Raw genomic sequence first — 72,089 nt, 5'->3', positions numbered from 1 at the left:
CCCAGGGGCCATTTCTGGAGAATTTCTGGACAAATGGGTTTCCAGAATTAAAATGGGACGTGTTCCAGGTAATTCATATTTTTGTATTTTACTTTCACTTAATGGACAGGCCCATGGGCGACTTAATTTAAATTTTGAGTTGATTCGAAAGATTTCTTTTACATTTTTTCATCCTTCTTTTGTACCTCATGGGAACAGAAGGTTCAATTTTGTAAATACCTTTGACTGAGACTGGCCACAGCATAGAAAGTTTCTGGACAAATGGGTTTCCAGAATCAAAATGGGACGTGTTCTGGTATACATGTACATTTATAGACATACGTTTCATCCATTTCACCCCACTCTACAAAAGGAAATGTTTGAAATAGACAATGGACATAAATAAATGAAACTAATGGAATTCTTTGTCATACAGGGGAAACCATATTAGGAAATTGAATTACGAAAATATAACCAGCAAAATCGTTGAAATATATCCTTTTCAGTAATTAGTTCGGGGGGGAGGTATATGATTTAAACACAAGATTGCATTCATCTTGCTCCAGGACAAGATGTTCTTTTACAAATGTTATTAAGGACTTAACTTAAACAGGAAAACAGCGTTATCACTATCCCCCACCATGGGCCATATAAGAATATTTTGTTTGTTCTTATGCGAGTGATAAAAAAATCATACGATAAAAAGCAGCAGTTATTTGTGGAAACGGGCGAGCATGTAGGACAACTCGTAGACAAAAATCGTGGCACAGCTATGATGGGAACGTCCCCTGTCGATCTCATAGGGCCTGGACTCAATTTGTATCTGTTGTTAATGAACTTCTTGCCTATAAATAGATATGGTACCGTGACACTAAGGGTGTGTGGAAAGTGAGAGACCATAGATATGGTCCCGTGACACTTAAGGGTGTGTGGAAAGTGAGGGACCATAGATATGGTCCCGTGACACTAAAGGTGTGTGGAAAGTGAGGGACCATAGATATGGTCCCGTGACACTAAAGGTGTGTGGAAAGTGAGGGACCATAGATATGGTCCCGTGACACTAAGGGTGTGTGGAAAGTGAGGGACCATAGATATGGTCCCGTGACACTAAGGGTGTGTGGAAAGTGAGGGACCATAGATATGGTCCCGTGACACTAAAGGTGTGTGGAAAGTGAGGGACCATAGATATGGTCCCGTGACACTAAGGGTGTGTGGAAAGTGAGGGACCATAGATATGGTCCCGTGACACGAAGGGTGTGTGGAAAGTGAGGGACCATAGATATGGTCCCGTGACACTAAGGGTGTGTGGAAAGTGAGGGACCATAGATATGGTCCCGTGACACTAAGGGTGTGTGGAAAGTGAGGGACCATAGATATGGTCCCGTGACACTAAGGTTGTGTGGAAAGTGAGGGACCATAGATATGGTCCCGTGACACTAAGGGTGTGGGGAAAGTGAGGGACCATAGATATGGTCCCGTGACACTAAGGGTGTGTGGAAAGTGAGGGACGATAGATATGGTCCCGTGACACCAAGGGTGTGTGGAAAGTGAGGGACGATAGATATGGTCCCGTGACACTAAGGGTGTGTGGAAAGTGAGGGACCATAGATATGGTCCCGTGACACTAAGGTTATTTGGAAAGTGAGGGACCATAGATATGGTCCCGTGACACTAAGGGTGTGTGGAAAGTGGGGGACCATAGATATGGTCCCGTGACACTAAGGGTGTGTGGAAAGTGGGGGACCATAGATATGGTCCCGTGACACCAAGGGTGTGTGGAAAGTGAGGGACCATAGATATGGTCCCGTGACACCAAGGGTGTGTGGAAAGTGGGGGACCATAGATATGGTCCCGTGACACCAAGGGTGTGTGGAAAGTGGGGGACCATAGATATGGTCCCGTGACACCAAGGGTGTGTGGAAAGTGGGGGACCATAGATATGGTCCCGTGACACTAAGGGTGTGTGGAAAGTGAGGGACCATAGATATGGTCCCGTGACACTAAGGGTGTGTGGAAAGGGGGGGACCATAGATATGGTCCCGTGACACTAAGGGTGTGTGGAAAGTGGGGGACCATAGATATGGTCCCGTGACACTAAAGGTGTGTGGAAAGTGGGGGACCATAGATATGGTCCCGTGACACTAAGGGTGTGTGGAAAGTGGGGGACCATAGATATGGTCCCGTGACACTAAGGGTGTGTGGAAAGTGAGGGACCATAGATATGGTCCCGTGACACTAAGGGTGTGTGGAAAGTGAGGGACCATAGATATGGTCCCGTGACACTAAGGTTGTGTGGAAAGTGAGGGACCATAGATATGGTCCCGTGACACTAAGGGTGTGTGGAAAGTGAGGGACGATAGATATGGTCCCGTGACACTAAGGGTGTGTGGAAAGTGAGGGACGATAGATATGGTCCCGTGACACTAAGGGTGTGTGGAAAGTGAGGGACCATAGATATGGTCCCGTGACACTAAGGTTATGTGGAAAGTGAGGGACCATAGATATGGTCCCGTGACACTAAGGGTGTGTGGAAAGTGGGGGACCATAGATATGGTCCCGTGACACTAAGGGTGTGTGGAAAGTGGGGGACCATAGATATGGTCCCGTGACACCAAGGGTGTGTGGAAAGTGAGGGACCATAGATATGGTCCCGTGACACCAAGGGTGCGTGGAAAGTGGGGGACCATAGATATGGTCCCGTGACACCAAGGGTGTGTGGAAAGTGGGGGACCATAGATATGGTCCCGTGACACTAAGGGTGTGTGGAAATTCGGGGACCATAGATATGGTCCCGTGACACTAAGGGTGTGTGGAAAGTGAGGGACCATAGATATGGTCCCGTGACACTAAGGGTGTGTGGAAAGGGGGGGGACCATAGATATGGTCCCGTGACACTAAGGGTGTGTGGAAAGTGGGGGACCATAGATATGGTCCCGTGACACTAAAGGTGTGTGGAAAGTGGGGGACCATAGATATGGTCCCGTGACACTAAGGGTGTGTGGAAAGTGGGGGACCATAGATATGGTCCCGTGACACTAAGGGTGCGTGGAAAGTGGGGGACCATAGATATGGTCCCGTGACACTAAGGGTGCGTGGAAAGTGGGGGACCATAGATATGGTCCCGTGACACTAAGGGTGCGTGGAAAGTGGGGGACCATAGATATGGTCCCGTGACACTAAGGGTGCGTGGAAAGTGGTGGACCATAGATATGGTCCCGTGACACTAAGGGTGTGTGGAAAGTGGGGGACCATAGATATGGTCCCGTGACACTAAGGGTGTGTGGAAAGTGGGGGACCATAGATATGGTCCCGTGGCATCAAGGGGGTTAAACACGTTAGTCGCTTAGAGAAAGATTCCAACCAACTTAAAGTTGAATTAAATGTCACAATATGATATCAATATTAAATGTGATATATTTCTTTAACGGATGTGTTCTATCCACACCGAACATTATCTATATTTTCCATATTTACAAAGTATTGTTAATCAACTATATTCCACTGGCCATCGATTGACTGTCAACATTGACTACCGGAAATGGTATTAGTCAGGTTTGATAGTTGTTGATAACACCACCAAGTCTATATTCCATTTTACCCCTTATCACTTAAGACTTTATTAGATCGCGCGTGCGTGCGTGCGTGCGTGCGTGCGTGCGTGCGTGCGTGCGTGCGTGCGTGTTTTTATATATATTTAAATATAAAAAAATATTATTATTTTGTTTAATACACGTAGCTGGTGAGATTATGTCATGACCTGTTTGTTCTGCGTGTGCAGTGTGAAGTGTGCGTCATGGTAACCATCATATGACGCTGAAACTTGGCACACATGTTCCCACCAAGGATGACATCAAAACTCGCTCCCGTTGCTTTTAGACAGGCATTGTTTTAGAACATGAAGCATAATTTGGCAGACGCGCTCTTTTTCCAATGACTGTATTTATTTTTGCCTTGATTTGACCATGAAAATTCACATACATTGAAACCCTGTCCTTTTTACTTTATAACATTTGCTGAAATGATGAGAATGCCAATGGCAGCCATATTGAAAAAAACCCCTTAGTATGGCTGTTGCTATCATGTAAAATATATTGCTGGGTACATCAGACGTTCGGCTTGAACCATCAACAAAGCATTAACCGTCAAGAAACCTAAAATATCGCATGTGGCACCGTCCGTCCTCGTTGGCCTCATGCGCCGCTGAATGTTCAAGGATGTTACTTCCGTTCCCTCGGTCAAGGTCAGAAAGGAAATACGGCGCTGATTGGCTGAATCGTACATACTTCGATTCGATTTGCTCCGTCAGATACCATAGAGATGGTATCCAACGAGAATGAGTGTAGTATTCTCTCTATATGACGGCGGTCTGTAAATAATCGAGTCAGGACCAGACAACCCAGTGATTGACATCACGAACATCAATCTACGCAATTAGGATACGATGACATGCTTGATAGGGAGCCTGACCAACCCATCCCGTCAGTCGCCTCTCACAGGCATAGTGGCCTCTTATGACAAGCATGGGTTGCTGAAGCCATTTTATAACCCGGATCTTCACGGGCACGGTGCAGTAACAAGACATATGACTTCAACTGACCAATATGCTTTGGTAAACGTGAATATGCACATAGCCCAAAGTTTTAACCTTTGTTAATAACAAATATATGTATTAATTAATCACCCGTCTAAGTCATCACTGTTAAATACACATAAAGATGTATTGAAGACCGAAAATAACAAAACGTGCAACTTTATGGATAACATGTTTTTTTCTGCGAAAGGAAGAGCCGATAATAAAACAGATTTCGCACACGCTTTTTTCACCATGGCCAGAGATAATTGAAAGCCCAGTCGTCTGAGCCGCCGCGATTCGCTTTGCAGAGTTGCGTCCCTTGGGCACGCCAGAAACCTATGATTTTGGGTTCGAATCCCGGTTCGCCCCGATTATGTTTCCAGGTTTGTCAGCACCATACCCATGCTTCACCGAAGTGGTAAACGTCTGATACTTGCATCACATCGGTCATGGATCGTTGCTCACAATATCGATCACTGAATTGTCTGGTCCAGACTCGATTATTTACACGCCGCGTCATATAACAGGATTATTGCTGAATGTGGCGTTAAACAACAAACAAACTTCATTTTATCAAAAGGCATGTTTGGCTTTGTAAACATTATTTTTTTTAATTTCCAGAACCTGAAAGCACAGCATGTATGTACATTCCTTTGATGAAAGCTTATGTTGTTCAACAATACTTGCATATGTAATTAGACTAATTGCTGGACAATCTGGGTAAGAATCGGTTATATTTAGGAGTGATCTTGGTCAATAGCGCTTTAAGTAATCTGCAATCAGTCAGATTGTAACCACCTGACCAAATTCAATGTTTGTCGCTAGCAAAATGGATATTTCTTGAAAGGCGCACTTTGCAATTTATGTCATAACTGTGAGCAACATTCCTTACCGACCGAACGGCTTATTTTCATTTCATAAGTGTGAACACAAATGCAGCTGTCTTCATTAATTAATCATATTTTAGGATTCTATTTCAGGTGGCGGGGACAATTGCTTTCTCTGATTCTCTATATCACGATATGCCAACATTTCAGCAGGTGTTAGGGATACCTTTACATTTTCCAAAGCGTGTTGATTGTTATACGTATATTTCTGCCCTACATGAGAAGGCAGTTATGTGTCTAGGTATATCAGCACCATACCCGTGCTCTTGGGTTTCACCATAGTGGTAAACGTCTGAGAGCTGCGTCCCTTCGGGCTCCAACATTAAGCATTACCAGACGAAGACTTCTTCTGTTAATCAATATGCTAATTTTCATTATTTTAAAGCTTGATGCCTTCGAATGATTCCCAAAATTTAACATGCGATTCAAGCATACAAAATATGAATCCTACAGTAAAACGAAAATTGATATATATCATTCTCACTTATAACCACATATGCTATGTTTACCTCTAACCATAAACATCGATCATTGACACTAAGCGTACATGTATTTATTTGACCAATGATAACTCGCACATTAAGCTGACACGCCGGGATATGACTGGAATACTGTTCAACGCGGCGTTAAACCACTCACTACTCACCCAAGATACATGGTAGTTCGGTATAAATAACATGACGGGATTGTGCTTAACTTTTTTCCAAGAGTATGCTTCACACCACCGGGTGTGTAATTAGTGCCTACTTTATTCAAACATGTATCTCACGTACACGACAGACAGTTTGATATCAGTGTTGGAGGTACAATCTTACACACATTGCCAGTGGTGTGTGGTATAGAAATTTAGAATGTACATTAATGGTGAATTCGTTTTAGTCACTTAACATTAAGTTAAAGTCATAAAATAAAATAAATGCAATCGCCTTTAAAAACTCTTGATAACGCTAATGGATACCATTAGGAGTATATCATAAATGGACTGCAAGCTACAGGATTCTACCCTGACGAAATCTACGATGCTATATCTGTATCATGAATGTACATCAATTGTGGAATTTCCATTTATATCGTTAAATTTCTTTTAATGAAAATGGCTGAACCTTTCAAAACCTTTCTTCTTCTTCTTCTTCTTCTTCTTCTTCTTCTTCTTGTTCCAGTATACAAGCTTCTGTCTTGATGGATAACGATGACAGTATACAACAAACTACGGTTATAACGAAGTCAAAGGGACCACTAATTTTAATACGTTATAAACGTAGTTCGTTATATGCATATGTAAAACATCTATACAGAAAATGGACGGCACCAAGAAACAGTTCGTTATATCCGACAGTTCGTTACAAGCGTGTTCGTTATAAACGTAGTTTACTTTAAAGGTAACAACAGATTGCTGCTTGATCACTAGCAGGGACACACTAGCCGAAAATGGTATTCATCTTCAATCTCCATCAAGTTACATTTATCACAAATTAGGCATCTTGAATACACTGTTTTACTATAGCGTTGCATTCGACCCATGGGATAAACACCAAAATGTAGCAAGTACTCTCATAAACATCAAAATCGGATATTTTATATAATACTGGCTCGAGTGATGTTTTATACGATCCCTTATGTCCAGGAAATACAAAAAAAATTGATATTTTATGTAATTCTGGCTCGAGTAATGTTTTTTACGATCCCTTATGCCCAAGAAATACAAAAGTACTATACCAAGTTTGAATGTGAATAGCAATGTATCTACAATATTCTCATAAAATAAGATTCATCTCCAAATTGGTGGAATATCCAGACGTATAAGAATTCTGTTTGGAATAATAACATTTTGACATGTGACGCCCAGTTTACTTCTCCATCATCCACAGGTACTTTTAGAAATGTCATAGTAAGCCCGAGTGGAACATACTGGATCCATACGCATCAACCTACACCAATAACACACAATGAATATACGAGGGCTGGCTGAAATGTTCTAAGCATAACTGTGAAAGACCCGTACCAAGTCGATGGTTTTCATTTATTTCTCTACATAGTCCCCTTCCAGGTTTACACACTTTTGCCAGCGATGCTGCAAGGCCTGGATGCCGGTCAAGAAGAAATTTTCTTCAGCCACCCTAAAAAAGTCATTCACAGCGGAAATGACGTCATCATTACTAGGAAAATGGCAACCGGCTAGTTCCTTTTTCATTTTGGGAAACAGGTGGAAGACTGACGGGGCCAAGTCGGGTGAATAAGGGGGATGGTCAATGAGTTCGAAGCCACAATCATGGATCGCTGACATGGCAACCACCGATTTGTGAACAGGAGCATTGTCTTGGTGGAACAGAACTCCTTTAGTGAGCATTCCCCGTCGCTTAGTTTTGATAGCTTCACGCAACTGTCTCAGTAGGTCAGCATAATATCTTCCATTGATAGTCTGGCCTTTTTCAAGGAAGTCAATCAGCAGAATACCCTTGGATTCCCAAAAGACTGAAGCCATCACCTTTCCAGCAGAAGGAACCGACTTGGCTTTTTGGGGGCTGGTGATTCTGGATGCTTCCATTGTTTAGACTGAATTTTGGTTTCTGGTTGAAAGTGATGATTCCAGGTCTCATCCATGGTTACAAATCGGGCCAAAAAATCATCGGGATCTGCTTCAAAACGGCATAAATTGTCACGGGATGTCAGGAATCTGACACGTTTCTGATCCGCTGTCAAGAGCTTTGGCACCCATCTTGCCAAAACCTTTGTCATTCCCAACTCGTTGGTGATAATGTGCTCAACCCTCTCATGAGAGATGCCCACAACACTGGCAATATGTCGAGTGGTCAATCGTCGATCAGCCATCACCATGTCATGCACCCGGGTAATGTTTTCCGGAATGGTTGCCGTTTAAGGCCTTCCTGGACGCGGGTCATCGTCAAGGCTCTCTCTGCCACGCATGAATTCCGCAGCCCACTTCTTTACAATGGAAAAGGAAGGGGCATCATCCCCTAAAGTGGAGACCATGTCAGCATGTATCTGTGTTGGAGTTGGCCCTTTCAGTTGCAGGTACTTAATGACTACCCTATGGCCAGTTTTGTCAATTTCTGGTGATTTCAATGGGTAGGTTCACAAGATGGTCTGGCACAAAGACAATAATAACACTACAGTTGCAGTTCTTATGTCTATGATTCATTAAATGATTGTACTTGTTGGTGGCAAAAGTTTGTTTCAATCCGATTGAGATATCCCACTTAGGCTTAGAACTTTTCAGCCAGCCCTCGTAGCCCCACTTACCCCATCTTCCCGAGGCAAGAAAGTTAACTGACTATAAAAGTCCATTTTCCACCCTTGACGAACTAGGCTGGTATTATGGTGTTACATTTTGGCTGGACTAACGAGTCTATGCATAGTCCAATCAAAATCGTGAACCGAAATCGAAATCCGGTTCGTAAACTGTCGTGCAGATTTCGGTCGATTGCAGGATTTGCAAAGCATGTGCACCGCCAACTCGTTGTCAGCAGATATTTTACAAATCTTTTCATGTTTTTAATCAAGGTGCTCATGTGATTTGACGCATTTCGCGATGTAAGACCCCTTTTATCACAATATATAGATCTTGATTATCGATCAGATCTTCCTGACTGGGCGCCACCATTTTGTGTGAAGCAAACGCAAGTGATACGAGAGGTGGAATCTGATTGGTCCATAGGAGAGGCATAGAAGGGACATAACTTGTTATAGCCACAGGTGGCGCTACGATCGAGCCCAGGATTTCCAGCCTAGTTCGGCAAGGGTGGAAACTGGACTTTTAAAGTCAGTTAACTCTCTTACCTCGAGAAGATGCACTTACCATAGCACAACATAAGTAAAATAAATCTTTTGAAAAAAAACCACTTTGTACTTTTTAAACACTTTCCCTAACAGCGTATCCCCATATCTCACTGCCATAGCATGCGATAGGAGCTATCTTAGTTTCAAAAATAGAAACAAATACGTTTAGTGAACGATTCGGATATTTCCTGATAAGATTATATACATTAAAAAACATTAAAAAGCTTCTTTCGAAGGTCAACAACTGAATCTGACACCAAAACCATCTGCAAACAAGAAGCTACTTAAATGTCTTCTGTAATTTCCCCTGACAATAATGCATGTGAGTTGCTGCACTCAACACAAGTGTATAAATCATGGTCTTTTACAAATTCACTACACTCTACAAACTGAGGATTTAATAACTTCTCAAAATATGAATACCCGCTGTTAGGGGAGATAGTGTTGTCACTTTTTTTACTGAGAAATGACTTTATATTTCGCCAAAATAATTTGCAATCTTTTTCCAAAACAGCATCATTTATCTTTTCACTTTCTTATCTGTGAAATACTTTCTGCTTAGTTACACATGTTCTTCGGAAATCTCCTTTAGCCTGCATCATCATTCATGTTCTCAGAACGTTTATGGTCAAGCCACGTATTAAAAAAAACTGTAGTAAATCTTAACTTTTAACCCGACAATCATGATCAAACCATTAGGGTTGTGATTTATACTTTGGACACGCTAATGTTGGTGCTTTTCCAAGATGTGCACCTGTAAATTCCAAAAGTTTACAAAACTGAACTGCTGCGGAATGAAAATCGTTGTAAACACAACTTAAAAAAACTTTCGATTAGCTGGTGCTTGAGGTGTAGAAAAGTTGTCAATAAAAGCTTGAGCTTTATTGGTTACCTAAATAAATCTTGGGATATTAACCTTTCCCTTGCATTACTACAATGTTCTATCTAAATTTTACTGGAAACTTGTATGAGACCCGTGAAGATCCGGGGTAGAATAGGTCTTCAGCAACCCATTCTTGCTGTGAAAGGCAACTATGCTTGTAAAAGGCGACTAACGGGATCGCTGACTTAGTTGATGAATGTCATTGATCCCAATTGCGTGGATCGATGCTCAAGATATCAATCACTGGATTGTCTGGTCCAGAATCGATTATTTACAGACCGCCGTCATATAGCTGGAATATTGCTGAGTACGGTGTTAAACGACAAACAAACAAACAAAAGAAGCTTGTATGAAATTGGTAGATGATCAGATTGTGTGCAGTCATATCGGTCATATCATGGAAAGAGTTTGAGGAAGCAACAAAATAGTCAATTAAACTGGTACCATTTATGACCAAACGTTTGTGAATCCACCATTTGGATCACTCGTCTTCCACCATTTACAATATGGATTGTCCACTGTTTACATAGTTCTAACAAGGAAATTCCAAATATGTTTGTCTTTTTCATCCTGTGAGTTTCTATTCACACAAAAACTATCTGTCAAATACAAATCTCCAATATCTAAATAATTCTTATCTTTTTCGTTTTCCAACATAAAGTTGTCCTGTGAAGCAGTATTCATATCACGAAATATTATATCAATGACAAAATCATACTCAGGCTTACTTTTGTGTTTCACGAGCTTCAAGCATGAAAGGGATAAGATATTTACGAAATATTTACGACGTTCTGTATAGTCGTTGGTCATTCAAAATACTCGGGATGTCAACATCTGTATCTTCAGAATCACTATCGTGTGTTGCGCAACTCCCTCGGGCCTTGCTTTGATCACAAAGTTCATTTAATCTCGGAACGAAAGGGTTAAGATTGTGATGCGTTTGGACACACATCACATATGCTTAGCCAGACTGAAAACCCACTCCCACTTAATTTCGGGGATAAACCTTTAAAGCATTTCTTGTACAAAAAAGCGAACACGGGATCTTAAACACTGAACTGTCAACCCCATCGGTGCTGTCTGACTGTGTCGCACCCCTGGCGCACGTGCAATTTGGGCGTTACATGATGAAAATCAACTTGCTGGCGAGAAGCGACTCTTGCGCGTGACCTGCTGCCGCACACTCCACACACAATCTCACGAAGCTTTGTCTATGATGCGTTTGCTTGACCAAGAGTCAGTGAGTGAGTGAATATGGTTTTACGCCGCTTTTAGCAATATTCCAGCAATATCCCAGCTTCACACATTGTACCCATGTCGAACCCGGGTCTTCGGCGTGGCTTGACCAAGACTGACATGTTGATAAATTCGCTTTTACCCAAGTCTTAAATCACACGCTTTTTTAAAAACAGATATGTATTCTTTCAATGGACTTGAAACGTGATTGTATAGATAGTAATGTTTAAGTATTCTTTTAAAATTTTAAATCACACAAATCAATGTATTTAGAACAAATGTCAACATTGATGCTCTGTTTCATAAAATATTCAGTGATAGCTCAGTGCTCCTATTGAGCGAGTGAATTGGGTTTAACGCCGCTTTTAAATGTATTCCAGCTATATCACGGCATGTCAGCTTAATGTGGGAGGAAAGCCCGGAGTGATGCAGGTCTCAGACGTTTATACCACTTCGGTGAAACCCACGAGCACGGGTATGGTGCTGACAAACCTGGAAACATAATCGGGGCGAATCGGGTTTCGAACCCACAATCATAGGGACGCAACTCTGCACAGCGAAACGCGGCGCCTTAGACGACTGCCCCCCCCCCCCCCTCTTGAATTCAAGTAGACTTTTACTTGTGCAGTTGTCCGAACTCTCTAGTGATCACAACAATAACCATCATTTTCAAATTGCCAAGTTGAGGATGATTGGAAACGTATGGTTTGTTCATCATTTACCTTAATCGACCGACCGGAACATACACGGAGTAATATACTGAATGACTGAAGTCTTCATCATGGAACCACAGAAATGTATATTTCAATGTTGGGGTTCCACAGCATGACATGTTAGTCGGGTTCATGTAGTGTCGTTTACCTTCAATGTCAGAAACATTGCCAGAGTCATTTGGTGTCAGTTGTGTGGATGTGTAGCTCGGTCGGTAACGGTAAACACATGACACTGGTCATGTTTCACAGGTGGCTGGTTGAATATGCATGAATACGTCAGTGCATACGTGCAGGGAGCATATACTCACCAAGGAATCAATCTGAATTTTATTTTATAGATGAGGTGAAACGTGATATATTTATCTCTTGACAGAGAAATGTTCCTATTCAATAACATATATTCAGTTGTCCCCTTCCAAAGTGCTTTACTTAGACACGGATTTGGTTTCCCGTTATTTATTTAACATTTCCATGAAACAAAAGGTTATTCGTCATTTTACGTGGAAACATAACCCTGTTCTCACCATAGTGGTAAAGGTTGTTTGTTATTCAATGTAAAATAATATATATGTTTAATAGCAATGTTCCATATATGTGACGGCGGTCTGTATGAATGGGCTGTTAGGGAATTTACATGTCAATTCTCATGGTAAATGATCTGAATCTATACGATCTCCGATGTTTAACCAAATGTATTGGCAAAAATAATCGAAGTACAGATAAAATAATAATTCACACTTCAGCCCTGGTGACCACAATAAGAATATACCCCTTCTGCATCTACATATACACAGCCAGTAACAATAAATATATGGAATGAATATAAGTTGCGACAAACCCTTTCCATACCTACAAGAAATCCCTGTTAAAAGCAGAGTTAATTGTACGATTCCGACTGTATCCTGAGCATGTGTTTATGAATCACTATCAAATAGTGATAGCACAAGGTGTTCGCGAAACGGTGTGCGTATTTTGCCCTTGCGGTGGCGCGGTCATCAACAGGTATATCTTCCTCTTCACTAAATGGATGTTGTGTTTACCGGTAGCAATATCAAAGTAAGCTTTGGTTGTTTTGATCACCTGTTCATATCCTCACAAAGAACTGTAATTTCTGAAAGGTGTTCTTATAAAAACTGATCAAATCAGTTTAATGTTACTATTGTTAGAATATGGCGGTGCAGAGTAAATTATCAATGTCTGATGTCATTAACCTGCAAAGCTTACTAATTGAACGATGGATAGATATACAAACGCCGCCAGAGTCAACCAGATACTCAGATAATTGTTTCTCCTTTTCACTCCCAGCAGCACTCATAATTCACCGTTTTATTACATCTACGTGATATGTTATCCAGGCCTCAGTCATCGTCCTATGGAAGTTGACTATTCGACGGTGTTTCGTTCATTGATTGCGGACATCCTGCCTCGCCGACGTTGGTGTTTCACGAAGTTTTGTCACAAGCTTACGTTCCTTAAAGACGCCAAATGGCCGGTCTTCTTGAGGGCCTTTAGTTGTTGACGTTGACGTGTGGTCTAGGTTTCAAGTACCCTTTCCTTAAGCACGTCTTAACTTTCAGTGCTCGTAACTTCGTCGTCTGATACTTGATGCTTGACAATTATGGGGCGTGGTGTCTCCGCATTTCGACGTCTCATATAAAGACGTTGGATCACGGATCACGTCAGAGGATTGCCACGTTTTAAACGTTAAGTGTTCACAGAAAACCATCGATTTCTAACCTTCTTCTTCTGTTATACCATGAAGCATAACTCAAGAAGAGTATACTTGAAAAATACTCATTAAATATAAGAACATGGTCAAAACACACAGGTCGAACCAAGGCCAGATTTTAAAGTATCACGAAAAGCGGAACATGTGTGTTGAAAGTCCCTATACTAACTAAGTGTTATATAACATGGTCTACCAAGTAATTGCCGTTCATATGTTTGGATGCTTAGCCGGCCATATTTAAAATAGAATTCTGACCACTGAGGTGGTAACATGCATGTGCATTTTCGGCTTCATTGAAGCATGGGTTTCAGAGATGTTTGCAGACGACGATGCACACCGGGCTTTCAGCCAGGTGAGTTTAAAGTGAATAAGCATCTGTGGGTTAAAGCTTGAAACTAAATGATCACGTTAACCTGAATAAAAATGTGTATCGTTTCATTTAAGTTTTTTTGTGTTTTCTTAATGAAGGATTCTACAGGACGGTGCTCAGTAACTAACTGTTCGGACGACTGTGGCATGAGTAAAACACAACGTCAAGTCTGTGCCGAAGGTAATCATTACTTGGAAACATGAGGTGGGGGGCTTGGGGCGATTCTTTTTATCGGAAATATATAAATTGTCCCTAAAATTTCGTGAAAAGAATAACAATGCTTTGAATAACATACAAAATACTTTGGACCAGTCCACAATTAATGTAAGGGACATTTTTCATAGTGTAGGCAAAGTGCTCTAAAACCAGCTTTACTGTAGCCGAAATGCGCTGAAGGCGAATAGAAAAGGAACCCATCGGGCTGTCAAGAAAAAAAGAAATTGACGCCACGAAATTTACTTTGTTGCAAGGTGTTTGCCTTAAAAATAAATTCAGGCTTATTAAATAAATAACTGGTTTTGTAGGTGAGGTGAAGTGGGGTTTAACGTCGCGTCCAAGATTATTGCACTTACATAGCGACGTGTATGCACGTGTGTGTTTCTGCTTGTACAAGTCCGGACTGATGCCGATTTATAGTGCTAGTCCACTGAGATACCATGCAGCAGTTCAACAAGAATACCCCACTCAGACACAGTATACGGACTCCGAGCCGACCAGTCCTTGTTTTAGACCCTTGATGCCGAGCGCCAGACAGGGTAACATCGTTGAACGTCTTTTGATATGACGCCCCCGGGGATCGAACCCCGGACCTTCTGCTCTCCGGGTGGACGCTCTAGCACTAGACCACAGAGGCGGGCAACTGGTTTTGTAAAGATATCTAATCTCAAAGCAAACTCCCAATAATTTATGAAAAGTAAAGATAGAAGATTTTCTAAGTAGCACGATCTTAAACCTTAACCTAAAGTGAAAGAAACTACAATATCCAACTTAGAGTGTTATATGCAATTTGTGCTAAAGAGACGATGATTATTATCTATCAAACAGTCTCCAAAACATCCATGGCGAAGTCAAAATGTGGAACACCACTTCCGGTAGAGAAGACAACTTGGAAAATACAGCGTGACTTCCCTCAATCTGCTCTGGTCCAATGCGTCACAGGTCACGTGTTCTGTGGGAAGAAGATGAGAGTATGGTGCCACCAGAATGGCACATGGGAAAAGCCAGACGGCAAATGTGTCCCGTTCCTCGCACGTCTTCCTTTGGTATAATATTTCAAGTATTTATTTATGCAGTCAAACCTCGTTAAAATATGTTTAGACCATATGTTCGACAGCTACCTTCAACCACGGATTAGAATTGGTCCCCAGCGACCTTTTCTGGTCATAAGAGGTGAGGGGCGGTTGGGTAGCCTAGTGGTTAAAGCATTCGCTCGTCACGCAGCGGACCCGGGTTCGATTCCCCACATGAGTACAATGTGTGAAGCCCATTTCTGGTATCCCCCGCCGTGATATTGCTGGAATACTGCTTGAAGGCGGTGTAAAACCATATTCACTCACTCACTCAGGGTGGACAGACTCGGTGACTTTGTTGATGGCGTGCCATCTTACCCCGAACACTTGGATCTTTGCTCACAATATCGATCACTGAATTGTCTGGTCAAGAATGGATTATTTACAGGCCGCCGTCATATAGCTTGAACATTGCTATGTGCGGCGATGGAACGAGGCTTCATTCTTTAAGTCGCCTTTTTTACCCGAGTTTTTGTAAAAATATAGAAAGGCTGAGTTGGGTCTATCTTTGCTTTAAACCATGGCTCCTTTGTCTTTGACCGTGGTCTAACTAACTGAATTGTTAGTTAAACACTTGTTGGCAATGACGGAACTTCTTTTTTCCCCTATCATTGTCTTGATGATAGAACAATTTCATGAAAAACGTTTGTCGACAGCGGGATTCGAACCCTCGAAGTCCGCACAAAAGTCGAACGAATGTAGTCTTCTGCCAAGGCGACATGGGAGAAAGGGTTTGAAATTAACAACCAGTACCAATTTCTTATCCCGTTATGAACTGCGAAATGTGTTTTATGCAAATTTAATACAGTATGTTACTCTATGCATTCTTGTATTTGTACAGTTCTTGTGATTTTGAAGCTTTTCGTTCAACGAAACGAACAGACAGAAAAGAAATTACTATTATCTTGATATGGGCTATATTTGCTCATAATAGGCCTATCAACATGGGCAAGTAATATTTAGTTGATTGATAAAATGTGCTCCAGTTGGTCTAAAACGAATGTTATACTTGCCCCGGGACATGCATTTCATAACCCACATCGGCAAAGTGCGAGGTGCACGTGCGAAAGGCTCGGGGAATACATTTCACGTGCTTCATATGCAGGGCGGAATCACACAGAGTTCCCGAATATCTATCAAAATACCTTTAACACAACAATGTTTTTAAAGCATTTTAGGTGCTATAAATGTTGGACATGGTTTAAATAAATTAGATCCCTCCATGCCGGGATCAAACTTTTAAAATTTGACAGTTAGACCCTGCGGGCTGCGCCCTCAGGGATCTAACTGTCAAATTTTAAAAGTTAGATCCCTGCTTGGAGGGATCTAATTTATTCTTAAGGTTTTCATATGACCCTTGATCGCGGAACGAGAGGTTTACCTTACTGGCGTGAAGTATATTCACTTACGTCGCATTTCCCGGTAACATATTTCGAATAAAGTTTTAATTTTTGAAACAAAGGATACATCCGGGAAATGTTCAAGTGATGAATGCATCCACATCTGTACCATGTCAACAACAACAACAACAACAGTGACTACAAGCACCACCACAGCAGGTAAAGTGCAACCTACAATAAAACAATCTGTATTATTGCTCAAACTGATCATATACTCAAAGGCAAAAGAAACTATAAACGTACTTATCAAATGAAACATAGTAATTATATGGACCATTTGGCTTTACAGATGTTAACACTTGTCTGTTATCACAATAAACTAGGGTGGCCGTCGGAGGCGTGTGTTGGTGTATATTTAAGCAAAATAACATCAAATTTGCTGTTGAGATTTCTCGATACTAAGTTGAATTTTCAGAATGCCTTGTTGAAAATGTGTTGAACACTTTACAATTAAAATTCTACATTATCTTGAAAATTCAACTTTTAAGTCCTTTAAGTTCAGCAAGATCTCAGAAGTTGATGGGAAAATGAGGAACAACATGTGGGCTGGGGAATAACGATGTTCTTGACACCTGGGCATGGCTTTGACAATCACAGCACATCTTGACATTACATCGCTTGACAATCACTGTATGTTTAATCAACAGCACATCTTGATATTACATCGTTTGACAAGCACTGTATTCCTTTATAATCTACAGTACATCTTGATATTACATCGTTTGACAAGTAATGTATGCCTTTTAATCTACAGTACATCTTGATTTTACATCGCTTGACAATCACTGTATATGTTTAATCTACAGCACATGTCTCCACGACGGGCAAACCGAATTGTGGCAGCGCATTAAGAGTAAGAAATGCTTTTCCAAAGATTATTCTTAGCGGGATTGATACATGGGTGGTCTACAGCTGTTCAAAGGGCTTCTTCTGTGGGAAGAAAAAGAAGGTAAAGTGTCTCCAGAATGGCTCCTGGGAGAAACCAAACGGCAAATGTGTGAGATCCAAAATAGCAATCCGATCGGTAAGAACATATAAAATACATTCAATTATCATCATGTTTCATTCACTACGACTGTACATCATGTTTCAAGATAGCAATACAGCCATGGTACGGCTGTTCGCCAGGATAGCCAAAAGCTCAAATACTAGCAATGACAGGAATAAATAAGGATGCCGTCAGTACTTCTTTCCTCCCGTGTTAAGTATGCAACGAGCAATACAATTTAAGCATTGTTTCGTAATCTGAGGCAGTAATGAAAGGAAGGTATAATGTCGTGCCCCAACCCACAATTTGTTGCAGCTGGATAAGAGTCGGGGGATGAAAGATAACCAATATCTTGAACAGTTCTCACGATGTGGGTGGGGGATTTAGGTTTGGGTGCTGTCCGTCTCAGAAACCGGTTAATATTTTATTACGAAACTTTGCGTATGTTTCATATACGTCCTGAACTAGTGCCTTTTTGTGTTTTGGTATTTCTGAAAAAAATATTGTTGGTGTTTCCATGGCGATATACTGGTCTGAGATTCAAATACGCGTAGCATTCGTTTCCGAACAGGTTGTAGTGTTCATTTCTGGACAATGAAAAAGAGGCACCGAACCAGTGTACGTCCTTTCAGTTGGTTTAATTATCTTTAGTACTTGCAATTAGGCCATACACAAAAACAATTCAGTGAACTTGTTAAGACTGATGCTGTAATGTTTTGTTCTTGAGTTACCCTCCCTTTCTCCGTGTATATTAAACATTATATGAACAAACACAATTCTAATATGCCACATGGCCGGGGATCATTTTAACGCTGTTTTCTTATTGTATTTAGAAAGGCGAAGTAGTGACAGCATTGCCGTGCAAGTTTGCTTGGGCATTGGAAGTACAGGCTGAAGCGAAGACTCATGAGTACGTCTGAATTATATACTTTTTAAAAAACCGAAACGCACAGCGAGAGTTACAAAAGTAACACATATTTATTGCACATCTAACACTTAATGAGTGATGACGTATTGCAAACAGGGCAACAGTGTGAAGGCACTGCATGGGAACTGACAAAGGTCAAGGTTAAGAGAACTTGATCTCGTGTGTCCACCATTAGCGTCAAGTAGGGGTCACGGCAGGTTGGTTGGTTGGTTTTTTGTTTAACGCCGCACCCAGCAATATTCCAGCTATATGACGGCGGTCTGTAAATAATCGAGTCTGAACCAGACAACCCAGTGATTAAAATCATGAGCATCGATCCACGCAATTGGGATCGATGACAGGCATCAACCAAGTCAGCGAGCCTGACCACCCGATCCCTTTAGTGGCCTCTTACGACAAGCATAGTCACCTTTTACGGCAAGCATGGGTTGCTGAAGACCTACTCTACCCCGGAATGGTTCCGTAGGTATGCTGCGGTCACATCTTGTACGCTGTCTTGGCATTGTTAGGAAAGATGATGTCAGCATTGTTCACATGAGATTTCATCACAATTGCGTTTAGCAGGTATGTTGCCTTACCCGCCCACAGTATTATGCTGCTCCCGCCAAATCTTTCAACCTCCCTGTTGTGCGGGAAAACGGTGATGGCGACGTCCGTACTCCATGGCAATACCCAATCGACCCGACGCAGCATAACATCTCTCCTTGTCAATGAAGCAAATCTTTCTGCGTGTTTGACATCACTGGTCCAGGTGACGATGTTGCATCGATATTACATTTCCGACATGTCGTCAGGATCTGAAACTTGCCTCACGTTTTTGTACCATCTGGTCAGAACACCTGGACTGCTGCTGAACACCTTTACCACAAACTACGTAGATGTATCCTTGTTGGCCGTTGAAACACGGGGTCGGCCTGGTCTGGTTCGGTCGTACGCTGCTGTTTTTGGTTGTTTCTGTTTAACGCCGCACTCAGCAATATTCCAGCTATATGGTGGTGGTCTGTAAATAATCCGAGTCTGGGCCAGACAATCCAGTGACTGACTTCATGCGCATCGATCTACGCAATTGGGATACGATGCCATGAATCATCCAAGTAGGCCTGACCAAGCGATCCCGTTAGTCGCCTCTTACGACACGCATGGTTTGCTAAAGATAAATTCTAACCCGGATCTTCAAGGGTACCCTGCTGTTGGTACCAAAGGCAAGAGTTGCTCTAGAGCAGATTGATGACCTGGCTATTTTTAAACCGACTTCGATTTACCTTCATGTTTCCCATCGCCTGAGGACGATATTCCTGTTTGGTTGTATGTCGTGACTTCCCAGTGGAAATAAGATTTATTTAAGTGATCCTGTCAGAAGAGGACGTGTTTTAGCAGTTCTCTATTCTGTTTTCAGTTTCAAAATGAGTTTTCGACAAGGCTCAAAGACACCTCTACACGTTAAAGTCAAACCGAAGGCAGTTTCAGTATTAGAGGAACATCATATCATATATGCTTACATTCGTTGTAATGGCAAATGGCAAAAACGCATGCAGTTGAAGGATACTGTGAAATTTGACGTACGAGTACTTATCTGTCCGAAGAAGTACACCGTAAGTAAACGATTACTTAAGCATTGATCATTGAACTCCTATTTAACTGACTCTCATGTGGTAGTTTATGAGCTGCATCCCACTGTCAGGGTACAATGGCATGCTTATTAGGCGAGCCATTAAGCGCCTCACAAGCAAAAGTTGATGGGTATCAATTCTGAACGGGATATTTTAGCTGACATCTCACTAACCAGTTCAAAGTGTTTCGGTCCAAACATATAGGAGGGGCATCTAGGCTGTAGCTTCTATACACTTTGTGAAAAGTACCACACCACCAAATTTGAAGGGTTATTTTGCATTTGCAATGTGGATATTTTCAAATGGTACTCTATATTGACATATCATCTGCCTGTAGAATGGTAGCCCCTTGAACTGCCCAACCTTGTGGCCGAGTTTATGCGAACCGTATGCTTTGTTTGTTGTTTAACGCCGCACTCAGCAATATTCCAAATTTTGGACGGCGATCTAAATAATCGAGTCTGGACCAGACAATCCAGTGAATGGCATCATTCTGAAATCAGCCACACATTGGAGCGGTAGAAACTAACATTTTTAGCAAAACCCTTAAAAAGGGCAAATTTCCACTAGTCCTTATGATACTTTGACTATTGAGCAGTTTGGCAAGGACTACAGGACAAGTGCCAATTTCTAACGCTGCATAGACTGGACCAAGTGAGAACGTCTACGGAATGCCAGTGCCAGAGAGGACAGGGTCCTTGAATGCCTGGCGAAAGGGCTGCCAACTTCAATTTGCACTGTTCTGGGTCATCACTGGCATCACCACAACAGTGTCCCTTAGCCGGGATGCAGCAGGATTAAGGGCGAGAAGACCAATAAAACGTCCACTCCTCTCACCCCAAACCATACAGGACCGTTTGACCTGGTGTCAGACTCGTGCAAACTGGAACTTGGGAGTCGGTTTTAATTGCACCAAACTAAGGGTAGGACTCGAGTCTGGCGGCAAGGGGAACCATCTGATCAGCGCAACATCCAGGAGAAAGAGGCATGTGGTGTATCGAGATGTTGCTGCTTTGATTGTAAACTTGATTTGGTCACAGTTCAGGGGGACATTAAATGGACAAAAGACGACAATGCCCGGCCCAACCCCACCGAGCACAAACTGTGACTGACCATTTACAGAGCGCCATTGAAATTATGCCTTGGCATTCTTGAAGCCCAGACCTGAATCCAATCGAGCATCTATGGGATCAGTTGGGACGTAGGTTTAGAGCCATTGACCATCAGGTACAGCATATTCAAAGATGACCAAGGCATGTCATGAGGAATGGCAACACATCCCTGTTGAGGATCAGGTGTCCGATTTTGAGCATGAGAGGTTTGTGAATGTGATCCGTGTACAGGGTTGCTACACCGGATATTGATCTATTTGTTTGTTGTTTAACGCCACACTAAGCAATATTACAGCTATTTGACGTCTGTCTGTAAATAATGTCTGGACCAGACCAGTGATTGACATTATGAGCATCGATCTATGCAATTGGGATATGACCAAGTCAGCTAGCCTGTCCACCCGCTGACTTAGTCGACTCTAACGGCAAGTATAGTTGCAAAAGACCTGTCTTACCTGGATTATAATGGGTGAACTAATGACTTACACTGTTGATCATTAAACTGACAGGGGTTACTAAGACATTTAGATGTTGATGAGTCCATCTCATTCTTTACAGTTACCATACTTATACTGCCTCTACTTACTCCGAAATACAGTCCTTATAGTAAATGGTAAGTTGCCTCTTTTGCCATTCATTGCTTCTGTTGTAGAGACATTTGACATGTGATGTTACACAATCCTTCTTTAAGATTCATATCAACAAGAAAAGAGTCACATACATCAGAGAGGACAACATTGAACCAAAACAGATTTCAACAAACGGTATCTTGTCCATGGAAATTCACGAGGGAGGGGACTGTTTGAACATTTGATACATATGTATCATGTTTGCAAATTGTTAACGACAAATATAATGGAATATCATATAACACGACTTCCAATATGATTTTGTCAAAGCAGTTGGAAAGCAATGTCTGGACACAGTGACAAGGAGCTGCAAAACTTAGTATCAAGACAATGTATTTTGGATGACTTGATTCAACAGTTTCATAATATGTACATTGCCTTGAGTGAACATGGAAATAAATGTGCCTGCAGACTGCTTTGTCTTATTATTATTAAACTGGTTAAAGAGGAGCGGCATCACATCCAGATTGACCAATGGAAATGTCCAGTAGGAATAGGGGTCCCCAGCAACCTGCAATCTGCTGAGTCAACTAAACGGATCCGGTGATCAGGCTTGGTGACTTGGTCAATGTAGTGTCATAGCATCTCAATTTCCATCAATTGATGCTCATGATGACAATAACTGGATGGTCTGGTCTAGACTGCCAGCAGTCAGCAATAATCCAGCTACTTGCAGCCTGTAAATAATAGTCCGAGCCAGACAAAACCGGTTTATTCACCTTCCAGGACCAGGACTCACAACTAACAGGTTGCCAAGCATGACCAACCTCTCCAACTGCCTCTTACAAGAAATCGAGTGCTGGGGACACATTCGATCAGTCCTGGGTGGAACCGCACATGGATAGTCCAAAGTGAAGCAGGTTGTCAAGGTTTACCAACCTCAGGGTAGGTGTATGGGTCCAATAGACAAACTATCGTTATCAATGTTGATAAGGCTAAAAACTCAACTTAGAATAGATTTTCTAAATATCTTTCTTCCCTTTTGACAGGTCAGTGTCCTATGAACTGGTGTAGGTCACTCAGTGGTTCAAAACACTCACCAAAATTCCATTGCATGGCCTTACTGCGTGCCACAATATACATAAAATACCTTACTTATATGATATTTTTGGTGTCATAATAAAATGACGTTAAAAGAATGATTTTCAATTATTATTTATTGTTTAATGCAGCACTCAGCAATATTCCAGCTGTAGCACACTGTGAAAAAGAAAAATCAAGCCTGGACCAGCAAACCAGTGATTAATATTACAAGCAACGTCTCACCCCATCAGGGTATGATGACACACAATCAAGCCGTCACAAAAGCTGGTATTAAACAAATGCTGCCTGGTTGGATCACCAGAAAATAATTCAGCTTTGGTAAATGAACAAACAACAGCAGACAGAATAATGGTATCATGGTTAAGTTATTTTATCAATCAAATATAACATAATTTTATGAACATTGGTAGAAATATATCTAATAGAGCCTCATACATGGACAATGTACAAATGAATTACATGTTTTTTTAAAAAGAAACACCCTTTCTTCTAGCTCTCCTTGCTCAATACTGAAGCTGTATGTCAACTCTCCAACTCCTCGAACACCTCCCTACAAATGACAGTGAAAGTTCTTAAAGACAGAATTATGGAAGCATATTTGTGCCACAGTCTGTAACTTTTTTTATCATCTACGTAGCTGATACCATCTTCCCGAGGAGTTAACTGACTACAAAAGTCCAGTTTCCACCCTTGCCAAACTAGGCTGTAATTCCTGGGCTCGATCGTAGCGCCACCAGTGGCTATTACGAGTTATGTCCATTCTGTGCCTCTCCTATGGACCAATCAAATTCCACCTAACATATCACTTGCATTTGTTTCAAACAAAATGGCGGCGCCAGTCAAGACGATCTGATTGATAATAAAGATCTACATTATGATAAAACAGGTCTTACATCGCGAAGTGCATCAAATCACGAGAGCACCTTAATTAAAAACATGAAAAGATTAGGTAAATATCTGTTGACAATGAGTTAGCGGTGCACATTTTTTGCAAATCATGCAATCGACCGAAATCTGCATAACAGTTTACGAAACGGATTTCAATTTCGTTGCGTGATTTTGATTGGATTGTGCATAGACTTGTTAGTCCAGCCAAAATGCAACTCCATAAGACCAGCCTAGTTAAGCAAGGGTGGAAACTTTGGACTTTTGTAATCAGTTAACTCCCTTGCCTCGAGTAGATGAGAGGATACTGACATCTTCATAGAAGATACTTTCATCTACACATGTGATATTATAATCGTATGTATTGTTACTCAGACAATGATATTGTATTGCGAAGTTGCGACCATAGTTGGATATTAGTTTATACGACCATTTACACTGTAAAAACAGGTAATTACTTAATTATTGTTCATTTAATTAAATGTTTGGGAGTATGTTGGTACACACCGAGATCATTTCAAAATGTCTAACTATAAGCGATAAAATGAAATCACAAACTGCTGAATTGTACCTTCAGCGCTGCATAGAATGATGACGAGTATTAGTTTATGACAGTTTTTATAGTTTGAGTGATTCTCACCCCTTCATATTCATTTTTTACCTCCTAAACCTAATTTTCATAATGGAGAAATCAGGATAATCAACATATTCAAGAGTTTCCCAGACTTAAACTATGCTATAGTTGACATATAATTTTGCTAAAATTTTTAATAATGACCTATAGTTGTTTGTTTGCAGTTTAGAGAACATTTGTGACTCTCCTCTCTTCATTACAGTTGTAAGAGAGTGCGGTGTGTCATGCATCAGTAACCTTGACCCATTGAAATGAAGATTTACTCATGTAATGTTTAGATCGTACCTCAATAAAGACATGTCAAGGTAGAAAGACAAACAAATCCGTCATTATTAATTAACCAAGAGGTTATATATAACTGACTAAAATATTTTTACAAAAGTCGACAATTCAATAGTAGATACTTTTTTAATAGATAGTTGATATTAATATATACATTGATGAAAGTATCTTCTTTGTAGATCTGAATAGTATCATCTACGCAAATTTAAATATGGTTGTAGTTATATCAGCTTATGTTAGCTTCTCATGTGTGAGTGAGAAGTGTTTCAAGCTGCAAGTCTGGGTGCAAAGAAACAGAACAAGATCACACATAACGGATCCTCATCACCGCTCTTACATATCACATGCAAGACTTACTGTACTCTAATTCTAATGAGATATAGTTGCTTTACTAGTTACAAGTTAGCTTTCTTACTTGCACATATAGAAGAATATATATCCACTTCTTTCTCGACGGGTTTTTATTTCCGTTTCCGGCAGTTTAGAGACATGAGCATCATCAAAGCTGAGCCAAGACTTCCTCTTCATGTTGTACACGTCACTGATATAATGACCTGTAAAAGAAGTAAACACTGATACAGTTTGTGAAAAACTTCTAAGACGGCTTGCCTGAACTTTTTGTTTTTGCATCATTTTTAGAGAGTGCCTGAGTTGGGTTTAATGCTGCTTGGAACAGTATTCCTGTTATATCATGATATTGATATGGTAGGAAAGCCTGAAGTGATGCAGCTCCCAGACATTTACCACTTTTTGAAACCCAGGAGCATTGACATGGTGTTGACAAAACCTAAAAACACAATGTGGTGAACCTGGATTCACACCCACACCCACATTTTTTGCATGCCCATAAGACACAACTCTGCATAGAAAATTGCAGTGCCTTAGACGGTTGTGCCACCTGTAATCCCTCAGATAAAATTGGTAGACAGAAAGAAAATATACAGCACTCTTCACACTAGCGGCTAACTTCCCAGAATGGTTATAGAATAATCAATGTTACCTGGAAACACAAATTTTTATATTTTTTTTTTGTAACACACCATTTAGATTTTATAGGCTGATATATGATTAGGGCCCACACTGTAAATTGGCTTGACTAAGTGTGCTGAGGTGCAGAAGCAAACTCGTGTTTCTGACGTGACGAGCCAACGATTCAACCACAAGACTACCACACCACCCCAGAAGACTTAAACCAACATCAAATGTAGACATGACAGTGGTAAGGCGAGAGAGTTAAAAAGGCTCATTTTAGAGGTTTGTGACACATTTCTTATATTTGTAAATGAGCAGTCTTAGTGCCAAGCTCGATTCAGTGATGAACGCAAACATATGGTGACAAGTTTATACTGGTCCAATGAACGGGTTCATTAAAATTTAAATGTTTTGAAAATCAATATTTTCATGAATTTCTTCAACACTTCTCTACCTGATCATGTCATAATCCAAAGCTTGTATTCTACATAGCCCAATGATAATTGTTCAAGAATGGCACCGACTGGAAATATTGACGTTTTGACATAAAACTGATGTTGAATTACTTTCAACAGATATCAGAATATTGCTTTATCCTTTTCTCAACAAATGTTCACTTTAAAGGTATATATGCATGTGTGGTTGAAATGCAAATTTTCTCAACCATTATGAGAAGAATAATTTGTGGATTTTCAGTCAATACACAACACATGCTTCACGTACTTCATAGAAGTATGTGTTCCTCCCTGTAACCAACCTACCTGCTGAAGAGCTGTGACCTATGTGGTTGACTATACTGACCAGCCGGTAGGAACAGGGCAACACACCATTCTGTAACAACACAGTTGATACTTCTATCAAAGATAATTCTCCTATAAAATAATAAATCATAACAGCAGAATCATGGTCGCTCATTCTCTGATAATGATACAAAGGTTGTGTTTAAGTTTTAGCTAATGCAATTTTGAAACCACTGACATTAGTGACAGCATATTACTGCTATAACAAGCCTGCAATAGTCAACAGTTTCCTGCTAACAAACAGTATGATAGAAAAGTGGCCTGATTATTCTGTCTAAGGGTTACCTCATTCTGAGATCGTTTCTGTTTGATCAATAGGATCTCCTCTTGAGTGGGCTCCTCTGGGTATTCATGATCCTGTTTTGCAACACCATTAGACTCAACCTCAGGCTTCAAATTTTCTTTTTCCTCCCAACATGTGAGATCTACTGAAACAGTCACTTTACTTCTTCAGAAAAGAATTTAATTTCAAAACTGGTATGTGAGGCTTCAAATAAAGAACTTAGAATATTCAAAATGTGTCATATGTGATTCATTTTTGAATACACAAACTTTTAATTTGGAATCATTAACAGATGAAGCACTGTACTCCTTCCATTATTCCAACAAATCATTTCTCATGATCAAATTAAACTTGTCCAGTACATACATTTATCATTAAACATACAAACAGGCAAACTGGCATGGAAAAACATTTCATCAACTATTCATCAACCAATTCCAGACCAAATTTCATAATTAATGCCACTTTTTCCTTGAACAAAATACTCACCAACTTCATCACTGAGAGCTGTTTTTTTCCTGTCTGTTTTCTCTTTATCCCGATCATTATGTGATTCTGATCTGGGCATCAATTCATCTCCAAATATGTGCTCTATTTCTCCTGGAGTCAATTCATCCTTTGTTATCCTTACAGATGGCTTTATCACAGAGAGTTCACTACCAAACACATCCTCCTCATTTTCACTGAATATCTGCTCCAACACAGCCCCATCAACCTCATCAAACGTACCACTGTCCTCAGCCCTCCCCACACCAGTCTCTACCCCACTGACACACATCTGTCCCTGACTAGTTTCACCACCAACATCTGCCCTCAACTCACACTCTGTCCTGTCTCTTGTCATGCTTTCACCATTAACAAGCTCATTTTCTTTCTCCCTTTTTGATTGACCTCTCTGCTTAATTAGAGGAAATTCTGGAGATGCCGACTCTGGTTCATCAGTCTGAGAAGCAAGGAATGCTCCACTGCACTCCTTCACAATGAGGCTTCTGCTCAGGTCAGTGTCAGAGGTGCTGAGGGATGTGCTTGGACCCTGAGACTCCATCAAGCTCTGCTGAATTGCAACTTCTATCCTCTGCTCTTCTGTCATATGTTGTAGGTCTGTCTCTGTAAAACTGGCTGCAAAATCACATAAAAAAAACCTATTGAACTAGCTATTGTGCAATAAATTTCTGGAGTAACTTTCCGAAGATACAGCATTGGTGAAACTAACAAGCACAGGTATGCTACCGACAACCCAAAGAACATAATAAGGTCAAATCTAGGTTTCAAACCCATGACCAATACCCATCTTTCCAAGGGAAGGGAGTTAACTGACAATAAAAGTCCAGATTTTACCCTTGCACTTTGCGAGGTAAGACCCCTTTTATTACAATTAAGATCTTGATAAAGGAAGAAAATTTATGGATGTCAACTTCTTTATTATGAGGAACACAACATTTTGGAGTATATGCTAACTCCTTCATCAGGTCTTTGCTGCATTGATCAATACTATTCAAACAACTTTCTTGTGCATCCTTTGCACTATACATATATTTATGGTCAATAATACCTTTGTACATTTAGAATAATACCAAGAACGTACATCTCTTGCCATCACTTGATGTCTGTACCACAAATGTTTATTGTCTACCAAAGATGTTTATCTTGCCATGTTAGCACATGCTATGATCGAGCCACCAAATTCCAGCTTAGTTCAGCGGGGTTGAAACGGGACTTTAACAATCAGTTAACTCCCTTGACTCAGGAACATGAGCTATACAAGGATCGATTGACTTCAAAGCAGATCAAGCATTGATTACTATATTATGGAACTCTAGTAAAATCTAGATATTAAATATTTGTATACTTATCCTATTTTACTCCTTAACACATTTACTGCTAACTTTCGAAAAAAACAAACCCCGAAGCTGTGAAGGGTCCAGCTGATGAAAAAATGTTGTTCCCCTGACAGAATCAGGACCCCAATCACCAGCTGTCACGTCATACTGGAAGTAGTAACGTCACAGAACTCCATATTACTGTTAATCACACCTAATCTTGTTGAAGATATCGCAGGGAGGCAGGTCTGTGATGATGTAATGCAGGATAAGTATACAAATATAAAAAATATCTGGATTTTACTAGGTTTTTCAACTTGTCCTGCATTACTCCCTAATGCATCTGTATCCGACGGTATGGAGGCGGGATACTTAACTCAGTAAACACTCTCATGACCTGCAGTTGTGTCAACCGTGCGGCGCAACTTGTCTGCGTACATCGGTAACTGGTCACCTAATCTTGTCTGCGTACATCGGTAACTGATCACCTAATCTTGTCTGCGTACATCGGTAACTGATCACCTAATCTTGTCTGCGTACATCGGTAACTGATTACCTAATCTTGTCTGTGGAAAGGTAACGAGAGTATGATTAAGTCCGGGTAAACAAACAGTAATAGACAATAGCATGCACTTGAGTCTAGAGACTGGAACACCAAGCCACAACTGCAAAACAGCAAGAACCTACTGATCAAGCATGACTACGTGAGTTGGGTAAGCCTGGCTCTGGACATGATTGTTTTTACAACCTGCCTAGCTACAGAGGTCTAAAACTGCGAATGCCCTCGGTGTCTTGTAATGCCATGTCCCTCAGGTAGTGACTGTCAAAGACTGAGTCTGACCTCCAGAAACATCCTTCCATAATAGCTCTAACCGCATAAATACTGTGTAGAGCCATCGACGAGGCAACCGTCCGAATCTGGTGGGGATTAATAGTTCTGGGTGGCTCGAGATTGACAATCTCGTAAAGCCTGAAGGATGATAACATGTAACCATAAAGAAATAGTGTTGCGTCTGACTTCGGTAGTGGACATCTGAGAATCAGGAATGAATAACCATTTTAACACACCATGCCGAGTCCTTGAGCGACAGATGAAAATTTGTTGTGCACAGCCTGGGCACAATCAGAGTTCCTCCTCATCTTCTACGCTCACAATTGATGATAAAGGTGGGATGGTGAAAGAATGGTTGGGCTATCCAGGAAGCTGGGTCCTAGCTATAAAATCCCAGCACAGCCTGAGGTGAACCGCTCCATGCATACCAGGCTCGAAGCGTACACGAGTGATGTTGAGTGCAAGAAGCTCGCTCACACTTGTCGCTGTAGCTTGCGCCAAGAGAAATATTGTTTTCTTGGTGAGGTTAAACAATCATGTTGCGTGAAGAGGCTCAAAGGGAGGTCCACAAAAACATCAAAGTACCATATTCAAATCCCACACAAGGGGACAAAATTTGGCCTTCTGATTCTCAAGCTGAAAGGAGCATCATAGAGCTTGCAGTTCCAGTATCTTGGTCATTCTGCCATCTGCCGGAACTGCCAACACTGAAGATACCAACTATGTAGTAATGGTGCTACCCTTCAAGTGCCATTTGGTATGCAGCTGTATGGGATACTCAGCTAGGAACTGAGACGAGGCTGCTGTTGGGTCCTGCCGCTTTTCCTTACAAAAGGTCTCAATGGATCACCACTTATCGTGACAAAGGCCACAAGTTGAGGGCCTATGTGCCATAGCAATGGCCTTCATCACTCGAGCAGGATAACCTTTTTGCCAAGGGATCTTTGAAGATGAACCAGGCGTACAGATGAAACATACCTGGTGAAGGGTGTGGCCACCTGCTGTGTAGGTGCATGAATAGGTTGGACCACCCCAGCAGAGGTAGTGTGTTGCTTCCTGCAAAATTTCTGAGGACTATGAACCACCTTCTCGCCAGCCACCAAGGAGCAATCAATATGGGAGGGAGGCTCCTGGTTGCCCTGGTAGAGGTTTCGGGGGTGGAAAAGCCCCTCCCATGGGATGCTGAGCGCATCAACCACCCATGCCTGCAGAATCCAGTATCGGTGAGACATACGATTAGATCTAGCAGTTTGTGTGTGTGATGAATAGGTCGATGTTTGGTTGACCCAGGCTCTGACATACGAGACGGAATGCCTCTGGGTGAAGTTTCATCTCCTTGGGCGCCACTCGGTCTGGCCTGGATAACACGTCTGCCAACACATACCACAACCAGATATGTGCTAGACCAGGAAGCGCAGACCCAGTTGATCCACCAGACTGAAAACCTGAACGTCTGTTTGAGAAGAGAGTGTGAGTTGTCCCCACCATACTACAGTGATGTTGTCGGTTGAGATGGCGAGTTTGGTGTTTTGGAGGTGCTCCTTTCAATGTGTTATCGTCAGTTTGAGTGCCTCCAACTCTAGGTTGTTGATGATGCCCTGAAGCCGTCTGGTCCTCCAGATACTCAACACCTCCTGAGAAGTTCGACTCTACCATCCACCAACTGAGGTAAGTCCTGAGGTGAGATGGCAGAGCGATGGATTCAGACAGGTCCTGCCGTCTGATGTAAGGAGCCAAGAACTGTTGAATTTGGCATGCAAGTGTAACAGACCCTTGATCATCATATCCTGTGCTGACGTAAGCAGTCCCAGGAGCACTTGCCATTCGTTAAGTGTTATGGGCTGCTGAAGGGCAGGGTATACATGGTGTAGGATCTTGACCCATCTGTTCCATGGCACTGTTAGAAGGTCCAGATCTGTCTAAAAAAAGCCTCCTATGAACTGCAGTCGGTAGGATGGAATTAGTTCACTATCCAAACCAGTTGATATAACATGCGCCTGGTGAAATTCCAGTGACAGGCTAGGATTGCTGCATCTAGTTAATTCAGTATGCAGTCATCAATGTACAACTCGAGCCGGATGTTTCTCAGGCGCAGACAGGTGGATTCCATTGAACTGGAACCAGAGGAACCGACGGTCACTGGAGTGAATAGGAACATGCAGGTAAGCATCCTGCAAGTTGAGGCTGATCAGGGAATCGTAAGCATTGATGCTGCCCCTGAGCAGTCTCAAGGTTATGAGTTGGAAGTAGGGAAGACAGGGATTCAGGTAACATAGTTCAACAAGGCATGGTTGTGTATCATCCGCATCTTGTTGGAATCCTCCCTCTTTGGTACGAGCAAGATTAGATAGGAGAGCAGAGCAACGGCGTCAAGGCTGGGGTCTGCACAACTCCTATGGCTCTCTTCTCCATCAAGAGTTTTTATATTGTTTCCTGGGATGGAGCCATGGTATGGGAGTCGTTGTCAGTGGTGGGTCTGGCACCAAGCTGAGGCGGTACCCATGCCTTATGATGTTGAGAGTGTAAAGTTGAATACCGATCCAATTTCTCCAAAACAGGCGTAGTCTCCCACCTACTAGTGTGTCGACTATCGGGTGGGAAACCCAGTCATGATTGTCCACTGGCCAATGTTTCCCCCCTCCGTTCCCCGCTCCTACCCTTGGAATTACCCCTGCAGGATTGATTGGAGCCATGGCCTCTGCCCTTGCCTCGCTCTTTGCCATGGTCTGGTGCTTGAAGGATCAGTGCCTTGACTGATAATTGCCTGACTTAGACGAGTGCTGGCCAAGATTCTGAGACACATGCTCCAGAGCCTTGAGCGCTGTCTCGTCTTGAGCATAACTGCCTCTGTTTATCTGCCTCTGACAATGGTTTGAAGGACCGCAAAATGGTTGTCAGGGACCTTGATAGTAAACGGCTGTCACCCCAAATGCGTGAACTGGAAAATCCCTTTTGAACTTGTGCACCTTGAATGCTGGAGTGACGTTCAAGTGAGAGTCAAACTGTCACATTCACATGCTAATATAAATATTATTGCATATAAACATCAAACTCAGATACCACAAATCACAGGAAGGAAAAGACTTGGTTGTTTGAAAGCTTGAAGACCACGGGTACAGCCGAAGTCAGCAATTAACTGGGGAACAATTTATAAACACAACTTGTTTGTCCGGTGACCAACAGAGATTTCTGTGACGTCAACACTTCTAGAATGACGTGGCAGCTGGTAATTGGGACCCTGCTTCTGTAAGAGGAACAAATTTTCCTCCTCATCACAGCTTCATTTTCTGTCAAAAGTAAGCAGTAAATGCATTAAGGAGTAATGTAGGATTAAGTTAAAAATATGGTGTTTCAGGTATCAGTTTACAAGTAACACATTTGATTCTATTCAGCAACATAAGCCAAACAATTGTAAATGTCTCCATTATTCCTCAAGCTTTGTAGATTAATTTACAAACAGCAATCTTCTTACCACTGATGTCAATCTGCTGCCCTGCCTTAGGAAGCTGACTAATCTCCATCACATCATCTTTCATATTGTTGTCCTCATCTTCACTAGGACTGTCCTTGTAAGTTTCCTGCTGCCAACATATGTACACAGATATAGATTTACTACAGGAGAAACCTAATGTTCGTTGATGTAACTGAACAGCACACCACCAAGTGGAAAATAATTAGTTTGTAGCTAGTCAAGTCTACAAGTCACTTCTCTATCGTCACCTTCCTATTAAGCTAAATAGTCACTGACTAACCAAAACATATCCATGTCAACTGGGTGAGTCTTTTTACACGTTACTAGACTTGTACACACAAAGCCCACATCAAATACTTCAGTAAAACAAATAGTTTGAGCTTTTGACTATACAGTTGTTAAAGGTAGGCCTAATCCATTGCCCAAAGTTGTGTACGTGATCATAGATATCATCCATTGCCCCATGTTTTATACGTGATCACAAACATCATCCATTACACCCACATTGTATACGTGATCATAGATATCATCCATTGCCCCCACATTGTATACGTGATCATAGATATCATCCATTGCCCCATGTTTTATACGTGATCATAGATATCATCCATTGCCCCATGTTTTATACATGATCATAGATATCATCCATTACCCCCACATTGTATATGTGATCACAGACATCATCCATTGCCTCAAGTTGTATACGTGATCACAGACATCATCCATTGCCCCCACGTTGTTTACGTGATCACAGACATCATCCATTGCCTCAAGTTGTATACGTGATCACAGACATCATCCATTGCCCCCAAGTTTGATATGTAATCATAGACATCATCCATTGCCCCCAAGTTTGATATGTGATCATAGATATCATCCATTACCCCCAAGTTGTATATGTGACCATAGACATCATCCATTGCCTCAAGTTGTATACGTGATCACAGACATCATCCATTGCCCCCAAGTTTGATATGTGATCATAGACATCATCCATTGCCCCCAAGTTGTATATGTGATCACAGACATCATCCATTGCCCCCAAGTTTGATATGTGATCATAGACATCATCCACTGCCCCCAAGTTGTATACATGATCACAGACATCATCCATTGCCCCCAAGTTTGATATGTGATCATAGATATCATCCATTACCCCAAAGTTGTATATGTGACCATAGACATCATCCATTGCCCCCAAGTTGTATACATGATACATCATCCATTGCCTCAAGTTGTATATGTGATCACAGACATCATCCATTGCCTCAAGTTGTATACGTGATCACAGACATCATCCATTGCCCCAAAGTTGTATACGTGACCATAGACATCATCCATTGCCTCAAGTTGTATACGTGATCATAGACTTCATCCATTGCCCCCAAGTTTGATATGTGATCACAGACATCATCCATTGCCCCCAAGTTTGATATGTGATCACAGACATCATCCATTGCCCCCAAGTTTGATATGTGATCACAGACATCATCCATTGCCCCCAAGTTTGATATGTGATCATAGACATCATCCATTGCCCCCAAGTTTGATATGAGATCATAGACATCATCCATTGCCCCATGTGGCCACAGACATCATCCATTGCCCCCAAGTTTGATATGTGATCACAGACATCATCCATTGCCCCATGTTGTATACGTGATCACAGACATCATCCATTGCCCCCAAGTTTGATATGTGATCACAGACATCATCCATTGCCCCATGTGGCCACAGACATCATCCATTGCCCCATGTGGCCACAGACATCATCCATTGCCCCCAAGTTTGATATGTGATCATAGACATCATCCATTGTCCAAAGATTTATATATGATCATGGTAGTGTTGAAGGTTGGCAACTTGACAGCTAATCTAGTTCCAGAAATGCTCCCCACCAGGACATAATTTTTTTTATCCAGGCAAAGCAGGTAGTAAAAAGTTCCTAGTAATATGAGCAACAGGCATTCTTGAATATAGATGAAGCAAGAACACTAACATGTTTTGATGAGCTAAAAACAACAAGCTACTGTTTCTAGTTAAAGTATTTTCAAACATATCAACAGAAAGAAATCCCAGTAGTCTTGATCTAATTAATTGATAATTGATTAGTTTCAATTAATAACCAATGAAACTATACTGAAATCTGTGATCACATGTTTTTCAATGATTTGCACTAAATAATTCATTATAATGAGTTTGTCAGGGATAATAAACATGTATGAAGATTGAAAAGTTGAATAATAAACCAGGCTCTAGGGCCTGCTGATGTTGCAATTTTTCCTGGTTGATGATTTGATGGTGAGAATGTTAGACGTCACTTCAAAGTTTTGCTACATTTTATTCTACACATAAAGATATTCAAAGAATGAAAGCTCTCACGAGGTATATATTCATTGAAGTTTGATCATAAACCTATCCTTGTACTTCAACAAATCCAGTGATCCCTGACAGCAGACTCACCTGTTCCTGCTTCTTGGCATCTTGTAGACTTAGCTCAATGGCACGTGCCATGTCAGCATCTTCAGTAGATTCATCCTGAAACCATCAGTGTTACCAGGGTTACAAGACTGGAAAAAGTTCAACTAATGGTATGTAAGTCTAAACAGTTTTTGCAGTATTGTCTATGTCAGACAATCTTCAGCTGTACACTGTGAGAACACTGGATTAATTGTAACCACATGGAGAATAAATGCAGGTTGAACAGCTCCTACTAACTGTATATGATGTGAAGCCAGTCTTAACAAAAGTCCAAAATACCCAAATAATACAGCAACACTGCAGAAGTATATAACATAAGCACTTCTCAAACCAAACATAAACACTTGGACTGATCACTGACACGAGTCCACCTAACATTTTGGGCTGCCATGCAAATGCTCACTTTTCTAATATATTTTCAAATATTTACAATTAAAATATTCTTGAAAACAATCTGATCAATATGTTTTTGTCAGTGCTCAGCGTTAGAAAGTGGCACTAGTCCCGTAGTCCTTGCCAAACTGCCCAACAGTTACCGTATTTTCTTGAGTATAGTGCGCACCCATGTATAATGCGCACCCCCATCTAGCGGGTTCAATATTTCGGAAAAAAAGAAATTTCAATATTATGTGCAGAAAAAACTTACACCGTACCCTCTCAGCGAAGTCTGGCAAACGAACGGGTGCTGAGAAACTTCGTCAGTACAAATTCGAAATTTGAGATAAAAAATCACCAGACATGTTTATTTACTGTTTAAATAGTATTTATTGTTCTGCTAGGCATTGTTTTATATCTAGGGATTAAGATTACCTTGTGTATTTTCTTGTAAACTAAGCCGGAAACAGCAATCAGCTGTACACACGTTTTCTTGGAATCGACCGGTGATTCGGTCAAGACACACCCAATGATATAACTTTATAGGATTTTTAATGCAAGGATCGGCAACAATTGTATCTGAAACTATTTTTTTTTATCAGGAATAATATATTCCATTATTTTCTTAATTATATGCAGCCTTTACTAAACATATTTAAAATAATAATAACCCTAAGCAAAGCAGCTGATCACTATTCCCGGGTATTATTTTTTACATGGAACCAGTCTGACCAGTCACCGTCAAGGCTCACGCGCATGTGATCGCGAGAATTTCATGTTGACATAGAATCGTCAAACAAAAACAAATATGACTTTTAACGAGTCAAAGTATGTCATTTATGATATATGTATCCATTCTCTGTCAACTAAAGTTTGTTTCAAGGCGTCAATAGCGGTATTCTGACCGTGGTTGCTGTTAATAACGGTGAGTTGTGCGATCTTCCGATCGCTTCACACACGATTTCGCCGAAATTAATAAAAACAATATTATAAGGAATTTTGAATAAAATTAATGAAATAAATTACAAACATAAGTCCAGATATACAAAGAACACTTTTTATAGCCAGACAGTGTAATTACATGATTATTTTGCGTACTTCAGTATGGATTTGTTGACATGGTATTTCCGGTGTTTCGTGCTCACGGTAATGTCTTTCCATGGGGGAAAAAAACATCCAAACTCATAATTCGTGTATAATGCACACCCCCTTCTACACAGCAGTGTTTTTTCGAAAAAAAGTGCGCACTATACTCAAGAAAATACGGTAGGTATCATAAGTACTAGTAGAAATGTGACATTTTTTAGGGGTTTTGCTATGTGTTATCATCATAAGGCGGAGCGGAAGAATGTGAGTTTCTACAGCTGCAGTAACTTACCAATGTAAAGCTGGGAAACAGTTTGCTGTCTTCCAGATCTGTAGAGCTCCTCCTCTCCGTGTCAGGGGCTGATTGGTCTGTGCTCCCCTCACCTGGCTTGTGTAGGGACTTGAAAGTGTACCTGGTACACAACACCATTTGATTAGTTTATTGTAATTAATCTAGCTTGTCCGTACTTAACTATAAAAGATGCAGTTGCAATCACACCATATTATCATAAAGATACTTACACAAATTAAGGGATTCTTAATTTCCATTATTTCATGAGTAATCTAAAGTTTGTCTCGTACACAGGATAGGAAATACATTACAGGTCAAAGGACCTGAATAACTTCAACCAGTGTGCTTGTTACACTGCCATAGAGTCTCTCCCAATGGCACTAGTCAGAAATACATTTTGTAGGTTATGTTAATCTTCTCCATGAAACAGACAAGATAGAAACAATACTACATAGTGATGATCTTACTTTGAGTCAGAAGTATAGTCAAGTTTCCTCCTAGAGTGATCTCCCTTGCGATCATCCAAGTCTGGCAGGGACTTCATGGGACTGAAGCCAAAAAGAAATGATCACATGAGACATGTTAGGGTTACATCGATCTTAAACACGATAAATGATTCCTTCGCATGTTCCAGATAAGGCAAATTTTTGGGGCGTATGCCTCATATTTTCCCAAATATGACTATAACACCAACTGGGAAAGTTTAGTGCCTTAGTGACGTTCATATATCAGTATCAATGTTTTCTTTCTCCACTTTCAGGAGTTGCTTGTCTTATTGACTGTTATTAGGATATCTTACTAGAAAAGAAAAAAAATTCATATATATCAGACAAGTGACTAAAGTCTAAGACTACCATTATTACATTGGCTCCTGTAAAAAAGCCTAGACAAATTCCTAGTATGAGGCACACAGGCTAAAGAAATGTAGAGAGGAGGTTGAGTGAGTTAGTGCACATTGTTCTTGGTCAAATTCATGGGAGCCTGTTGAGCATTCAAGTCTGAGCCATCACTTCAGCAATGATTAATGCTGTCAGGGTACGGTGAAACAATCAGCAAAGTCAGACTTTGTTACCGGTGTCCGAAATAACTGCCTGACCGCCTGCCCATGGCTGGAAACCTTTCTGTCAGAGTTGCATGAAACTTTCCTCTACCTGCCCGACTGTCTGGCAGAAAATATTTAGCCTACTTATATATTCAGTTTATTATAACTCCTTGTAGATTCTCAAGTAATTGTTTGAGCCAGATGCAATTTGTCTCTATTTTTTTTTGCAATTTCTCAATATATATAATGTCTGAATGTGGGCAGGTAACCTCGAAGATGGGCAGGCAACATTAATGGGTCAAATGCCCAACTGTCTTGTTGGGTTTTAAAATTGTTTTGAAAACTGATTGTAATCACCCTGTCATCATTATCCAGTGGGTAGTCACACTTAGAATTGGTCCTCAGCAATCCAAAGCGACTAAACGGATTGAGTAGTCAGATGTAGTGATTGAGTGTCATTTTACTCGGACAGAATATTTCGTTGGGTAAGGATATCAATCACTGGTTTCTTTAGTCCAGGCTCAATTATTTACCATAAAGCGGGAATATCATCGAGTGTGACACTAAATAACAAACAAATCACTAGTTGGCTTTTCTTTATAACAGCCCTATTCTGCCATGGAGTCCCCACACTGGTGTAGAGTGTTGAAGTTACCTAGACTGTGGCAGCACACATGGTATGGGTGGAGGGCACTGGACATCACGATCAACATGAGAGGACAGGGACACATAGCTTGGAATGAATATCCGCTGACCCATCTTGCTATGTAGGGATATTGCAGCACTGTATGCATATCTTTTAAGGTGTAGAATCAAAATCCTGCAGAAATAAAAAAAACAAAAAATAATGTCACTCACAAATATCTCTTTGCTTGACAACTAAAGGTCAAATTGATACCTCCATCTGTAAAACATGGTCATGAACAAATATGGAAACTGCATCTGAGACCTAAATGTCAATCATTACATCCATTAAAAATGAATTTCTGGTTTTAAGTGCTGAGACAAAATATTTAGTGTCATAACTTATTGAAGCACACCTGGGTATCCTTGTGAACTTGTGTTTGACTTTAGACTTGGTGTGACCACACTTCGCACATGTGTAATCAATTTCTTCTTGTTGCAGGAACACATCTAAAGCATCCTGCAGAGACTTGGGGTAACCTTGGTGACTAGAATGAAAATAGCATGTTATTGCTAAGAGTTTCGGGAGAAATATTCATAACATGCTAGGAAGGACACTACAATATACTAGATGAATCAAACTATTCTCCATTGATCATGAGGAAACTGACACACTTCTAGAGTTCATTGTGCCATGATTATGTAGACATGTTTCCCAGTACTTTTCAACTGTTCAATATTGGAGGCATAGTGTGACCTGTGTGCCATGACTAACTGCACCTTATGAAAAGCAGCCAATACCTTCTTTGTGGCATCTCCAAGGACAAATCATTGAACTGCTCGGACTTGGCAACCTCTTCATCACATCTGAAAAACAACAGACATAGAACTAGTTCAGGGGCCATCACGTCATGTAGGATGTACAACTTGCTAACACAAAACAACACACTTTACACTGGGTTTCTGAACATACTTGCAATTCCAATGGTTACATCAAAGTACTCAACTTTACAAGCAAATACCACACTAAATCCTTTGTGGATCAGTGTCATAGCAAGGTCAATTAGTGCAGCATATGCATTTCTGACATCAGTCAAGGTGATGGCAAATTATGTCCAGTTAATGTAATGATCAGTAATATTTGTATTTTGACTTACTTCAGGCATGTTATCGTGTGCAGTACTTCAAATTCAAAATTGTCGAGGGTTGGGTTAACAAGATCAATGTCTTCTGATGGGTCTCTTGTTGGACTTGGTGTTGATTTGTTAAATTTGACAATTTCTTCCTTCAGCTGATCAAGGACTTGACTGAGGAACTCATGAGCATCCTGAAGAAAAAACAAAACCATAAATTTATACTATTCTCAGTACTGTACTAGAACAATATAGATGTGAAAGAAATTTTAACTGTTCAGAATCACATTTCTGTAACTGCATAATAACTAACATGACATAAACTCAAATTCTTTGACATGTTGCCAATCTTACATGTTGCTGGTACCCTGAGAAGCGTTTGGCAGTTCCTGATATTGCACTTTTCACATTGCGGAGTAGTTCCCTTTTGTTGTAATCAGATGACCCAGGTCTTCTTTGAATCTTGACAAGCCTTGCCAATGAGCTGGAATAATAATAACATCAAATTTAGTAAAATCGTAATGCTTTTACTGCTGTTTTCTGACTAGAACCAACCAGTTGTGTTGCATTTGCTCTCTGAACAGCTACCATGTGACAGGAAGTGGTGAAGTCATAACTGCAAGTACAAACACCTGAAAACTTCACGGGGAGGTAGCAAAGTGATGGGCAGGCACAACAGACATAGTAATGCAGGATAGGTATCCAAATGAAAAAATTTTTTTGGATTCTACTAAAACAATTTTTATCTTATCCTGCATCAATACCTTAATGCAGCAAACAAAATGGGGGGGGGGGGGGGGAGATACCGTTCAGATTGAATTTCAGGATAGACCCTCTACCATTTCAGGTAACCAGAGCATCATGGGCAGGGAAAGAACAGAAAACACAGACCTTTCCTGTTTGATAGAGCCACACAAGTGAGAGTAAAAGGTGTGTAGGCCAGTCATGAAAAAAGGAAAAATAGAAAACGGGTGGCGTTCAAGTTCTAAATTCCCATTCAAGAAGCTGGAATAAACAGAAGCATGAAACCCTCTAGTCTGGGGTAATTTCTACCAGAGAGGTCGCAGGGTCAGCTCCAAGGTGTAGAAGTCAAAATGGTCTGGGCTTTGTGACCTGTTGCGCCACCATCAGGGGACTGAAAACTATGAACACCTTGCACATCCTCAAGAGCCAAGTCTCAGAGATAATGACTGGCAAAGACACTACCCAAGTGCAAAAAACAACCATCCATGATGGACTTGATAGAACAATTGCTGTGGAGAGCCATGGTTGTAAGCCAGCAGGATAATGGAGCGCAGCCACAGTGAGATAGTGTTACAATTGACTTCCGTCTGGGATATAGGCGAGACCAGAATGAACAGTCGTTTCCGAGATCAACATTGTGTCTTGGATCGATGGAGGAAAACCTGTAAGGCCCAAACTGGGCACAGAAGAAGTTCATCCTGGTCCTTAGAACCCACTATCGAAGAAAAAGGTAGAATAGTTGTTCTGGTAGTTGATTCTTTGCAATGAAATCCCAGGACAGCCCAAGATGGACAGAACCATGCCCTTTGCGCTCGAATCGTACTTAGCAGACATCAACGGCATGTAACTCACTAACTCAAGCTGCCATAACTGTGGGGATGTACCTGTAAATGTGGCCACCCAAGGGTGGTGACTGGCGAGATCTCGATGATCCATGAACAAGTTCCATGCCTGCCACCAAGGCACGATCAGAAGAAGAGATAGCTTCGGTGTGCTTTTGATATTCAGCAGAAACCTGGGAAGTAGTACAGGTGGCTGGAAGCTTATGCTTTTAGGCCTGTCCAGAGAACGCTGAACGATTCAGATCCTGAACTGACGTGAGAACACCCATTAATACCTGCCATTTACGAAGTGTATGAGCTTGGTGAAGGGCAGGAAGGAGATGATGCTGTAGTTTGTGCCACCTGTTGTTGGGTACCAGGCGGAACAGGCCGCCTATGAGTTGGAGCTTGAAGGATGGAGTGAATTGAGCTCATTGACGATCCATCCCAGTTGTGCGAGTACCGTATATGACCGCGGATAAGCCGACCCCGTAGATAAGCCGAGGTGTTAATTTGACCATTGAAATACGAAAGAAAATGATATGACCCGCAAATAAGCCGAATCAGGAATTGAAAGACAAAAAACACTGCGAAGTCGGACTGAAAGACATGTGCCGGTACTCGCAGATATTAAAAAATATAAGATGAAAAACGTTGTAATTATATTGAAAAAGTCATTATTATTTCTAATAAAGATTTAACAAACCAGTCATCCACTTTCATAATGTGGGAAGCTGTTTCTCGTGGGGTTTTTTAATCTCATAATGATCGTTATATGTTGCCATCAACAACCAAGCGCCATTTTGTGAGTCGGTGTATATAGAATTATGAACCCGTGAGAAAATATATCAGCTGGAGAGAAGACTCGCAGTTTGAATTCAGCATCGTAAGCATGGCGTTTTCGTTTAAAACTCATGATGAAAACGTCAGTCAGTAAAAATATACCAACTTTTATAACCCCCTTTACACCAATATTGTATGTTAATCCAATTGAATTAAATAAACTATCATACTATGAACACATTGAATGACCATCACTTACTCACAGGCTTTTCCAGTTTATTAAACTAATCTCTCGAAAACAAAGGAATAAAGCCCTTACTCCCAACACGATCGCTAAGCACCCACAACTTGAAAATGTTTGTGTAAACAACCTGACAATACCAATCGGCCCGTTATTATCAATGCTCATTTCCTTGTGTACCGTGTTGCTTTAAACAGCAGGAAGCAATCACAGTGGTCACCGTTTGTGACGTCACAGGAAACAGCTGATCACATGTTTTTGCAAATGGCGAACGGAATAACTCGCCGATACAGTTGTTTATTTGCCTCTTTCAATAAAGGTAGATACTTGTTCACTATCAATTTATGAACTTTGCAAAACGTACGTAATAGCTATTGGCGATTTTATCTGGGGATTATATATTATAGCTGTGAATTTTTACAAACCTGTAGAGGTTATGAATTCTCTGATGAAATCCTCCTTGGGGCACTTATTGCATTTTCCTGGCTCAAGAAAATCTACATGACATAGTTGTAACCATTTTCCTTAATAAAAATTGTTACCACACAAAAAACTTTGTTTTTGTATGATATACGTCCACCCTTATGGTGCCTCACCCTCCACGGCGCGTCACGCCAAGGGAAGCAACTCTCACCCAAATCACTTTCCATATGTCTAATGCTGACGGAATGTGGGGAGGCGGGTGGCCGTGCCCCAAGGAGGATTTCATCAGAGAATTCATAACCTCTACAGGTTTGTAAAATTCTCTTTCAGATTAAATCCTCCTTGGGGCACTTATTGCATCAAGATAGACTCCTAAAGATAATCTAGGAAGTGGCATCCGTCAGCAACAAGCGTGCATAAAATACATCGTATTTTGATTATTTCAATGAATAAACAAGAGTTCAATAAATGGAACCAACCTTATCGTGAGGCACCACCGTCGAAAGGCGGGGGCTGGAGACAGGGCGTTATCGACCATACACAATGAAAAGAGCCATTCTTTGTGGCTCATCATATCGAGAACTCGAGACACACACACCCCCCACCCCACCCACTTTTTTGAACAAGTGATATTGGGGGCACAGATCACGAGAGACTATAAACCCGCACAGAGCTAGGCCAGAGGGTCCCCGTAATCGAAGGAGTGCATGTGCAATTACGATGATTATCGACTAGTAATGGCTGGTATTGTATCGACCGTAGAAGATAAAATCCGGACCGTTACTGAGCAGTGTTATAACCGGTCCGGGCGGTCTAAAATCTCGAAGGCTCAATCGGCTAGAGATGTAGTACTTTGCCCAGTTCGGAGAACTGACTGACCAAACCGAGCACGCTCGCTTGAGTGTTTGTCGAGTTGGTAATGTTTGATGAACGTGCTCGGCTGGCTCCAAATAGCCGCGGAGCAGATCTCCTCAATGGGCAGAGCCGCAGCATACGCTTGTGTCGTAGCCACTGCTCTAACCGAATGAGCCTTCAACTTGGTAGGGGGGTCCCTGCCTTGAAGCGTGTACGCCGTACATATAGTAGAGACTATCCACCGCGAGATAGTTTGTTTGCTCGCAGGTGAGCCAGCCTTCCTACCGCCATAACAGCAAAATAGTTGATTATCCTTACGGATACCCTTAGTTCTGCTGATATAGGACTTAAGGGTCCTGCGGACATCCAATACATGAGCATGTCTTGTAGTGGTCCCCGACGAGGAAGGCTGTGAAAGAGCAGGTAGCTCAATAGGAGCCGTCACGTGGAAGGCGTGTGCGACCTTAGGACGGTAAGAGTCCGGCAGGCGAATACTGACCCTGTCCCGGTGAAAGACAGTTAGTTCGGGATCGGCTGACATTGCGTGAATGTCGCCTACCCGTCTGCCGGACGTTACCGCCACAAGGAACGCCGTCTTCCAGCTCAACAGCTGAAGAGAGAGAGACGACAGATCCCGAAAGGAAGGACCGGACAGCCAATCAAGAACGATTGACAATTCCCAAGGGGGACTGATCCGCCGGACAGGCGGTCGGATCCTGTCCACACCTGCTAAAAAACGCTGCACTAATGGGTGCGCACCCAAAAGTGCCCCGTCGACGGGGACGTGAAAGGCAGCGATAGCTGTAGAGTACCCCCGGACTGTCGATGCGGCCAGGCCGACATCTAGTCGCGACTGGAGGAACTCAAGTACGGCTACGAGATCTGCAGAAAAGGGATCTGCAATCCTTCTATCGACACACCAGCGCGCATAGCAGGCCCATCTATCCTCGTACTGAACGTTTGTCGAATCCCTCCGCGAAGCCAGTATTGTGTCTGCAACTCGTGCAGGAATACCGCTCTCCTGGAGGCGATTCCGGACAGTGGCCAAGCCACCCACTGAATCCTGGGATTCGGGTGGAGGGCCTCGTTCTGGGATAGGAGGTCCGGTCGTAAAGGTAATAGAACAGGAGGCTGAGCCAGAAACCTGAGTATGACTGGAAACCAACTCTGCGCCGACCAAAGGGGTGCCAGGAGCACAAGTAGTCGCGCAGGCTGAGTGGCTAGCTGAGACAGGACCTTGGAAATCAGAGGTACTGGGGGGAATGCCCACAGTATTCTGTCCGTCCAATCTAGCTGGAAGGCGTCCGGTGCCACCGACCTCGGGTCGGGGACTCGGGAGCAGAACGTTGGTGTCTGGTGATTCACCCCAGACGCAAACAGATCCACCTGGAACGACCCGTATAACTGGGAGATAATCCCGAATATCCCCGGGTCGAGCCTCCACTCGTGAGGAGCGAGGATCCGGCGAGACAGAGCGTCCGCACGGACGTTGTCTACCCCCGGGAGATAAACAGGTAGCACCCTGATAACGTGTGAGTCGCACCATAGGAGGAACTGCCACGTCTCTTGGAGAAGCGACGGAGACACCGTTCCCCCCTGCTTCCGGATGTAAGTCATCGCCGTTTGGTTGTCCATCTCTAGACGCACCACTTGGCCACGAAGCAGATCCAGGAAGCGTTGGAACACCAACCTGACCGCTCTCAGTTCTAGCACATTGATATGCAGTTTGATCTCCTGCTGGGACCATAGTCCCGAGGCAGTGTGATCGTTCAGAACGCCTCCCCAGCCGGAGAGTGACGCGTCTGTTTGAACTGTGAGAGACGGCACGGGAGTGTCGAGGGGGAGCCCCCGGGACAGATTCCCGACCTCGGTCCACCACTGAAGGTGTGCATTGAGCCACTGCGGAGTCTCGAGAACAGTCTCGAGATCTTCCGAGTTCACCCAAAGTCGACGGAGCGCTTGTTGAATGGGTCTCATTCTCAAGCGCGCCCGCCAAACCACATCCACTGTCGCCGCCATGTTGCCCAGTAACTGGAGCCATGTACGAGCAGTGTGACTGGCGGACAGAAGGAACTGGGAAGTAACACTTCTGACCTTGGTAATGCGATCTTGTGACAGAGATACAAGTCCGCTCACCGTGTTGAAATTCGCCCCTAGGAAGACTAGATTCTGAGTAGGGCTCAGATCTGACTTCTTGAGATTGACTATCCACCCTAGAGTGATCAGAATATCTATCACTTGTTGTGTAGCTATCTGACTCAGGGATTGCGATAGAGCTCTTAGTAACCAGTCGTCGAGGTACGGATGGCAGAACCGACCTTTTGACCTGGCCACTTGGGCGGGAATCAACATCAGCTTGGTGAACACCCTCGGGGCCGTAGCGATCCCGAATGGTAGAACCCTGAACTGATAACACCTCCCGTCGAAAGAAAACCTGAGGTATTTCTTGAACTCGGGGTGTATGGGTACGTGGAGATAGGCGTCTTTTAGGTCTATTGACGTTAGCCATTCTCCGGTCTCGACAGCTGAGATCACCGAGCGCAGTGTCTCCATCCTGAAGGACGGTACCTCTATAAGTTTGTTCAGCCTTCTCAGATTGAGAATAGGCCTGAACCCTCCGTCTTTTTTGGTGACTAGGAAATATGTCGAGTAGAAGCCCTCGCTTTCCTGTCCCACGGGAACCGGTTCGATCGCAGCCTTCATAAGAAGTGCGTCGACCTCGGCACGGAGGAATTCCGCCCTCTCCAGGGTAGCAGGCACCGGAGTGTGCTTTATCCCGGAGAAGGGGGGCGGATGATGTTTCCACCGAGGCAAATGGCCATCCCTTAGAGTGGACAGGGTCCAGGGATTGGATGTGACTGTCTCCCATTCCTGCAGGAATAGAGCCAGTCGGCCGCCTACGGGGACATCCGGCTTGAGGCAGCAGACCCCGGCTGTCGGCAGTTCGAAAACATGCGACCGTGGGTCCGCCCGGGGCGCTTCGGGCGCTAATGGGAACCCGATGGGTTCCCGGCCCCGCGAAAAGGCTGCTGGCCTCGACCAGCTGCCCTGCCCCGGCCCCTGCCTCTCTTGCTCCTCCCGGCGCCCTTACCTGAAGGAAGCGGCTGCTTCCAAGCAGGTGCAGACTTCTGACCCGGCGCGTCAGCGTAGGAGGAAGCAAGTGGAGAGGTCCGCTTACGCGGTTTAACGCATGGTACCTCCAACAAGGCCTTAGAATCCTTGATGGAGGCATACAACTGTGCGGCCTCTCGGACCACCTGCTGAGCCCCAGGGAAGAGGGTGGCACCCATCTTATAAGGCAAAGCAAGTAGATCCTGGCGTGTGGAAGCCGAGTATTTGGATACCGACATCCACAGCCTGCGCATGCCCATGACTGCGCACATCATCTGCGAGGCACAGCTACGAATAGCGTCCCTCGCAAGATGACTATGTACCTCCGTCAGTTGCGCGGCCAACTCCGAAGAGTCGGCCGGCCCCTCTCCCGCTAACTCCCTCTGTACGGCCGACAGATAAGCGGAGTGTACGGACACCCGGAGCTGCTGACATGCGTTACGATATTGCTCCTCGAAGCAAACGTAAGCAGCCTTCAGCTCCGTACCGCACGCGGGAAAGGGTGGCAACCGCCGGCCCTGCTTGACCTTAGCCAAGTTGGGGGTCGAAGACCCCCCCAGGGTAACGGAGGTCCAGACGCATTCGTCCACCACCGGTACCTCAAAATCACCATCCTCTGCTAACGGGTACCGCTTAATAAGTTCGGGCAGGTCGAACTTCCTGCGGGCACCCGACAACAGAGGGTTGATGACTTCATGCACCAATGAAGACAGAATACGGAGCCGCACCTGGGGCGCCTTGCTCGGAGCAAAAGCGTCCCCCGGAAGGCGGAACTCAGTCGGATCCGACTGGGGCATGGGCGCAGCCACCTGAGGCAGTACCTGGACAATTTTGTCCCGTACATGCCTCAACGAGGAAACGAAGGAAAATATTCCCGAGGTCTCCGAGTCGTCTCCCCCCTCCTCCATCCACTCCTCCTCTCTCGATTCCGAGCCGAAATTAATCGACTCTTCCCCGAGAGAAGAGGCAGACGAAGTCGGAAGGGGACGCCCGAAGGCCTGGGCCTTCGCATCCCCGGGCTGCACCCGGCCCGAAGCCGAGTCCCGGTCCCGAGGTGCCGGGGGTTCAAGGGAACCCACCTGGCTCTGGGCTAGAAATCCGCTAGAGGAAGCCTCGGCCTCGGAAGAGGCGTCTGGCTCCGCTAGGGAGAACTGTGCGTCGGTAGTGAACGGGCCAGTGCCCGCCACCCCTCCGCTGGGGAGCGACCTCGAGCCGGCGCCGAAGCCCGGTCTGAGTTCGTCCCCGAGACCAAGTGGCCTGCCTCGGCCGACGCCGGGCATATCACAAGGTCTCGAAGCCGCGTCCGGCGCCGACAACGGGGAAGGCTCGGTCCGCAACTCCTCTCGGAGCTGAGACTTTACCTCCTCCATCATCGACGCCATCTGCGACCTCAACAAGGCAGAGATGTCTGCCAAAGACGGTGCAGGAGAGGGTGCAGTGATTGTGACGGGGACCCTAGAGCCTTCTCCCCCGGCCCCCGGGGAGGGAGCGGAGGAGACAGTCTCAGCTGCCTTTTTACCCTTTCTTACTTTTTTTGAGGGGGGCGGGGCGGTCTTTGCCGACCTAATGTCCACCCCCGCCTTCAATAGACCCTTAAAGTGTAAGAGGTCCACATTTCTCTTTTTTTGCGCCCGTGGTGTAAATGCAACACAGATCGGGCATGACCCATCGTCATGCCCGTCTTCGGCCAAACACTTTATGCAGGTATCATGCCTGTCTTGGGGGGGAATCGAAGCCGAGCACCCCGTACACAGTTTGAAGGTCTGTAAAAAAGACCGTAATTTTTGAGTTTGGCGGGAAGGGTAATAAAGTGTATCAGTGCGATTGAAAGATCGGAAAGATACGTGCATAAATTGTGTAACTAGAAGCAAAGGCGTAATTTAGAATGCGATTGGTAACGCGATACTAATAGCCAATGTCGTAGTATAATTATAACACCAAAGTGGGCGTGTTACGCGCGAAGGTGTAGAAAACCCGTAAAAAAGGTAAGTGTAATTTAAAATAATTAACACACCACCTTGGGTTTATTTAAAGGAAAAGATTGTAGGCTAAAGCCCGATGATATAGATTAAAAAACCGAAGCCGTTTTTGATGGCCCTGGTGTTACATATATCATACGTGGCACTACAAAATGGACGCTACGACGGCCTTATTTCAAAGGTATCGTACACGTGTCACATAATTACAACTTTATAACTTTACAATGCGAGGTATTACGCCTTTGCATGAAAGAAATGTACCATACATACAGTTTGGTCTGCCATGGTTCTTGTACAAACGATAATCTTGTCTTTATATTGTCTTGAAAAAAACAGCACGTCTGTCTTTGTCAGATGACATAAGGAAAGTGATTTGGGTGAGAGTTGCTTCCCTTGGCGTGACGCGCCGTGGAGGGTGAGGCACCATAAGGGTGGACGTATATCATACAAAAACAAAGTTTTTTGTGTGGTAACAATTTTTATTAAGGAAAATGGTTACAACTATGTCATGTAGATTTTCTTGAGCCAGGAAAATGCAATAAGTGCCCCAAGGAGGATTTAATCTGAAAGAGAATACATATATTGTTACATGTAAAGATTGTGGAGTTTACGAAGAACGATAAACTTTGAACATTCAATTGAAAACTTATTATCGGAAGTAGTAACATGCATAACATTTTTTTTAATAATGACAACATTGGTGTATAATAATAACTTTATTGATAATTTATAACAATAATGGCTCTAGTCGTGGCAACTTCCAAACTTTCGGGAAGTTGTAATCTATCGGACCGTCATTCAGGCGATGTTTCTGACAGATCACGATCTGAAAAATACTATCATGAAAGTGTATCCCGTGGATAAGCCGACCCCTTTCTACAGAATCTTTTTTCTGGTCCTCAAAATTCGGCTTATACGCGGTCATATACGGTAGACGATGCATGCAATCCCTGTGAAGTGGAAGGGTTTCCATGTCCTGATGTTTCAGTAGGCAGTCGTCGATGTAAGACTCAAACTGACCATAGCTCAGGTGCAAGTATGCGGCAATTGGCTTGGTAATCCATGCCAAATCCATGTGGAAATACCAAATGGGAGGACCGCCCATCTGGTAGTGGATACCCTGGAAAACGGGAACCTGAGGAACTTCCTGCAACTTGGGTGGATGGGAATATAAGGCATCCAGGATGTTGAGACTGATCTGGGAATTCTGACTTCTGACTAGTTTCAACGTAGTCAGGCAACAATATGGATGACATTTCAGGAAACTCTTGTTGAAGAGGCGAGATTTTGGACATATGTAAGTTGGACAGATCCTTCATGGGCACCATGAACACTAGAGTAGAAGCCAGGATGCGCCACTGGATCGGGAACAATATTGACCGCCTGTTTGAGCACCAGAAGCTTGAAGGTATGGAGCAAGAGCTGAGCCTGACGAGTAAGAGGGTAAGAGGTCAATCATGGATCTGCTATGAGAGAGAGCTGGTACCCCCGACAAAGGATATAGGGGACAAAAGTATCTTGAAGAGTATCTTGTCCAGTTGGCCCAAAACCTGCCTTATCTCCCAACTACAGTGCTGCATCTAGGATTTGCTCAGATTGGGCCAAGTGGCCCATCACTTTTGGAAAAGTAATTGTTAACCAGTTCTCATTTCCCCCCTTTTAATGCCTACTGATTACATTAATACAATCAGAGTTCCTCCTCATCTTCTATGCTCACAATTGATGCATAAGAGGTGCCAATAGCATAGCAGCAGGAGGCAGTCACCACAGGCACCAGTGGTATGCTGATTAATGGATGAAACCCGATGGCGCCAGAGTAGAGGGCACCGGCATGGGAACAGTGAAGACCAGAGGGGGGCCCACAGGCTCTGAAGAGGCCGAAGGTGCCTTTAGAGACCGCCTGAGCCACGGATGACGGGAATATGGATTGCATATGATAAACCGAAGCGGGATCCAGATACGGTGCAGGGAGGAAACCAGGACACGTGAGAGGCGGTGACCCGTTGGTGCGGAAACGGTGGGCATGAATGCTGTAAACGATGGCAGGGAGGAGAGGCAGTGCTCCAAAAGTGAAACTTGTGACGCTGTAGTGTCAACGTGATTGGTAACCTCTGTAGTCGGAGAAGTGTCCATGTGGTCGGATGTCAGGGGATGCCTACGGGCATTATTGGTGTGTCGTTTTCTCAAGTAAAGTCACGAGGGGGGAGAGAGCGGCAAAGATTGCATGAGTCTCTCGGCATTGTGGGACAGGGTCAGTGTAATCATTGAATCGGAGGTTGGGATCCCTAGCTGATTTACTGCCACAACAGTTTAAGCAACCTTGCATATAATTTTAATGAAATAGACAAACGCTGCAAGCAAAGAAGGCATGTGTCAACAAAGAGAAACGGGCAAGTAATTAAAAAGTTAATACATAAAGAGTATCACTTTACACTTAAAGACGCCAGAATAGGTACGTTGATAGCACAAGAACAAGATAAGCATATTGAAATATCAAGGCACAAGACATGCAAAACACGACATGGCAAAAACAAGATGACGGATGGAACAACACACGCACGAAGTATGCTAATGTAGTGAGTGAGTGAGTTTGGTTTAACGCCGCTTTAAGCAGTATTCCAGACATATCACGGCGTGTCAGCTTAATGTGGGAGGAAAGCCTGAAATGATGCAGGTCTCAGACATTTACCACTTCGGTGAAACCCACGAGCACGGGTATGGTGCTGACAAACCTAGAAACATAATCGAGGCAAACCGGGATTCGAACCCACAATCATAGGTTTCTGGCATGCCAAAGGGATACAACTCTGCACAGCGAATAGGGGCGCCTTAGACAACTGGGCCATCCGTGCCCCCCTAACGCTAATGTAAACCTGAAAGGACCACAATAGTTCACCATCATATTATACAATTGAGAACCTATTGGTTATCAGAAGGAGCTCCGTCTTTGGAGTCAGAAAACAGCAGTAAAAGCATTAAGCATGTTAATGTAGTAATGCAGGACAAGATAAAAAAAGTGGTTAAACTGGTGCTAAGTTGATTTTGTCAACTAAACATCTGATCATATCGATGTATTTGTTTCAAATACTTCATAAGATAATTGGAAACATCCACAGAATAATAAGAATGGTGTAGAGGAACAAGAATGTGTTGTTACTCATAAAAACAGATGTCTCCTTCCTCCTCTTATTTGATACAGATGTCTCCTTCCTCCTCTTATTTGATACATTAGTTCAAGTTGTTACCATAAATGTGTTTGCAAATCCAAAAAACAATAATAGAAATATAATACTAGTAGAGATTTTGATTAATGCAGTAATAATGCAGCATTACAGTTGATGCCATGTTGACACCTTATGGCAGATTGGACAATTGAACTTGTAACAGCAGTTTGGATGATAGATGACATTGTATTGTGCTTGTAGGCTCCAACAGGAACCGAGCCAAAAACAATGTCTCCCTTCTTCCTTGGGGGATGGGGGGGATGGAAGAAATACATAATTCTTCAAGGGTTGCAGAACAAGGGGCCATCACTGTGTTTCATCTGTCTCATGATTTAGGATTAATTTTAAGAGTATACTATATTTTCACATGTAGGTGAGGAGACATTTGTTTGTGGGACCTTCATTGGGACATAAAAAATAATTATTAGATCAGATGTTCAATTTTCATCACCACCCATTTCACAACCAAACACCCATCCAAGAAATTCTCTGTTGTACGTCTTGCCTTTACTTGATGAAATACACCCTCAAGTGAATCACATCCGTAGACAATGTACACAAGTACCTTGAGCAGTGTGTTCAGTGTGAAACTACATAAGAGTATTGTATTCTACATTCTCACCAGTACAGAGAGTTGGGTGAGAAAGACCGTCCTTTCTTCTTGAAGGAGTAGAGCAAATCATTGCTGAAAGGATTCAACCCAAACAGGGACTGTAGGATAGCGTTCATGTAACATGTGTTACCGATGTTGGAGAATCTATAATCAGAACATATTCAAATACAATCTGTTCCCCACAGAAAACCATACCTATCTGCAGCAGTAGCTATAACCATAGCCATAGTTAACTGCAAAATCTCGGTTTTTAACATTAGGGTAAATGCGACAACACTTTAACTTTGATCCCTAATTACAAACACTGGTATTCATGATTGTAAAATATTGTGAATTTTCTTTGTCCATAGGTCTTAAAATTTCAGTGATAATTGTTCTGTGAGTGAGTGAGACTGTCCCATGAGAGGGTGTGGCTTAACTCCACTTTGAACAGTGTTTTAGTGATATCATGGCATGTCAGCTTAATGTTGGATTAACTGTGATACAAGTCCCAGACATATAACACTTGCACCTGTAAGGTGCTGATACACATACACTTCTGGCAGTCCCAGACTTTGGCCACTAGTCTGAAGACCAAGTCTAGAAAAATTCTGTTCAGTCTAGTGCGCAGCACGTCTCATAATAACATCAAAATCTACAGAAAATGATGCCCATAGCCAAGTCCAGGCTAGTTGACATAAACGTTTGTGGCAAAGACTGCTCTAGCATGCCAAAAGGGACCAATAGGACCTATATTCCAAATGACACCGAAAATGACAAAATACATCGAATGTCAAGTGGAAGGATGACTCACCCCAGTAGCGACTGCTGTTGGTTATTGGAGTCTTGATTGCCTTTCTTTCCCCAGGAATAGTTGAGGTCAGACAACAGCCGGGGTCGTTTTTGTGGAGTTGGATTAAGTGGCATCATCCCTGGTCTCTTTACTGACCTGGATTTAAACAATTTACAGAAACAAATTCATTTGGATGCACCATAAAAAAGTATTTTCTGAACACGTAACACTGTCATGCAATACTAATCTAATTTACATTGAAATACAGACGATGATTACATTGGCTGATCTGGGATACAGGCTGTCCCTCCAAATGTTTCAGGTGTTTAATGGGTTATAGAACGAGTATAAAGTTTATGTCAAACATTAACTTTGATCTGATAATTAAGCACATATAACAACCTGTATCTTGACACTTCCTCAAGAATTGATTATTAGTTTAAAGGTTTGAAATGATATTTCATCTGATCCTGTCAGTCACCTCTTACGACAAGCAAAGTCCACAGAACTATTCTAACCCAGATCTTCACGGGTTGTATATGTACAGCAGGTACTTATCTGGACCAACTCTGCGGCCGATATTCAGCCCCAAATCAGCAAACATCAGTGTACTTTCCAAAATTTGAATTCAAAGTCTCCCAATACATGTCGTTATAATTGTGAAACTTGTGTTAAGGCTTTCTGGAAACGACTCATGGACAACGATATCAATAAACATGATAAAGAGGAAGAGGGTTTAATACATAAATTAATGTTCCATTATTGCATTGTAATAACACTTAAGAAATATGACTATGTTTGTTTTGAACAAAGTAACGATTTTTAGGGTACCTAGTTAAGAATCGTAGATAAATACCTACACAGGCCATGGACTCGTAACATATTTAGTTCCAGATTTCTATCTTTATTCTCTGTAGACTAGTGACCTTGCAAAATATTTTCGAAGAACATTAATTAGTTCAGGGTATTGACTGGCCTGTTTTGATAGATTTGGTCTAAAACAAAACAGCCAAACTCAGTAATATACGGTAAACCTAACATCAAGTTGAGCATGCAGTTAGTGAAGCCTGTTACTCACGCAGATGATTCATAGGTCCTGGAATATATTTTCTGTGAAGCTGGAGTGCTACTGTAGAATCCAGAGGCTGCAAATGACTTCAGCGTCTCCCTGCACTTCTCCTGACCTTGCTTGAGGAACTTTTCAGCAGACCGCCTTGGACCACTACAAGGCAGGAAACTACACACATAACCCACATAGACTGCAGCGCAAGGCAAGAATTTGGGGTCTCTTTCGTACTAATGACACACAATAACAGGTGTTACTTATCTCCTTCTTATTGGTGAGTAACGATGGTTTGCTTTTCTGCATTGGTCTTTCATGGGTTGTTGATAACATGACTTTATCTTCTCTGGGCTTTATACTTTGTTAACTATGAAATGTTTTACAAACTTATCAGGAAAATACAATTACAGTCAAACCCTGTTATCTCGAATGTACCGAAATGTCGAACCTATTCTCCAGTCACAACTGCCTCACAACATAAATACATATAAATTTGCCTGCATTACTGGAAATCGAGACAAAAATACATAGCGCTATCTCGAACCCTGGATTGGGTCCCAAGTTTGACTTTAGTGCAGGGGGTATATAATTTTGTACTTTTATCTCGAAGTTGGTGTTCGCAACATGAACAGTCTTGAGACAAGCATCTCACATAGCTGTGAGTGTGAGCAAATCTATATATATCTAGTACCTTTCTTCAAACATCTAACATCACTGTAAAAGTAGTGCAATTTGAACCAATTGGTCAACCAATTATGTACATGATGTACCCAGCTTTGAATCCATTTGTAAAGTTACATATTTTTTAAGAGTAAAATATCATTTATATTTATCCTGACTCATACTTATGTTTATCCATTTCTTTTCCTATAGGTAGTGGAAACTTCCTGTGCTATTGCCAGAGAACAGAGAAAACAGCTCACCCAAAGGCACCCTTACTCCATGCATACACACTGGAACCATGTGACCAAGCCCACTAACTGACCACTCTCTCTACTTTCCTACTTAATGGTCCGAAAACACATCAGCGGAGAGAGGGGAAGGTGCTCAAGTGTATGAGTCAGGATAAGTATAAATGATACTTCTACTAAAAAAATACATATTTTATCTTAACCTGACTCATACTTATGATTGAATCTTACAATAAGTGGTGGGTTCCACTTGCATGTGTGATCAACGTAGACCTGTTCTATAAGAACTTTTTTTGGTTGTTTTCTCGATCTTTCTATTGGGGTGCCACCTTACTATTTGTGAGCAACCAAAATGGAAGTAAATGATACAGATTTTGTGGATTTGTGTGGTTTACATAGTTTATAGAATCTTGTTCGCCTTAAATGATGAAGGTGTTAAGAGAAGAGCAATAAACTTTACACAATCGTGTATAACTCATGTGCTGCATTATATAGTCTCTGAGATAGTGACTGGCGAAACTTCATTGGGGTTGAAGGCTGAAGTGGGGGTCAAAGCCTGCTGCTTTGTATGCTCTGAGAATGACAGCTTTCATCCAGAATGAAATAGTTGTTCTGGAGACTTTGGTGTGTGTAGTCCTTAATAAAGGAATATAAAGTCTTTTGAAACCTTGTCTTCTAGGTTTAGACTCTTGTAGGTATATTCGTAAGGCTCTGACTGGTCATAGAGATAAATCCTCTGTATCCTCTGAACCAGGGATAAGGAGAGAGCCAGAACACTGAATTTTCTGTCTTTTTGGCCTGGTAATCGGTTCTTCGCAATAAAGTCCCATCTTAAGCTGATGTGCGATGATGTGTTGTTGTCGCTGTCAAATGTAATCTTAGACATTCTGGCTGCCGTAGTTAATGACAGAAGAAGTAGGGTTTTCTGTGTCAGGTGTTCAAAGTCAGCCTGTGTGAGAGGTTCGTAAGCATCACTTGACATTTGATCTACTAGGTTCTAAGGCGACTGCCTTGGCTGCTCTAATCATGCTAATGGAATAGCCTCTTTTAATGAGACTGATCTTGATATGTTTCATATGTGATGCTCTTATAATTCTGGTCTTGGAAGGACCGCATTGAAGTGAGGATGTAACAGCAGACTTGGCCAGTTCGGGAGCCAAAGTACTGGATTCCCTGCTTGTTTGACAAGATCTGGAAACCAAATTCTCGCAGGCCAATAAAGTGTTACCAAAAGCGGTTGAAGGCTGCTCGTGTATAATATCTTTTGTATTATCCGTGGTATCAAGGCTGGTGGGGAAACACACACACACGTTTAGGCCCTCCCATGACTTTGCCAGAGCATCAACTGACTAGGCTAGTGGGTCTGGCACTGATGACACAAATGTTGTTATCTGATTGCTTAATCTGGTTGGAAATAGGTCTATTTATGGGCTACCTTTTTCCTTTATAGCCAGTTGTAATGCTGCTTGGTGAAGCTTCCATTCTGTTGCCGATGGTTTGGCAATGATCAAGCAGTGAAATAATAAGCTTTACTCAGGAGCGGCACTTTGTTAATTTTTTGTCAAGCGGACAGACTAAATCTTTTGTTTGCTTGCTTTGTGTTTAACACGGTATGAGGAATATACCAGCTATATGGCGGTGGTCTGTAAATAATCAAGTCTGGACCAGACAATCCAGTTTTTGATATTATGAGCATAATCTGTGCAATTGGAGCCTGCAGTGCAATTAGGAAAATCAGAGTTCAATGGTGTGAGCACAGCAAGCCACACAAACATCAACCAGTTTCTGTTACAGCTGATATCTGTCTTCCATGGTGGTCAGCCAAACGCATTTTGATCATTCTCATCCTATAATGTGGCTGTCCTCTTTGTCCCATCTAACATGGCAATAAATGAATCTATAGGCTTTTTGTTTGTTTGTTTGTTGTTTAACGCGGAACTCCAGCTATATGACAGCCATCTGTTAGTAATCAAGTCTAGACCAAACAATCCAGTGATTAACCTTATGAGCATTGATATACACAATCTGGATATGCATCAACCAAGTCACCGATTCTGACCACCCATCCCTTTTAGTCACCAAGTACGACAAGCATGGGTTGCTGAAGACCTGTTCTTTACACATATCTTCATGATTCCATAGGTAACTGTATACAGTAGAATAATGTTCAAAGATATGTGTGTACAAGAAAAAAACCAGAAAACAATATTCTTAAAAGATATAAGACAATAATTATTTTACCCAAAGAGCTGTACTACTTGGGCATCGCAAAACATTTCAAAAACATAATATAATTGGTTACCTGTGATAATTTTCCTTTGAATCCATATCATCGTCTTCAAAGAGACACTGTCCTAAAGAGCTAGTGTCTCCATTAGAGCCCCTACTTTCCTTGACACTAAAACAACAAAGTTTGACTTGACTATTTGGGTCATTGATCAATGTCAATTTCTTTAAAGTTTCAATAATTTCATTTCATGCCAGAAAATGATCAATTTAATTCCAACAAATAAGCATTCCACTTAGTTCTCACAGAATGTTTCATTTAAAAACATCTACTTAGCACTAACATAATCAACATATGTACAATGTTGAAACTGACTGATAGGCTGGAATAAGGTGGACAAACCTGGTGAATACTGGAGACACATCTGGGGAGTTAGTTCTTGGTGAGACATTACTAGCTGTCAACACATGGTTCTTGTGGCCACCAACTTCAGCCTTGTTTTCACTCACATGAACTGTGTGGGAAAGAAATCAAACATGTAAATGTGATCATAATTCTAGTAATGTTATTATGGTACTGATTACCCGACAACCCTCAAATTTAGGGGCCGTCAAACCATGTGTTTCTCCACCCAAAATATCAGCACTCTCTAACTTCAACATTGCATTTAGCTACGTCTAGCCACTAGACAAGATTTCAGATCTGGTAATCTTTCTTTCTGCCTAAAGTACACTACTAATCATAACCAATATATGCAACAATAAATCTAATGAACATGTACAACTAAATCTACTTACATAAAATACATAATTCTTGAATGAACATGTTGGAAAACTTGTGTTTCCCCATGAATCAATACAATGCTTTGTTGCTACAAACCTGTTTTTCCTTGTTTGATATTGCAAAGCAATTCCTGCACCTTTTTGAGGTGCGCCAGGTCACTTTGGTCTGCTATCACATAAATGTTGTAGCCGGTGGCTAAGTCAAGGATCACTCGGTCGGGTCGGTTGATCAGACTCTTTATCTTATCGTTTATCTGTTTGGAAACAACATCTGATTGAGTAATTGCCATATTAACATGATCAAATATATGTAGAGTAGACATATGAGGTTTTACACAGTTCTAGCCTAGATTATCCAGTGTATTATTATTAGATTTCCATTCTATAATGATAAATACCCCAGACATATTAACAACTATGCCTTTGACTTGAGTTCGCAATGGAGCTCGATGGACCTAGGGAATGTATTAAAAATGAAAAACACTGGATATTCAAGGATAGGGGTGAAATGATACAGCAAGGTCACGATACAATACGTATCACTATACAAAGGTCACAATATGATATGTATCACGAAACACACATTTACGTCAAAATCGCATGGAAGCTTCTTGACAATAAATATTTCTGAGCAGGTTCAAAAGGAAAAGCTAGCTGTAGACACATGTTCATAATGGCTATTTTTAGTAATGAACTTGAAACGCTAATTACAACACATTTTCCTATATCTTACTGATAGAAATGCTAGGGGTCATCAAACGAGTAGTAAGGAATTTATTTCAGCAAGTATATGTCTTGTATTGATACAGACAAGAACGTTTCATGTATCGTCTTGTCACATGAAAACTCACGATGTGCCGATGTATCGTTTCACCTCTATTCAAGGATGACACTTTTTCAGCAAAATTTCAATCTGGAACAGTGTTACCAATTGTTTGCAGTATGGACCTCTGGCTTCATAAACCTGCAGCCACCAGTCATGATTATGATAACATACGAGACAGTAGTTCAAAATAAAACAAGAACTTGCTGGGATAACTTAACCTAGAATCTTTACATAAGTAATATTGTGGATGTACCTTAATCAGGCTTTGGGGCCTCTTAATTTGACAATTTCTGACAATTAGGAGCTTGTAGTTGACATCTTATACATCCTGAATCAAGACCTTGAAACAAACTTAAGTTGGTCCAGTAATAAGCATTAGAGTTTAGAGATCATAAGGATCATAAGGACAAGTAGACATTTGCCTTTATTAAGGGTTTTGTCATATGTTATCACTATAAGGACTTTTGGACTAAAACTGTTCGTTTCTATCGGTGGACATCAGACATTTTAGATCAGAAGTAACAGACACCATACTGATAATCAAAGCCTGACTTACTTGCAAATTGACAACTGGACTTTCTCTCTTGGTGTTGATCCAAAGTTGACACTTCCAATGGACACCTTCGGGTGCCACTACCATTTTGCCTGTCTTGTAGTCGCCAATGTATGACCCCACACCCTTGTATTTGACCCTACCCCGAACCTCTGCATACAGACCTGGGTCTTTCATCTTGTCTGAAGAAAACAGTTCTCACTCAGAAAACTGGATGTCAAAATCATTGAAACTATTTGACACTCATCAACAGAATAAAAATAACTATATCATGTATATGGAGCCAGTCTTTAGTCATGTGAGCCGCAAGTCCAAACCTGAGTGACAAAGTCTGGTCTAGTAAAGAAAGCTAATAATAGACTTAAAGAGTCCATACAACATTATAACCTAATGAATATGATGCTCATACCCAAGTGAAGCTACTATTTGACAAGAAACATGTGTAGCTTGTAGCAGTTTGTGCCACGAGTCTGAAACCATTGGTTCTCGTAAGCAAAGTTAATATAGTCCATATATATATAACACTAAAATCGACTGAAAGTGGCACTCAAGGATTTTTCAAGACCAACTCATGAGCAAATAATCAGCCACAAGTCTACAGTAAAGGGACAGTACATCGACTGTTTCATGTGCTGTTAAATCATGCATGAAATTATTTCTGAGTGTGCCTTCACATGCTGCAATTGCCTGATTCTGTTTTCAAACCAAACAATATAGTTCCGCACAGTGAAGCCAACAACGTAAGCGCTGCACAGAGTAAACTTGCTTCAGTCTTTTATTTTAAAATAGAGGCAAATCTAAGACAAAGCTTGTGTATTTTTCTTACGTCTGAGTTACAAAATACTAATTGCCAGCTTGATTAGAGCCAGCCAAGTTCCCATGTCACATCTCACTAAGTCCATTCATGTGTATTTCATCTGTTCCATCTGGGATGAGTCTACACATTTAGATACACAGTCTTCACAAAATATTTAAACTTTCATTGAGAAAATATCCTAAAAACGTGAAAAACTATTTTCATTTGTGTACTTATCCTCCACATCCTGTCACTGATACCTTACAGAGAGCAAGTGATATACAGTCACTTTGATTTGTAAAGCTATATTGTCATGCACCTCAGTCGCAGATGTAGTTGAATATGTTTATAATAATGCAAAACAATATGTAAAGCACACCCAAAGGCTTGCATTGGGTCTGTTCATATGTCAGAAACAATGTGTGTGTTTACAAATAAGAGTAAAGTCCAGTCACTGGAGCAGAAACAGAATAAGGTGAGCAGAACAGAGTAAGAGTGGCGGTTATCTGCTACTGTTTACACACAAATCTTCAGAACAGATGATGTTTGCCCCGTCAAGAATTCCCAAATGGGAATGAAGAAGTTCCTACTTCATGTACATGATGTAAATACAGTCATAATTAATGTCATGGCTTAAAGTCTTTAATTGGCATGTACGTGATCAGTGATGGCTTTGTCAAGATGACTTTTATTCCATTGACAACAGGACCAAAAACAAGAGAGGCTCAATGTTACATTATTGTACTGAATGCAATGTTTAACAATGTTTAAATACCTCTGACAAAAAGAAAATTGGAACTCGAAACAAAAGAATTCAAATTTGAACAAAATAACATTTCGTTTCCAATTTGCCTGCCGAAGGCACTTAGTTTGGACCTAGGTAAATCCCTGGATGCTAAGCAATACAGGACAAATATTGTTTTTAATTCAGCTGCAGAATTTGTGTTCAAGGACTGTCGATTAATGCAAAATCTGGAGAATGAAAACACATGTTCTGACATTAGCAGCTGGTCATGTTAACTTATGTTAAGTATGGAAAAATCACTGTTGATTTGAATTGTCAACATGACACAAAGCCAAACAATTCTATCAACCAAATATGGTATGGATATCACATATAAAATTAAGGTGTTCTGTTCCATAAAATTGCTGTTTGAACTATCTCTGCAGGGATGGAAATTAGCACTACCACAGAACAATTTTACTAATCATGCAAATGTTGAAGGTATCTTAAGGGCTAGTAGAATTTCAAAACATTTGGGGGGAAGCTAGGCCTATATGTAATCGATATTCAAGCTAGTAGATTTCCTTGGTCAAATTATATCCTTGCTTAAAGCTATAACTTAGTTAAGAAGTCCAGAACATCCGAGAGGAAAGAAGCCATTCTGCCAAAATATAAGTGACAACGCCCACTTCACTACCTTACTTCTGCATCTTATGCAGTAATAACCTCAAAATATGATTTTCAACCTGTTTTCCTCAGACATTAACGGAAGTACCGTAACTGTTTCTATGAACTCTTCATAGAATCTATATCTTTTGTGCAAATGACCGAGTTCATAATCGTACACATGTGGATAATCAAAACACACTTCCTAACAATAATATTGTCAATATTATGAAGTTACGATAATTTCTTTAAACAAGCACGTGTTTTGTTCCATTTCTTTAATGCTTGCCAAGTTTGCATCCCATTAATGACTACCGGTGATGCTGGCGCCTACAACGTTAGGGAACCTTTACTGAGGCTGTAAGAATGCTTTGCCCGGTAGGCTTGGCTTAGATGAGCTTGTCGCGAAACATTTTACTGTGTTAGTGTCCCTTCACCGTTAACCGGTACGGAATGACAAATCCAGTTCACAGTCATAACATTACAACACGACAGTACATAGTTACCTTGGTAGATGGAAAATCAGTCGAAATTAGATAATCATTATTTATCAACACTGGTTTACACACAAGTACAGTTCTTCCACAATTTTCGCGGGTAACTTTACCGGAAGTGGTCTGCTGCAACTCCGAGATATATTCCACAGAACTGTTTCTAATATATGTTTTTATTAGGTCGATTTTAAAGGAGATTAAATTTCACCATCGGCACATTGAGCAATACATACAACAAATCAACAAATACTTGCACAGTTTTATTAATAATCTTCTGTATTTAATCACAAACATACTGGGAAATATATGAAGATACACATACTTCACCCAACCTCACTCTCTTGTTGTATACAAGTGTGATACAAATGTTATTGTACATATACAGACATTTTAAGCTGTAGATCTAATATAATATATTATTGTATATTGATATCTAATATGCAAACATGTAAGTTATAGAGTAACCTTTATGAAATGGAAAAGCACGTATGGAGGTGCGGGTACAGGGGTGTACACGTAATTATAAAGACCACACGTTACATTTATATGAATATCTTTGCTTTTAAATATTGGTAATTGGTGTCGTCATGGTAAATTTTAGCACCAAGGAAATTTAATTTGATATAGATCTAGATTTGGACTCTCGGTACAATATCCTGTACATTATAAACTGTGACGTCAGATGGTTCTGGAATTTGATTGTTTGTCATGGAAGTATATTAATCATTTTAAAACATCAATCTATATACCAAGCGGTCCGGTGTCCTATCATTTTCACCCAAAGAAATTTGTTTGCATGGATCCCTAAAACTTATAGAGAGGTTTACACTTAATAGGAACATTTTGGATTACAGTTCAAAATAATATGCATCGCCTAGATCTCCATAGATGGAACACTTCTCGGAGACGCATATCTGTTTCTTACGAATTCATTAAAAAAATATAATACATGTTTATCAAGGGGTAATATTTTGAGTAACAGCTCAGCTAAAATTTGCCTTTTTTCAGTCGCCGCAAATCGTCGGGAGCGGAGTAACTGGTCGCAGTATGTGCGCTTTTACATATATCGCTAGACTGTACCCCAGTCGATTAAGCGGGCACCTGCTCTTTTGAACTTGGTACCGTCTTTGATGGATATTATATCTTGGCGTTTTCTAGCACGCGCAGGGTATTTGTTTTACTAGTTTCGACGAGACTATATGCTCGCGTATTTTACAAAATAGTATCTATGTCAGTTTATCCAATCACAACACTACAAGAAACGTATTTTCAAATCAATTTGTTTTAAATTAAACATATTGTTGTGTGTGTTTACTGATATATTTCTTTCAAAATCAAACAAAGTAGTTCGAGATTAGCAATGTTTACAAGATGGTGGCCTGTGATGGTTGGTAGGGACGCGAGAAACACTTGACCGGGAGCAGAATTAGAGTTGGATCCTTACACAACATTGTGACGGTCGCCACTTACTACTAAGGTTTGTATGTTCACTTGCCTTGTATATGTTTTGTGTCTTTGAACGTTCATGAAAGAAGGACATATCCTCGTGGATAATTACTATTTTCAGTTATCAATATTTATTCGATCACTTGATTGCCTTAGTGTATGATATGTGACCGTACAATATCAGAAATAACTCTAAGATTTCAACTAGCCCTGATATTGATACGAATAAATCGTAAGGCCATCCCTCGATAAATTTTACGCATTTCCTACCAGACCTGAGGATAAGTCTATCATTGCCGACACCACACATGCAGGTGTCAGTCATGCACTTACTTACTTGAATTTCGTAACGCAAACGAACTCGTACCCCTTCGTAACTCATTTACCCTTTAAATTAGAAACTTCATAACCCTATGTTGTATTTCAATATATTCCTTTACTTAAGAAATAAACGATGAGCGCGAGTTGTTTATCGTACAATAAAACACTGCAGGAAGAATAAACCAAGAGGGGCCCAGCCCCGAGTGGTTTATTCTCCCAGCAGTGTTTTATAGTTTGAAAAACAACGACCATGAGTTGTTTAGTATCTATATGAGATATCAACATTACACACAGCATCTTGAAGGATGTTAGTAAAAGGTACACGCTTTAACAAATATTTAACCATATGTTGTTGTTCTTGGTCATGATAAATATCACCCTTTCGCATTTACATTATATGTTGTTTAGATCGACAGAGCTCCAGATAAGCTGCGTATCTGCGTAAAATACGCATCAGAAATGCAGAAATACGCAGTCAAATAAAATCCAAGCGTATCAAATACGCAACAAACATTACAGATATGCTACAAAAATAAAACTTGTGCGTATCATCAAAATATTGTGAAGTAACCCTGCATATTCGATTAGCAAATCAGCAACTTATTTTGAAATAATAAACGGGCATTCCGTCAACCTTGCCAAACTCCACGATGACAGTTACATCATGATCATTTGCCATCACACTTTCTTGTGGAAGTATCGTGGTATTTTTGAGTCCTTTAAAGCTCTCGAACCCACATGACACCAGTTTGCAGGGACTAGATGAATAGTGTTTTTTAAATATTTAACTTAAATACCCACATGTGTAAAAACTAGTGGGTAACAGAAATTTGAATACCCAGATAGAATTCCTGATACCCAATTATTTTAGAATGCATGAGTAAAATACCCACATCACCAAAAGCTTATCTGGAGCTCTGGATCTATCAACTTAATATAAGATATAGCGTACTTCATTGCTTATCTCATTGGGCTACAATATATTACTTTCGATTTGGGGAACGAAATTGCTCCTTTCAAGGGGTACAAATTCATTTGGGTTTCAATTGACATTTACTTATGGGCTCCTTGATGCCAGCTGCAACTGAGAATGTTTTTTTGTCTTAAGTGACATTTGTATTTAGTTAATGGAGTTTGAATTAAGTTTTCATTGCACAGTCACAATAAGCTACCCATGCATTTGCCCAAGACTATGATGCATATATTGAATGCTGAATATGACAGAATATTAGGTGTGATGACAGCTCAGAATTGTCTGGATGCTGATGGTGTCCAACTTCTATATGTCACTCATCCTCTGTCTCTCCATGGCTAGCTTTTCGGTAAACCTTTACATGGATCCAATCTTATAGTTCTAATCACGAATTACCTGCCCTTGACTTCCAGTTTCCAATCTGATTGCCTACGCTGCTTGGTGAAACGTACCCTTCAGAATGTGAGTTACAAACCAGTCTCAATGTTGGGTCCCCCAGTCCCATTGATTCAGACTGAGTTTGCGAGAAATTCAACTGACACGCAAGATGGAAAGGATATGTTCATGTCCATTAAAAGTAGCGATAGCTTTCATTTACAGGTTCTATAAGTTGCCTCCCTCACCCTTTCCCTCATGTTGATGTTTGATTGGTCGGTAAGATGTTAATGAAAATCAAGGGTTGGTAATTTGCGATTGCAAGAACACTGGGAATGGATCCAGGGGTTGTGTAGCTTTACTGAAATGCTACTGCTAGCCGTATAGATACGGACGATGTGTGTCACAGTGATGTATTTGTGTCTGCAGATGAGTGTCTCCCATGATGAGGATCACTTTGACTTCAACAAGCTGGAGCGGGAACTAAAGGCTGCTGTGACAGCTGATGAAAAGTACACCAGGGAAAATGATGCTAAAATCCGAGCTGTTCATCAAAAAGTTGCCAGCTATGATGAATTCAGGTAACTGTCAGATGTCGCTCATACCTGAATGTGCAGCTCAATGTTCTAGTATCACTGATTTAATATTACTTACATATGGATCTTTCATAAGAAGCAACCATGTGCAGTGAGTCGTGTGTATATAAAATCATTGAAATAAATGTCTTCAAATATTTCACCAAATTCATCTGTGTGCTTTAATACCTACTCCAGCCATGTACTAAGCTGCTAACTATTCATATAGTGTTTGAAACTGGTCAACATTTGAAGAATTGTGATTGGTTTGACCATATCAATTGATGATCGATTAATGATTGGTCTAATCTCATTAAATTCAGATACTTGACGTTGATATGATATCTTTGTGCATGATGGTAAACTTTCTAATCAGTGTCAACTTTTCTAAATTATCGTTACGAATGAGCAAAACATTTAGACCAGCATATCTGGTATGTATCTCAAAATATGCTTAAACGACATTTACCAAACAGGGCTTGAGTTAGCGATATAAAACATGCACAAGTGCAACCTATTATTGAAAAATGCAACCTAATAGTTATGTCTACATGCACCAAGTGCACATCAAAATATTTCAAATTTGTATCTGGCTAATGTCCACACAAAGTTAACATTTGAACACACACACAATGCCTTAAAGTTTCTTTGTCAAACTACACCACAAATCCCTGTGTTCTTGTAATTTGTCAATCTGTCTTGGGCTTGACATCATCAAACTGTGGTCAGTTACATAAGAACAAGATCACAGTTGCTTTTGCCTTTGTGAAAATGTAAACTCTTTTGTTCGGAGACAACCTACAGACTAGTTGTATTGTTCACAGGGAAATAGTTATGGCATCACATCTGAAACCCCTTGAGAAAGGGGACAAGATCGAAGGCAAGTTTGTACAGCCATGGAACATGCATGCAGACAAGAAAAAACACCCACAGCATTCCAAGGATTCGGAAACAAAAGAGGTGAATATGTACATAGACCATAGCTTCCTCATACATAATTCCTGATACTGCTCACCCCCAGAAGGGGTACCCTGTGGAACAACCAGATCAGAATAGGTTCTAAGTAAACACATTCTTGTTAAATGAGCTGGTCAGGTACGGGTGGACCACTTTATATCTAACGCACTGCAATTATATAAGCAAAGTTATGTCCCTTGGGAGTGCCAGAAGGCTGTGATCATGGCTCCAAATCCCAGATTCACCCTCATTATGTTTCTGGGTTTGTCAGCGTGTAGTGTTTTGCAAAAGTAATAAATAATTCAGGCTTTCCTCCCACATTTTGCAGATGCCCTGCTATAACTGAAATATTGTTCAAAGCAGCGCTCAACCCATAAATCACTCATGAGATCAGGCTGGATGACTGCTCTTGCAATGATTCGTGTGATCCAGACACAATAACGTTCAGGCGACCATCACCCTCTCCAAATAATTACATGTTTTTCTACATAGATTTATCTTCTTGTTTATCAGGGACCAACCAAAGTGCCTCAAAACAGCCAGGAATTTGTGAGAGAATGGAGGAGACTGGCGTTGGACAAGAAATACCACTTCCTCACCGAAATTGGGCCACAAAAGTTGGAAAACATTTTTAAACCTGAAATAAGTTTTGGGTTGCTTGGTGATTTTCTTGTAGTTTTGCTGGAAGGATCACAGGAGGAGCTACACATTGTGCTGAACATTCTGGAAGCTTTCAGTCGGACCAATCGGTTCAGTCTCTCTTTCCAGTTCATGAGTTCGAAGGAAAAGGAAGCTTGTGAAAAACTGTTTCAAAAACTTGAAGGCCTGAATGAATGTTCTGACAGGATAACATCTTTAAGAAGTGTTTATTGTTTGAAGAAATAAAACTGTATGAAAAAGCTGTGTTCTGTTAGCTACCCTGCAGTGAAAGTCAATGGAAAGTCAATAGAAAATATTGTCATGATTCATAGGGAGATAGATTTACATGGGTTATTTTTTTATGAGTCCATGAGACTGCAAACATTAGCATATATCACATACAAGATAATTATGTGGTCACAACCAGTGTAGGTAATAGAGTACTGACACTCACTCCAGGGGAGTGAGACCTGTATTCATGGCAGCCCTAGGCAAAGTCGTCCCAGCATTTTCTCGAGGTGGGCTGTCACTGCTGTGAATGATTAAGTCTGGCATGATCAACCTGGTTCCAGGACCTCTGGGATGTACCGATTTACCTGTGAGGTTGCCTCTTGTAAGACACAACCCGAAATCATTCCCAGCTCCCCCCCCCCCTCCCCCCGTTCCTGTGCCTCAAGGGGCAGTGGTTTCACGCTGAAGGCCCCGAGTTCAATTCCTTATTTGTTGCTGGAACATTGCTAAAAGCAGTGTAAAGTCACACATACTTACTCTCCCGTGCCTCTACAAGACTCATTCGTCAATCCCTGACATGGCACAGTTTCGTCGGACCAATGGATTTTCCGCCAGGGTTCTCAGATTCCAGGCGGAGCTCGTGAACGCCATGCCTACCTCTCATGGTGATCTGCCAGTAGTAAGGGGTTTGATTACTCTCCAGCATGCCATTCCCCCTGCTCTCAAGCGGTTCCTCGATGTTCTAGACAGACGTCGATTGCGTAGGGCTCCACTGTAGCGGACGGGACGTCGTTGCTATCGTCGTTATAATCAAAGAGTAGTGTCCTATCGTCAAGCTGTGATGTTACAGGAGGTCGCCCAGTTGAGGCCCGATACCTTTGAAGGGCAGTCAAGTTTTGAATGTTTTGGAAAACGGCAGATTTAAATTACCAAATTTGATGCATGAACATATGAATCTTGTAGATCGAAAGAGTAGCATGCTGCACGTGCATGCCACGGAGAGTTCTGACATCGCCGTCAAACACGAACCTTTACGATGGAACAAGTCATAATCATCATTGCCAAAACAGTTGCAATTACAGGTGGCACGTTATAATTGATTATCTCAGTTGAGCTTTTTTCCAGGTGTATACATTGTGTTCGCTCGTGTGTAGTTTGTTGTTTAATGTTGCAGCAATATTCCTATATGACCGTGGCCTGTAAGTAATCGACTCCGGGCCAGAAAATCCAGTGTTTGATATTTTGAGCAACGATCCGCACAGTTCACGCGGCATCAACGAAGTCATCGATTACAACCCAATCCATTTGGTCGCCCTTACGACCAGCACGGGTTGCTGGGAACCAATTCTAACATGCAATCCACACGGGGTAAAATACTTTGTATCTACTGTGTAGTTTAGTTGAAACATATTTTATTCTCATGAAAGGGATTGGGCACAAGTTATCACAACGTAGAACGCCCTCTCCCATAGATTTACATGTATGCTTATTTACAGTTAATAAATCAAATGACAGAAAGGAAAGGAAAGAGATAGAGAAACGTATGTACATTCGACATGTTCACACTGCTCACTCAAACCTTTTTGTTTTCTTTATATATGTATGTACATTCCTAAAAATGCTTGCGTTCACATGATTAGGTAAACTTGCATTTCCAACTAGCATCAGGTCAATATTTACATCACAGGTATGTTTCACAATTAACAATAGTGAGTGTATCAATTCGTTTCTAGCTGATTTAAATAAAGGACATTCAATGAAAAAATGATATCAAGTAACATACATAAGAATGACATAATTTTAAACTAAATTGCTTGGGTAATGGCAAAGTAATGTTTTTATTTTCGTTAATAAAAGTTTTAACTTTCATGCAAACTTCATTTACAATTTTAGAATCCAAATATACATGAAGTAAAGTCCCCCAAAAGAGCAAGTGTCAACTAACTTCATTTGAAAGTTCTCTTTAAATACAATCATGTATAACTCTAGTAATGAATCTGCACTGAAAATCTAATAGTTCAATATCTTTTGTACATGTTCTGATTTGAGAAAATAAACCTTTCCATGGATTATTTAAATTGAGGCAACTATGCCATCTGTTCGCACAACACTGGTGGCTATGCTGTAGTATGATGTTTATCATTAAACGAAAATCTTGAGCCTTTTGTGTGGGAAACCAAGTATACCAAGTATATTGAGGTGGGTTTTTTTATGTAAATGAAAATTGAAAGAAGTTGTTAGATATTATTATGTCTACTTAACATCACTCTTTCCTGCAACAGTTCGTAAAAGGTAATCTGTGGCTGGGTAATTTTGTGTAAAAATAAATCGGTTCAATGAAGACTACGGTGAGAAATGAATTTGCAAACACCTGATATCTACCATGTTTGCAATGTTGTAAATGTGTGCTGATCGGAAGTAAATTGGATTCTTTTTTTCAAATTTAAGATGTCTAAGATTCCCACCAGCAGTTGTGTATCATACAATATTTTTTTTATTTTTAAAAGTTTCAAATCAAAATATGTTTAAACGAATAGAACCATGTAGAAGTAATCTGTGAGTGCTGACTTAGTGCTGACAGTTAATTTTGGGGATAAAATATCGCTGTCTTAACATATTTTAACTGTTAATCAAGCATATGATAAAATCAACTGAGAGGTACAGTTTCTTGTGCTCCTCGGTTTATATGACGAAGGGCGGTCGGGTAGCCTAGTGGTTAAAGCGTTGGCTCGTCACGCTGAAGACCCGGGTTCAATTCCCGACATGGGTACAATGTGTGAAGCCCATTTCTGGTGTCCACCGCCGTGATATTGCTGGAATATTGCTAAAAGCGGCGTAAAACCATACTCACTCACTTATATGACGAAGGTCTGTTAAAATCTCGACCAGGCGATCAACTTGATTTTTTTGGCAACGATAATTATACTGCCAGACAAAAGAAGTATACATCCATGTTTGATTGTTACTAAAAATGAAACAAAGAAGAAATCGTTATTCGATCGATGGTGATGTTTTTGATATGGTTATCATAGTTGTGTTTTGACTTTAAGTTTGCAATGCTTTTATGACTGTTTTCAGCCAAGTAATGTTTTGATTACGTCTTTTATTTTATTTTTTTTCAAACCCAATGTTTCAGTGTGTACTTTCTTTTGCCCGCCCGTTTAGAAATCGAGTAATCCATTAAGTCCTGCCTCGTACGACTGGCTGGCGTATAGGTGCTGGGGGTCACTCTTAACCCGGACAGGGGCGGTCGGGTAGCCTAGTGGTTTAAGCGTTCGCTCGTCGCGCCGAAGACCCGGGTTCGATACCCGACATGGGAACAATGTGTGAAGCCAATTTCTGGTGTCCCCCGCCGTGATATTGCTGGAATATTGCTAAAAGCGGCGTAAAACTATACTCACTCACTCACTCACTCACTTAAAAATTAACCCGGACTCCCCACGGGGTTGGTGCGGAAGTCGAACATATCCCTGTATGAAAAAGTGGACAAATAAAAATACATCTCTCGATAAAAGGTATGTTAAAACAATATACCACACTTAAAGCCGCGTAGCGTGCGTAGGCTATACACATTGTACTGATCACCAAATCATTCCTTGAAAGGTCTTTCCATTTAATAAGGTAATCTCTCAGATATATGAAGTGGAACAAAATGTCTTAAAATAACGTACGCTCCCCTTTAAAACCAAACGTAGCATGTTGTTGTAAACAGAGTCATATCATCATAATTAGTATCAATTTTTAGTGATACAAATATTCTATGATCACAGCTAATTTTTATTC

General features: G+C 41.5%; 2 protein-coding genes across 4 annotated transcripts; one reads left to right on the top strand and one right to left on the bottom strand.

The window, feature by feature from the left end:
* Positions 1-23,514: 23,514 nt before the first annotated feature.
* Positions 23,515-62,927, bottom strand: LOC124132169 (ubiquitin carboxyl-terminal hydrolase 37-like). 3 transcript variants are annotated; one of them, XM_046495921.1, is made up of 22 exons: positions 62,802-62,927; positions 60,113-60,291; positions 58,828-58,984; positions 58,351-58,462; positions 58,024-58,119; positions 54,826-54,969; positions 53,769-53,903; positions 52,985-53,119; positions 40,536-40,665; positions 40,206-40,375; positions 39,850-39,915; positions 39,465-39,596; positions 39,080-39,244; positions 37,850-37,930; positions 37,383-37,503; positions 35,612-35,686; positions 33,149-33,257; positions 27,514-28,143; positions 27,027-27,169; positions 26,703-26,772; positions 25,385-25,523; positions 23,515-23,718 (listed from the first exon to the last, which is right to left on the bottom strand). In XM_046495921.1, the coding sequence occupies exons 2-22, from the start codon at positions 60,284-60,286 to the stop codon at positions 23,691-23,693; spliced, it is 3,012 nt and encodes a 1,003-aa protein (XP_046351877.1). In that variant the 5' UTR covers positions 60,287-60,291; positions 62,802-62,927; the 3' UTR covers positions 23,515-23,690. The 3 variants fall into 3 exon arrangements, with proteins under 3 accessions (XP_046351877.1, XP_046351878.1, XP_046351879.1); XM_046495922.1 differs by having other exon boundaries at positions 27,027-27,166; XM_046495923.1 differs by having other exon boundaries at positions 33,149-33,254.
* Positions 62,928-64,120: 1,193 nt separating this feature from the next.
* LOC124132223 (coiled-coil domain-containing protein 103-like) lies at positions 64,121-68,337 on the top strand. Its single transcript, XM_046496007.2, has 4 exons — positions 64,121-64,266; positions 66,334-66,485; positions 67,304-67,439; positions 67,950-68,337. The coding sequence occupies exons 2-4, from the start codon at positions 66,334-66,336 to the stop codon at positions 68,319-68,321; spliced, it is 660 nt and encodes a 219-aa protein (XP_046351963.2). The 5' UTR covers positions 64,121-64,266; the 3' UTR covers positions 68,322-68,337.
* Positions 68,338-72,089: the final 3,752 nt, after the last annotated feature.

This window comes from Haliotis rufescens, unplaced genomic scaffold (genome assembly GCF_023055435.1).
Source record: "Haliotis rufescens isolate VD_foot unplaced genomic scaffold, xgHalRufe1.0.p SCAF_4, whole genome shotgun sequence".
Lineage (NCBI taxonomy): Eukaryota > Metazoa > Mollusca > Gastropoda > Lepetellida > Haliotidae > Haliotis > Haliotis rufescens.
Note: the sequence above shows the minus strand (reverse complement) of the source record. Positions and strands in the feature narration are given on the sequence as shown.

What these genes read in the sequence shown, in the direction of transcription:
- LOC124132169 (XM_046495921.1), bottom strand. Translation starts at nt 60,286, where the DNA reads ATGAAAGACCCAGGTCTGTATGCAGAGGTTCGGGGTAGGGTCAAATAC. An exon ending in TGTTTCCCAGCTTTACATTG is followed by an intron (nt 35,687 to 37,382) that starts GTAAGTTACTGC and finishes TGATGGTTTCAG; the next exon opens with GATGAATCTACTGAAGATGC. An exon ending in ATGCCAAGAAGCAGGAACAG is followed by an intron (nt 33,258 to 35,611) that starts GTGAGTCTGCTG and finishes ATATGTTGGCAG; the next exon opens with CAGGAAACTTACAAGGACAG.
- LOC124132223 (XM_046496007.2), top strand. Translation starts at nt 66,334, where the DNA reads ATGAGTGTCTCCCATGATGAGGATCACTTTGACTTCAACAAGCTGGAG. An exon ending in GCCAGCTATGATGAATTCAG is followed by an intron (nt 66,486 to 67,303) that starts GTAACTGTCAGA and finishes TATTGTTCACAG; the next exon opens with GGAAATAGTTATGGCATCAC. An exon ending in AGGATTCGGAAACAAAAGAG is followed by an intron (nt 67,440 to 67,949) that starts GTGAATATGTAC and finishes CTTGTTTATCAG; the next exon opens with GGACCAACCAAAGTGCCTCA.